This window comes from Charadrius vociferus, unplaced genomic scaffold, assembly GCF_000708025.1.
Source record: "Charadrius vociferus isolate BGI_N301 unplaced genomic scaffold, ASM70802v2 scaffold477, whole genome shotgun sequence".
NCBI lineage: Eukaryota > Metazoa > Chordata > Aves > Charadriiformes > Charadriidae > Charadrius > Charadrius vociferus.
In genome coordinates this window covers 4537131-4598650 of record NW_009649449.1, presented here as the reverse complement: position 1 = coordinate 4598650, position 61520 = coordinate 4537131, and the positions used below count along the sequence as shown (strand labels likewise).

The window sequence follows — 61520 nt, the reverse complement described above, 5'->3', positions numbered from 1 at the left end:
TAGAGCCAATTTGCAATCTTTCACTACATAAAGCTGATAAAGGTACAATCAAGAATGTGTCTATGGAGGCCCTAAGGAGGTGTCTATAAATGAAGATACGTTTTACAGCTGAATTTCCCTTGCTGCTGCATCACTCGTTCTGTATGGAAGTCTCACAGCTAAGTCCATCCATGCTGCTTTCCGAGAAAACACAGGAGGGATTTTCTTATGCTGTCAATAAGAAAAAGAAAGAGAAGAAAAAAACCCCAAAACCTAATTTTTGTACAACTTTAACTGCACTGGTGTATTAGGAACTCACTGGTGCCAGAGATTAGTGAAACCTTTAAAATGGAAAAGGCACTTTATTTCTGTCCTTTTTGTTTGCAGTCGTGGGACAGGGTCAGGAGTAAACTCCCTTACAGGTGGCTTATTTATCATGAAAGATTTCTCTGCCACTTGAGAGAATAGGGGTGGCTGGATTGATTTCAAGACTGAAACTCAATACCGGTGTTGGAAGTAAAATAGAATAATTTCTTTTTGTTTTAATCTTTAATCGTGTGCTTTTGTTCAACTGAGTAAACATTTGGACTCTAGCACCTGGGTGTCTTTCCATATTCTCTAATCTTCAAAGGTTTCCTGAGTGTGATTACTTTTATTACTGATTAGCCCAGAATCACAATTGTTTTTTTAATATGTATTTTGCGACAAGGGGATAAGTATGTACTTTGCTGGGGTGGGGAAGGAATTGGTTAATTCACCTGCCTGGTGTCTCAAAGGATTTTGCAGTAGCACTTCCTTTTGCCTGCAAGGTCATTCCAGTTTGTGTGTGAAAAGAAGATCTCAGTAAAAGCAAAAAAGCTTGCAGACAGAATTAGTGCCAAAAACCCCAGTGATGGCCTTACTTTGCCATGGCTTCTAACTGCGCTCTAGGGGAGGGTGTTCTTGCTGTTACCTCCATTTCACAAGTAAGGAGACTGAAGCAAAGAAGAGTTTAATGGTTTACGCTCTGCCCTCAGTCTGAGCACTCCCCACGCAAAAGTATTACTGCCACATTGTTTTAGAGTGTTTGGAGATTACAGGCATTATAGAACTGTGTCATCATTATCCTGGAGTCTGGTGTGAAAAGCTAAAAATAATTCCGCATAAGCTGAATAGGAAAGGGTGGAGGAAGGAGAGCTCCTTGATGTACTGATTTTTTTTCATGAAAAACAAAGCAATAAAATTCTTCCATTATTTATAGTCTAAGGGGTCCCATGCTAAGAAATTTGTAAACAACTGGGAGAGCCACATGGGAATAGGAATCTGAAAGATTTATTAAACCGCAAAAGGTCAGAGGAAGGGAGTTTGCTTGCCGCTAGTGCAGCTTCAACCCCTCGGTTTCCTATGTCAAAGGTTAAATGCATGACTGCTTGCTCCTTGCCCAGATCCTCAGAGCTGCACTTTCTGTTGGCTGTTGACATGCCATAGGATATCCAGAGCTGACTCCTACAGAAAGGGTCTCAAAAGCTACGTGGTCTGTGTCAGAGTTAGGCTGTCAGCCCAAGGTAGAAGTTGCCATTCCACACACCTTCATAGTATATGGACCCCACATAGGGTCTGCAGGTAAAGAAGGAAGGACTTGCTCCAAACTGTTCTGAAAACATCCAGCCCTCTTCCAAAGCTCAATGCTTCTGAGTCCATCTTCTGATATTTACTGCTACACTAACCCCTGGCCATAATTCCATGTCTGTTAAACTCCTCACTCACTCTTTTTCTAAGGGATTGAACCTTGGTCAGTTGCAACATAAGATTGGTCACTAGGGACTGGAACCAAAAGTGCAACAGAAATACGTGTATTTTTGGTCCTTTATCACACAGTGAGGTAGCTAGATGGTAGAAAGGGACACAGAGACCTAATCCAGGGAGCAGTCCAATCACCAGTCACTTACGGCCTGCCAAGCCCTTTCCAGATGGCACCAGAACTATTTCAGTCTGGAAGCCATAATCAAATCTTTAGTGACAAGTCTGAAGATGGACTACAGTTCATCTGTGAATGGACTGCATAGCCTGCTCTTGGCTTTCCAGAGTCACCTGCAATGAGGCTGATAGCAAAAAAAGCGCTTCTCAAAAGCAGAGAGCAGCTGAACTCAGTTGTGCATTATCCTTCTGGCTTTCTACGCACTTCCTAGATCTTCTTTCCATAAGTCTTCTTTTCATATTTGTTCAGAAGATGATGTGCAAGTAAGCTGCTAATTAATCTGTGTTATACACCAAAAATGGATCCCAGCTCAGTTCTTTCAAGTCAGGCAGAGCCAAAAGAGAATCCAGCTGCCTAATGCCCATGAAGTAGAATTCTTCATAAACTGTTAGGAATGGCTAAATGATTTCATGCCACTGGTCTCAGTTGAGGTGCTCAGACTTGACCTGCAATATTGATCCCTTTCATCCGGAACCTGTTTTCCTTAGTTCTGTTAAACAGCAATCAATTCTAACCTAAGTCAACCAAAATAAAAAAAAAAAAAACAAACAAGGCACGCAAGGAGACTGGAAGACCTGAGCCGGCTGTCCAGTGTGGCTGTGGAGACAGTGGCAGGGCTAACTGAATTTTGGGGAACCACAAGCATCCAAAGGCAATGTGTGATATCCCATGGAATGAGCCTGATGAAAACATTTATCCTGTGCTTGAAGGCTCAGCTTGTTTGGCTCAGCCTTCTGTAAGACCTAAGCAGCTGCTGGCAGCCTTGTTTATAACTTAAATATTCACTCTGCTGCAGCATGTTAAAAGCTTTGTTTATTACCAGTAAAGGGAAATAATGAGAAATCCATTTGAGGCAAATAATTCTAATGGAGTTTTCTTTATTGACCTTTATGAACCTAAAAATTATGTGGCTCTTTCTGCTTTCTCTATTTTCTTGTTGTTTTTCCCTTCAGAGAAGGGCAGATAGTTCACTTGCACTTGAGATTAATGACTAGCAAAGCCATCAGTTGGCCATTTTTTCCTGTAGCTTGGGTAAGCTTCAGTAGAGCCCTTCATTATTGTCACATGGAAAAATTTGTGGGGCAGTACATAGGGCTGACTATAGATTGACCAGGAGATGCAATTTCCATATAGTCACCTGTTAGAGAAGACCATGGCAGAAATTTGGTTTCATGAAGGGAACACTGTCTACTTCTAGAGTTTGATCCATTCAGTTTTCAGTTCACGTATCATTCCCGAGGCATGGAAACGATTTCAGAATAAACGGTCCAAGAAAATTTTAGCAAAACATGCAGAAACAAAGAAGAGTGGTTCAGAAACTCTTGAGATAACAGCAAGTGCCCATTGATCCAAGATTTTTATATCTGCATGCCAAAAATATGCCAATTAACGTGTTTTCCAACTAGATGCAATTTTAACATTTGAAAAAGCATCGAAAATTTCTTAGTGTCTGTGTCCACCGGTGGCCAGTCCAGACTAGATATTTTACTCTTTTTTTCACTTCTGATAACTAATATTAAGTAATTTTCTGTCCACAGGTAGCAGCTCAAGAAGGAAATGTGCTGATTAAAGAATATCGCTATGAGAAGGCTCTTGGTTATTACACCCTAGCTGTCTTGACAAGCAAAGATAATCCACGGTATCTCAGACAGAGGGCTGCTTGCCTCACACACCTGAAAAAATACGACAAAGCTTTAAAAGATATGGAGAAAGTGATCCAGAAGCACGGCCATAACAGCCTTAAAACACGCGTGGAGGACCACTGCTCAAAAGGACATCTACTGTTGTCAATGGCTGAGGAAGAAGCAGCAGTCAAGCAGTATATTGAGGCACTCCAGTTAGATGAATCTATGGCGCTGTGCAGCATCATGAATGGCCCTGGCAGTGACATTTTAATCAAAACATTTCATAAGATTGCACAATATAATTTTGAAATACAACATTATGAAGAGGCCTGGAAAATCACAGACTACGGTCTTAAAATTGATAAAAATACTGAACTTAAAAAGCTGAAAACAAGACTTAAGCGAGAGGCATCAAGCTGTAGCATACATTAATTTATCTGTTTGGGGATTTTCCAGTGTCTGATTGCTTTCTAATTTGTTTATGAGGCTGGAAGACTAAGGGAAAGATGAGAAGCTCATGATAAATATGCAATGGACATGGCACCAAACATGGTACAGCAAGATTAGGAGTGGAAAATTTCAGGTAGTGAAACGAAACTGACCGAGACAGCTACGGCAAAAAGGCAAATTGCACTATTCAGTATTCTTTGAAATTATTGTGGATGTACATAAACTCCTCCTTGTGAAGGAAGCGTTTGTCCGGTTAAGCTGAACTAATTCTAACACATCGGTTCCAATCATAATGAAGGAAAACATTCAAATAGCTTGCAGTTTATGCATAATAATCACGTATTGCCTTGCTATTTATTCAATTAGCTTTAACACATACTGTTCAATTCAGTAGCCTTATTTTTATGGGCCAGTCGAAAAGATCAGTCAAAAGTAATATTTGTAACGTGCTTAATATTTGTGAAGGACCATATGTGTTACACCGCTCAGTGACCCACTCCGGAATGGAAGGAACTGCCCTTGTCAGTGTCTAGTGGATTTGCAACAATCGGCACCAATATGGGGGAGCAGGAGCAGTACAAATGCCAAGTAAACTGTTTTTCTGTCCCAGGGAACATAGATAATATGAAGGATGAGACTCAACAGAGATGAAACGTCCAACCTAGTGACTAATACCCTGATATCTGGGACACACAGGCAGATGTACTCCAGACTTCACCTTGGACTTCCAGCTCCCAGTCTCTCAGTTTGTCAGTGCAGATAATGGAGATAATCTGTCAGTAGGGGCGTCTACAAAAGCCTGCTAAATATCTTCTTTCGCACTCCTGGCTGTTTGCACCAAAGACAGCTCTGGAGCATGAGCTAATCAAGAAGTGATCTATGTCCAATTAGGAGGTCAGGGTTGGAGGCAACACCCCAGGTGGTGATGTGATTGCTTTGCAGGGATTCTTCGTCATCCGTGCTGGACAGCATGGGAATCAACATCTCACACGCTCCGAAGGGTTTTGCCTGCTGTCACCACCTGTAAGGACAGCTAGACTTACGGGGCAGCACAGAGAAGTGCCAACAGACCCAATTTCTGCATGGTTTGGCATTTCATCTGTGCAGTGGGAGTCTATAGCTTAATTTGGAGGCAGTGTGCCTGTGCTGTGCAAAAGCAAACAATGAGGTGAGGCCAAAAACGACAGACTTGTATATTTGTTTTGACTGCTCCAAATGAATTTGTCCCAATGTTTTTAGAGTGTGATAATACAACCATGGAGAAAAATAGAAACTACTATTGAAAACAAAGATTAAAGCAATACTGAGAACTGCTCTCCTGCTTTGATTAGGATGAAAGGGAAATGGAACATTTTCTTTTTTTGCTACATTGTTTTCTGAGAGGAAACATTCCAGAGAGAAACTTCATTCAGCAGCCATGCAATCAACCCAATAGGCAGTGATACCATCAGTACCCTTGCATCTTTTTTTCTTCTCCGCATGCTCCTTTCTTTCTTCCCTAAGAGCACAGGTAAGAGTGGGCTTCTTTCCTTTCAAATTCAAGAAAAGTTACTCCGATTTTAATCCTAGTTACACTGATGAGTACTTTTTGCTCCTAATTGGCATCCAGATGCTACAGAATAGTTTCTTTCCAAGCATGAAATTATATCCTTAAACAACTTTTGGCTACATTTGCGAGCTGAAAGAAATAACTTTGCTGATTTTTCTTCAAAGAGTAATCAACAGATAGGAATTTCTCTGTGCCTCATGCTGAAATTTTTGAGGAGCAGTTGTTTAGGGATTTTTTTTTTCCCCTTGATTTTTGTTTGGGGTTTTTTTGATTCACTGGGATAATAAATCTCTTTATAGCTTCACATTTCTATTCTGTTAGCATTGCCTCTTTTAGTTGCAGGTTTGGTTCAGTGTCAGTCAGACGATAGTTTCTCTCTGTAGCAGCTGTATCCTTCTGTGGTTTTTAGCATAGAGTAGTTTTGGTTGGAAGGGACCTGCAACGATCATCTAGTCCAACTGCCTCACCACTTCAGGGCTGACCAGCAGTTAAAGCACGTTAGTAAGGGCATTGTCCAATTGCCTCTTAAACTCTGACAGGCTTGGGGCATCGACCACCTCTGGGAAGCCTCGTCCAGTGTTTGACCACCCTCTCAGTAAAAAAACTTTCCTGATATGTAGTCTGAGATGTCTGTGTCTGTACAACGTATTCACATTGTACAGACAATTGAGACAACGCATAGTCTCCTTTGCCACAATTAATACTGCTGAAGATGTTATTTAAGCATGGAAATCTAGACACACACAAAGAACAGACACACAGATGCTCAGCTGCACTCAAGTGAAATAACTTCATTACAGAAGACCATGAATCTGGTTCTCCTCCCACTTATCCATGCTGACAGATAAGAGTAATATCAGTACAAAAACTGTATGAAAAAGGAATCGGGGTTTAAATCAAAAAGAGAAGAACACAGTCCACACAGCCTACTGAATTAGTAGCCTCTCTGCTGAGAGCAGCAGTACCAACTTTCTGAGTTTTACTATGTAACTTCTAGTGCACTGAGATTTTCTTAGAGCCTGTAGTCTTTCTGTTATGTGAAACCAACATACTCAGCTTTTCTCAGACCACCTGGTAGTCATGGAAAGCACTGGGAAGACAATCTAGTTGTCCTGTCTCCCAGGCAAGTATTCCATCCGTTGGCCTGGGCTGCCTCTTAGGAAGTTGGGGGGGATTTGGCATGTTTTCTCTTGGTAAGTAGTATATTCGTCCTTCATTGCTGCTCTGAATAGAATACATTTATTGCCCCTAAAGACGTTTTTCTTTAAAAGTAGGGACAACATGCATCACTGCAAGATTGCTCTAGGGTTATGCTGAGGAAAAATTTGGGTTTAGGTGCCTATAGCTGCTGTTTCTTTAAGCACCAGGAAGGCACATAACTTCTTATCTATTCCTCATGGTCTACATTAATGGCTGCTTCTCTCAGCAGATCCTAACTGTTCTCATCAGCATTTTTATTTGTTTCTTTTATCTGCTCTGTCCTCTATGCCCACTAAACTACTGTGATCAAAGTCTTTATCTTTGCCTGTGCCTAAGCTTCTGATTTGTTCTTTATTTCTCCCTTACGTGCTTGCTTTTCCAAATAATTTCTTGGAATATCAAATAGGTCTTTCTGATTAGTCACAGTGAGAGGGGTTTGATTAGCAGCATCGCTGCATTATGCATGCCTAGCCCAATTTCACACTCGCCACAACCCATTCTGACACTCATTTTCTGGAGTCCTGGGGAGCAGACAGGATTAAATGTGACCCATCTATTTCAGCTGCTGCCCAGCCCGTGCACCTAATGGCCAAAAGCACCCCCGTGCTTGCACATTCACATACCTCCACCGCTCTTTTACGCTGTGCTTTGCCAGAAGATGGTATCTTTCAAAAAACAACATGCTGCAGTTTGCAGGGAAGGAGTCCTTTCTGAGTACCTGGCGTTTTTAACAGAGAGTCTCCATCACTGGCTTTCGTTATAACTCAGGCTAATTGTGATCTTTCATTCAGTGCTAGTGAGGCCATGAGGACCATTTAAGATGCCTTAATAGGATCACTTCACTTGAGTCTGGCTCTAGCCAGACTGCTGCTATGTTAAACAAGCTATCACAGCAATCAGCAGAGAGGGCATTGTTCTCGCTAGGGAGCTAGCTTTGGCTGCTTTCCTCTCAGCCCAGTCTCCCCCGCCAGCAACAGTTATGCACCAGAAATCTATCAGTATTTATCAACAAACATCTCCCTCCCCTCCGGGCTGATAAATCTCATTTTTATCTGTTGTCATACCCATGTCAGGATCTGGGACCACTCAGCTGAATTACCTACTTCATTATATACATGCCATTTTCTAACAGGATATTGTTTCCACTTCTTCCGGACTGAAGAATCTGGATAGAAAAACTGCAGTGGTCATTTCTGTATGTCTCTTTAATGTTAAGCTGCAGTTCATCGAGATTGTGGAGCTCTTTCCAAGTGCTTTGAGATGCATCCCTCATTCTGTGCATGCAGCTGATGGCTGAAGTTATTTAGAAAAGGAACTGTATTGTAACACATGGTCCTTGAAAGTCTCTTGTGCAGTGCGCTTTAGGACATATAGCATGATGTTGTAAATGTTAGGTAACTGTGAAGAATTCAAGTCTATTTATATGAATCAACGCTAATGTAATCAAGAAGAGAATATGGTCGGATAACCTATCTAAATAGTGGAACTGGATACCCGTTTGTTTGTAAACCAGCCTGAAGCTACATTCATCTCAAGGAAAGCTTACATATCTGTAGTTTGTGCATTTAACTCTGAGCTATATACAGACACTACTGAATATTTCTTTGCTCCCTATGAACTTTGTTCCTTTAAAGTATTCTGCAACCTTAGGAGTGCACCAGTCAGGCTGTAATAATTGCAGACAGACTACCTCGTTGCACATTGTCACCAGGTAATGAATAATGAAAGAAAACTTTGAAGTCATGATTGAGAATGTTTCTACACAAACGATTGCCTGCCAGTCTTGGCTCTATGAAGTATTCAAAGTTCCTTACAAGAATATAAAAGGAAAATCAGATCACAAATACAGTTACACAGGTAAAGTTTCCCGACCTTATGCTCTGCAGTCCAGCAGGCAAAGAACAGCTTAGAAATGATGGCAGATTATTTGGAACTAAACATTCAACTGGAAGCTTTTCCTCAGAGTTCAGACAGAGCTAAACTTGGAACTTTTGTGATCTCAAAGGTTTTATTTCCTTTAAGATCATATCACTCCCATTTATTTTTCCTATTTCAGTTAGTTATGTGCTCCCAGGCACTAAGAGAATCTAAACACATCAGCCAACTTCAGCAACTGATCAAATGCATTTTCAAAGCTGACATATTTCCTGGGAAGTCATCTTCCTTTCAGTCTAATTCATTGTGCTTCCCAGATTTAGATCATGGTGGAAATTTGGCTCTGGCTTACAGCCATGCAAACCCAGTAACTTTGATGAGTTTCTGTGTGCATAAGTGAGGACATTCCACTTGACTTGCAGAGGCAGATGTTTCACCTTAATGACAGCTAATCTAAAAACCATTTATTTTACTATCATTTCCCTGCGGAAGATTAACTGTGTTATCATTGTACTGCTTCTGCATCAAGCAATTTCCAATTTGCCAGGGCTCTGAGGAGTCGCTGTCACCATTAATTTAATGTGTTACATGAAATTATCACTGGCATTATAGTCTGCCTTTGGAGTCTTGGCTATTTCAATCAAATTTCAGCTAAACTGGTCTATGTTGGAATCTGTTGGTTCAGTCAGCCATTATTCAATGACACCTTAAGGAAAGTGACTCATTCCTTAGAAGGCACAGCAGTCCAAAGCTGTGGGATTCGGGAGGCACTTTCTCCTCCTGCTCCTGCTGTGGGTCCCAGGAACGACTTTTTCAGTCATTTGTTCTGTAGGGTGTCAAAAAATACTGCAGACCTGCACCTGGCTGACAGATGTGTACAACTCTGACACCCCCAAGCACAGGACTAGTGGTTTATTTGGTCACAAAAGTGATGGTAGAAGACAAATACAGGATGATGTTGCTGTTTGTCCCATTCAGCAGTTGAGAATGTACGAGGACAGGTAGGGAACAAATTGCCATCCCAAATGGAAACGTTAGAGAAGATGAGCCAGCCCCAAAGACATGTCAGCAGAAAGTGGAAGACAATCATGATCATAGTGATGTTGTTTTCAGTTTCTCACCAATGGACTGGCAATAGGTGTGCAAGTGAAAAAACATAGCCTCTATTCTGGTCAGCTGCCATCGCCCAGTCTTGCCTCCCCTTTTGTCACAGCCCAGTGCCACTGGCCCTCTGGGTTCCACACCTCGATACAGGTGTATAACCTACATATCTAAGACCTGTGCAACTACTTAAATTAATTTCATTTCCAAAGTTTATTTTGGGCATATGATGCATGGCCAAAACCTACTTGAGACCTTGACAAGTCTACTCTGTGTTCCCGAGAACCACCGAGTACTGTTTCTGCATGCACTGCGTGACTGAGTTTCACCTGGCAGATCAGCTGTGGCTTTAGGTGTCTTACCATCTAACCCGATCATTGTTGTACTTGTATGTTCCCTACATGATTCCAAAAAGCCAAGAGTTATGGAGAATAAACTAGCATAAGGATTTCCCCGCAGACTGTAAAGGAAATTAGGAACAGTATCTGATAATAAGTTTGCATGTCTCATTCCTGAACTGCGTCACAGTAAATGAGAAAATTTAGCTGTAAAGCCAGAGGGGGAATGTAGGAGGGAGCAGGAAACACAGGAGGATGTTAATGATTCCATTCCATTCCTGGTTTGTATTTTGTTATGCCCCTCAATTGTACTTTCATCTCCAGGTCGGTGCTGCCTATGCCTGATGCAACCCAGCAAATATGTTTCAGGGGTGTCACACAGAATGACGTGTAGGGATCTGAAATCACAAGGGAGCCACAGTTTTAGATCCAGATCAGTAGTGGATGAAATGAAAAACTGACAGCGATTAGTATTTTCCCACTTAAAATGACCGTCTCATGAAGCATCTTGATTGCTTAGAAACCTCAGATGTCATATTATAAGACGTTCAAACATTGGTAATGTACTCAATATGTTCTTTAAAAGTCACATGAAAATCATACAATATTAGGAACACCTCCGAGTGCTGGTAACAGTGCAGGGTTTGTTCTTTTAGTATAGAGCTTTAACAATAGAAACATTTATACCTTGCTGTTCTCTTTTTTTGCCACCTTGCCAACAGTAATTTTGTAATGCTGTTTCTTTTCTCCTCATGCATCATTTGTCCATTCTTGGGTGATAAAATCTACTTACTGGAGAAAACAGATAATTAGCCATCTACATAAATTGCCCTGTGACTACATCATTAATGTGTTTGGATGTTTTAATTGATTGCATTCTCAACTGTTTTGGATGGCTTAAATGCCAGCTAATGCAATCCAATTAAGCCTCCTAATAAACCTGACTGATGAACTGCAATATAATCACACATCAAGTAGAGATGTAGAGGGAAATGCCACAGAACTGACAGTTTAGAATAGAGTGTGTCATTTTGAAAGACCCAAATCACTTCTCAACAGGGAAACTTCTAATTGACTATAACTGGTGGTGACTATGGTATCCAAGACCTGATTGAACACACCTTTTCAGCACACACTTAAGCCAGTTCCTATCCACAAAACATTTTTCATAGAATCATAAAACAGCCCAGGTTGGAAGGGACCTCAAAAGATATCTGAGCCAACCTCTCATGGGAAAGGAGCCTAGATGACATTATCTAGCACCCTGTCCAGTCGCATCTTGAAAACCTCCAGTGATGGGGACTCTACCATGCCCCTGAGGAGGCTGTTCCAGTGATTGATTGTTCTCATTGAAAAAAAAAAAAAAAAGATATATATTTCTGTCTTGTATCAAGATGAAAGCTTTCCCAGTGCAACTTGCACCCGCTTCCCATTGTTTTCTCCATGTGGCTCCTTGTGAAGAGAGAGCCTCTGTCTTCTTCGTAGCCACCCTTTAAGTACTGGAATACTGTGATGAGGTGTCCCCTGAGCTTTCCCTTCTACAGGGAGAAAAGACTTGACTCCTCCAGTCTTTCCTCAGGGCAGGTTCTCCAGCCCTTCGGTCATTGTGGCCCTCCTCTGGACCTGCCCCAGTCTGTCTGCCTAAGTCTGGTACTGACTGAGGTTCCTCCAAAGAGGAACTCCATTCTGTACCATTTGCTAAAATTTATTGCCATTTCTGAAATTGTTTATTTCCTAAACTTTTCAAACTCATAGGAACATCAATTTATTCAACTGATAGCTATCTAAAAAGTTTATTCAACAAATAGATGAAACGATAAGAGTCCTAGAGATAAGATTAGTTTATATTCCACATTTATTTTAAGCCAAGCTAAACTAAGTAGTAATTTTACCAGAAAACTGCCTTTTAATAGTCTGTGATCAGTCACCTGAGTACCAACTGTAGAGTTAAGTTTTCTCAAGTTGATTTTATTGCTATTTTTTTATTATATTATACACAAAGAGCAATACAATATGACCTTACTAATGAAGGCTCTAATTCTGCAAACACTGGACCACTCGTATTTCCAAAGACTCTCATACTATAGGCATTGCAATAGGGGCCAAAAATGTAAAAAGAATGCAGAAGAGAAATGAACAGACAAGGTGGGAGAGAAGAAATTAACAGTAAATAGTATGGATGCTTTCTAAAAATCATCTTAGCATTTTTTAAATTCCGATGCTTGTCAGGGTCTCTTAGTTCTGAGTACAAAGTGCTTTGAAGATGACTTCTTTTTTGCATTTTACGTTACTGTAAAAGAGCTACAGATTCTCATCAAACCCTTTCCCCAGTCAGCGGTGCTGGTAAAGGTCACCTCTCTCTTCGGTGTCTGGTACCCGCCTGTTTGTCTGTACAACTGTCTCTGGCACAAGTAAAGGCAGAGCCTCAGCCCCCAGTGGGGACAAGCAAGCATCTGGGCATCCCACAGCATGCAGCCTGCTGGTACAGGTGCCGTGTTTGCTTTGTTGACAATGGCAAGGGTTAAGAAACAATAACAATATTTAGATACCTTCCTATAGGCATGATGCTGCCTAAGTTTTAGCCCCGGAGTCTTTGCTGTATGTTGGAATCCACATGCCTCCTAGGCACACGCTGTACTGCCTGCGGAGCTGGCTGCTTCCGAGGGCGAGCTATGTGCCAGCCAAGGAGTACCTAATGGGAAATTCTAACCACAGGGGCGCATCTGGAATCCAAACCCAAATCCAAATCTAGCGGGCAGTCAGGTACCTCTCTGCATGTTCCAGAGCCGGGGTCCATGTCTGGTGTGAGGCACCTCCAGCGGTTACTATGTGAAAGAACTGACCAGCGCTCTCTACCTTCTTTTATCCTGCAGCTCCTGACACTGCCACAACCACTTTCCACACAACCACCAATTGTTCATTCAGGATGCAAGCTTGGTGCATCTTCAGGCTGAACGGAGCAGACCTCCCAGCTTCCGCAACAGTGTCCTAATCGTCAGTGGGCATGCGAGAAAGAGGTAAGGCATGGGTGAAAAGGGGACGTGTGCTAGAAGTTAAATGCATTTATGAGCATTTTGATAATTTGGGACTTCACACCATGGACGGTCTTGCCAAAGCCAAGTGTAACAATTTATTGAAGAGGATTTTATGGTTTGGTCTTCTGCATTCAATTAAATGACACATACATGGTGTTTAAATGCATATGACTATGGTTATATATTTTAAATTTTTCAACTGGTCTGAATATCTTTCCTTGGAAAAATGGAACTATCTTCTGTCATTTGTGGGATATAAACAGTACGTTTAATGGCTATTACAGTTGAAATTTGTGTATGCTCCGTAGCCAAAAAGAATGTCAAGTAAAATATATTAAACTCATTTTGTTTGTAATCCATCTTCCCATACAGCAAAATACTGCAAAAATATACCTTTTAAGTCATGCGCATATAATTTCAAAACATGTTATTAAAAATGTAATTGCAGTATTCATCACTGTACTGAAATTAAGTGTATGGAAAATGAGACACTGCCTTGCAGAAGTCGTCTTCCTGCTATAGAAACTTGAATAATCTCTCGGGAAAGATGTAAAGCATGTCATGTAAAATGAGAACTTTCCTAAGAATGAATTATTGTAATAGGAGAGACTTTTCTAAATGCTAATAGGCTAGGAAATCATCTTGTCCACTTAAGGACAGCATTGCTTGTGCCTACTGCAGAATCTAATTTCCAGTCTCGGTATAAAATCAACCAATTTCATATATGGTGGAAAGGGTTAATTCTCCCTGATAAGTCTCTGAGCAGAGCATTTAATTCATTGGGCATTCTAAGCCACCTGTGTGTGACAGTGAATGTACAAGGGGAAGAGAGGGGGAGATGTAGGCACAGTACTTTGCAAGACCATTATTGGGGAGAGCCTGTGAAAGAGATCAGTGCTTATAATAAGAATATGCATTTGTTTCTGCCTGCCAGAAAATGTAAATGTTCCAATTACATCCCAGAAAGGACACAGGCCACCTGACCTCTACAGCTGAAAAACATTCTCCCCAAGACAGAGGTAAGACAACTTCACATTTTTACCTGCTTCTCTGCGCAGAGTGCATGCATGTAGAAATTCATTGCAGAAATCATTGCATACCTATTATACCTAATACCACTAGTGTGATAGTTGATATTTTTTTCTTCTGATGTTGTTCAAAAGATCATTATCTCTATAGAGGGGGTGAGTGAAGAGTTTTGAAAGATCATCTAAACTTCAAGGTTTTCCCAATTCTAATCTGTTTCAGATGTGTGTCTACTAGGAGTTATTTACACTACACACATCTGGTAGCCAACTAGGTATAAGATAACTGAGTACTGTTTGAGGTTTTTTTATGCTAGTTGACAGATGACAGGATTACACTGGCTTTCAAAGACAAACCCGTTATTTTTGAGCTCAATGAGTTACCTTCTGTAGTCTGCATCCCTGCTACAATAAATCAAAGGGCAGCATCCAGCCATTGTCCTAGAGTCATTCATTGTGCTGAGTTACTGGGGGCTAGGCTGTTCGGTTGGTTGTTTTTTTTAATGTCACCCTGTAGCTTCAGATAGTTTTCTGTATTTAAGGTAAAAGTGTATACCAGATGCATTTCTATCACAGTTTCTTAAATACTCCTTTCACTCTTCAGAAAGCAACTGCTTAGACTGAGGTTAATGAAGACATTTACTAACATTCAACAGGACTGGAATAGTGCATACTCCTTTGGTTACTAAACAAAACTACTGATGTTGATAGTAGAATTGTTCGGTTTGGACATGAGCTTTCCTATTTAGATTAATTCATATACACAGAAGATATATATCTTTGTATCTGTGTAACCTGAACATTGAAACCCAGGTCACAACAGATCTGTTGTGTCTGTCTTGATCTGTTCTATGATATTTGTAGACTTACAGTTCTTTATTGTACTAAAGACAAAAGAGATAAGCAACAAAAAGTATTTAAGCAGTCTCTTTGAAGAGTTCCGAAGCTACTCTCCATACCCCTGCCTCTCACACACACACTCAGGGGGTGGTAATTTGTAATCTGTACTAAAGAAGAAATGTGAAATATTTCACATGCAAGTGATTTCAGGTCTGGTATTGCACTTCTACTGGGCTATGGGGATAGATATGGTTGCTGGATCACACATGGTAAATACAACTGACCAAAAGGAAAAAAAAAAAGAAGATTTCACATGTTTAAAAAAAAAAATCCACCCTTAACTGGCCCATCTGTTCTGAGTGTGAAATACTTATTATCCATCAGTAACAGAATCCAAAGCAATAGAATCAAAGCAAGGTAGCATAAGCATGTGCTTTCTGAGCATGGGCTCAGAAAGAAACCAGAAAGGAAAAAAGCAGACATGTAGGACAAAAAAAAAAAAAGGTATGAAATTCATTGGTGAACTACTTGTCTTTGTTTTCTCACCTATGGATGACTTTTCAAGATAAGCTGCTTTTGCTGTTTGTGTCAGAGACAAGGAAAATATCTTTCCGCAGAGCAATTCTTGTTGAATTACTATTGGAAGAAAATTGTCCATCCGACACACATTAGAGAATTTTTGCTTGCTAGGTTTTACAGTGGTGTTCTTCTTGCACGCGTGAACCAGAGAAACCGCTATCTAGATACATGTTTGTATATGTGCATACATTATAGAATTGGGAAATGAAACAGAATTTTCCAGCTAATCAGTTCTCATTTCTAAAACCAGAGTCAAAACGTATGATCAGCAAGTACTAAAGCAATGCCCTTTCTGCAAGATTTGTGCTGAATTTTCAGAGACATTATTGCATGATGAAGTGCAGGGTCCTTTCCAGTCCTTGGAAGCTGCACCGGCATTATTCTGGTTTCACAATAGTGCTGCTGTGTCAAAATAGAGATAGCTCTTCACACTTTTATGTTCCAGCGATACCCAGAACAGAAGGTTTGGCCATTCCAGGGGAATAAATTTATAGAAAAGTTCCACGTCATAAGCACAACACACTCCAGTAGGCGTTGCGCTGAATTCTTGTGGAATGTCACATCGCAGGTAGCTGCCAAGGCCAGCCCATTAGAGCCCTTCAAAAGCCTCCAAGCTAATGACCTCATACAGAAGTGATGTCGTGACAGGAGTTGCATACCCACATCACTCTAAAGACTTTGGATGACTGCCTAAAAATCAAGATTTGTATGTGACTTTTTGCTTGGGCAAAGTATTCAGGGCAAAGTACAAAACCCAGGCATCCAGAGGTATGTGATTTTTCTCTCACGTCTTATGGAGACCTTGTTTCCATGGTAACAATACTTAAAACACAATACTAAATATGATGTCAGCACCACGTCCTGTTTGGTTTGGATTGCTTTAGGACACTGAGTTGTTTATATGTTTGATGTACCTGCAGGAGAACCCCAGAGCACTGGCTGGGAAATAACTACCCTATTGTTCATGTGGTCCCCGATTTTCTTGGGACGTACAGAGAGCAGCAACCATTAGGATATCGATTCAGGTGACCCAGAACATTCAATTACATGAATACTAACCACAACAAATTGTCTTAGTGCAACTTGAATAAGTTATTGGGAGAAGGTCATAGTCAGCACAGAGGAAAGACTGTGCAAAACCTCAGGGTGGCTGGAAACTAAATTAGGTAATATATTCTTATATAATCCTGAATTAGGTGATATATTCTCATATAATCTAAATCCAGAGTTTTTGAGGTACACATCACTGATGGTAAAGCAAACATATGCAAAGGAAAAAAACCCATGCAAAACCCTTCACAATTTTTAACTTTAGATTTAGTTCCTTCTAAATGAAGAGTTGAAGGTCAATTTGATGCTGTAGGCAATGAAGACATAGGAACCAAACTTCTGAGAAAGGCAGTAGTGTTCTTGAGTACTATCTTCTCCTGGTGCAGTGTCCCAGGTATAGCCATGGTTATTCCAGATTCTCCAAGGCAAATGTGAAAACAAAAATGTCCACAGCCCTGAATCAAGCACAGTGTCCCAGACAAGTGAGGCACCACCTAGACTATTTGCTGTTCAGGGCTGGAGCTCTCTGACCATAAATTCCTCCCAGACTTGAGAAATTTTCCCAAGAAGAAAAGCATTGCATAAAACCTCCAGACCAGCTCTCTCTCTATATACTGGCACCACAATAGTTCTGTGCAGTTTGGGGTGCCTCACGCCTGAGGAAGGACCTCTTCAGTAGAGTCATACGTGGGGTCTTAAAGTTCACACTAAAAACATCCTAAGAGGAGGCAGTCATCCAAATTGGCTACTCGAGCCCCACCCATCCAGGCTCCAAGTGTAAAAATCTAGGATTTGAGGCTCTTTTAAAACTGCAACCCTGCCATCGCATTGAATACTTCAGTCAATTGTGAGATTTAGGAAAGAAATAGCAAAAGAAACCCACTTCCACTTGCATCAGTAGATCTCCTTTGCCATAAAGGCTACAGGGTGATATGTAGATTGTGTCAGAAACCAAAACAGGTCTTTCCCCTTAGAAGCAATAAACAGAACAGGGACCTCACTGCACCAGTGGAGAACTGTCAAAATGACAGATTACTCTATTTCAGTGACCATACAAAGTTGCTCAAGACAATTAAAATTAATGATTCTGTAAATATGTCCTTTACAGTTGCTGGTGCTTCTCCTCATACAGAAGAGAAGCACTTCTGGGGGTTTGTGGGTCTTGGTTGGCTTTGTTTGGTTGTTTGGGTTTTTTTTAAACTTCCTTACAGCATAGCAACTTAAATACTTGTTACCAGATTTCCCATCAAGAAGAGAAACCATCTAATAAAAACAAGATACATTATTCTTAAATCATACTGTCTAGTATTGCTATCTCTGTGTCTATCACTGTGTATTTTATAGGTCATGTCACAGACCAGAAATGTATCACATCACAAGATCCTTTCACACTCCTAAAAGTCCTTTAAAGTCTTCCCACCTGCAGCATGTCTATACTAAGCCATAATTCTGCTCTCACATAGATAAATACAGCTCCCTTGGCTGCCTTTAGTATTAGCTCTGCTTGTCCCTCCTTAGGGGGGGAATTTGCCAATAGATGCATCAAGTAGAAGAAAATAAATATTTTCCCAGTGTATTTTATCAGCAAAAGGGCTCAGTGGTTTGTTTCACCAATACCTTAAGAACAACAACCAATTTCAGCTTCTTTAGGTCCAGCACATGGGATTTTATTATCTGCGTTCTGAATATTCTGTATCATTTAATTGTTGGAAAGACACACCGATGGGTTATTCATTACTTGCAACAATTGCTCCTAAGCCTGTGGGCTGTTCTGATTGCATTCAGAGCCCATATTTGCTCTGCCTCGCTGTCAGGTACATCCTATTGGCTTCCAATTGACTTCGTTATACTTGCCTGGAAAAGACAATGTGTATACCCCTAAGACACTTAAATTATATGCTGTGTTTGCCAATCGGTCCAAATTTGAATCACAAGAAGATAAAAAACCACAACTTTTCCTAATAGAATATGGTATTAATAGTCAGGTGCTCCCTTTACCTCTCTGCAACAACTGCAGAGTTCTGGATGACTGTTTTGGGCTGTGCACTACTCTTGCTCACCCAAATGCTCACTTGGTGTAGAAAAACAGGCAAAGAAGTAATTTGAAATAGGACCAGAAGGAACACAATAAACTTACAAATGGATTTTCTCCCTTTTCTGGCATTCTTTAACCCAAAACACACTCAGCACCACCTAAACCATGTGTCACTGATACCTGCCTGAGAACTGACAATGGAAGTATTTTCATTACAAATACTAAGCGGTTTATGTCAGAGCTAAACTGCAAGAGTAAAAGAAATACAAAATATTTGTTGCTATTGACTTGCCAGTTTAATGTTCAGATTGGCCTAACATAACCTTTAAAAATGTAAGCCAATGCCATTGCTGCATCCAGAGTTCCTTGTAGTTCCTACTGGAAGCAGTACACCTTTTCCTCAGCTCTGCAAGGAAGGGAAGCCATTAAAGGTACAGGAAGAGATTCTTGATATAGTTCCCACTTCCTCCCAAAATTGAAAAAAAGGGGAAAAAGTATTTTCTTTATGATTAGGTTAATGCTTTTTGAGGGAATCTATGAATTTTCTGGGGACATAAGAGACACCTGCATCCTTGGTGCTCATGCATGAGCTCAATTAAGTCACGTTGCGCCGTGTTCAAATCATTTATTACAGCTGTTACTTAGGTCTTTGTAGTCGTCTATCTGTTGATTACCTGGGGAGCGAGGGTGCCCTCAGAGCAGCAGGCAGAGTCACTCATACCACTCCTGGCCTCGGAGACCACGTTAGTCACACTGCTACAACAGGCACGCATAGAAAGCGGGAGGAATAAAGTCCTTAGATTCTTGGCATCTTGATTCTCCCCCTGTGAAATGGGCAAAATAATGCCCTTCAGTATCTTACAGCCATGTTGCAAGAATAGCTACCTTAAATCCTGTGAAGCTCTTGTCTGCTGCAGTATTGTGGACCTTAACCAGGTAGACCTTCCTCAGGGCCAGTGACACTGTATGGTAACAATAAAACTCAGCGATAGGGAAGATTCGCATACATAGAAAACCAATCTTTTGTTAGCTGTACAGCTTCCTGCAAACAGAAATGCGAGATCACGTAACTCCTCATTAAATCTATCGCTTTGTCCTTATGAGCAACCTTCCCTTCTGTAGCTAGTTTTCACATATGGACACCCAGGATCTGCAAGTGCATCCATTTCTTTCAGATCTTTGTCTTCTTCTATTCCCCTTCAGATGGTGGGATGAGAATAGCTGCCTTCACACTTGACAGAAGCCTAAGATAACATGACTCTGAAAAAAGAGGCAAATTCTCATAGGGCTTTTGAGGCAGAATACTGGCTAGAAGAGGAGGCTTAGAGTCCTGGCAGAAGAAACTGGCATTCATTGTTTCCTACCCCATTCACGGAAACAGGTCTGCCTTCACATTCTTGGAACATTCTGCATGTACGTTCCCAGTAAACACGACTGCCAGAAAGAAATCCCTGCGCTGCCCTCAGCACTTCCTCCTGAACACACGCAAAACTTGCAGTGCTGGTGAAGCACTCGGGTCGAGAGAGGTACCAATCTTCAAATTTATATAGTGTGAACTTTGGCAGGGAGTTACACTAGCTCAATAAACCAGCCTGCAGAGGAGGGGGGGGAAATAAAACCAACCACCAGTGTGCTTCTCCCTCATTCTAAAGTCAGTTCTGAAAAAGAAGAATAAAATAAAAACATTTTAAAAAAAGGGGGGTGGGGGAAAATCACATGCCTATCCTGCTGTCTTTCTCAATTGCTACCAGATAGATTTCCCAGCAGTAGCGTAGAACTCTGTGCGTAGCCTGCAACAACCTATAAATCAGTGTGTTTTCAAACAAGAAGCTGTTCCATATATTGCACCCAAAAGCTGCCAGCACTCTCAGAGCCAGAGCGTTTCATTGCACCTCACCGACTTCACGCTCCTTCTGCCAGCACAGCAGCCAAATAACCTGGTGGCAGATTTCAGGAAAGCTAGTGGAAACTTCGGAGAAGCTGCAGCGGAGCGGAGCTTGTGCGGCTTTGCAGGCTGCGAGTGCCCAGCCCGGTCTGCTGCTGTGCTGCAACCCCTCCTCCTGCTCTCGGGAGCATTCGCCTGGAGCTGGGAACCGCACACGGCTCAGCTCCGAAGTTTGAGCATGGCTCGGAGAAGACTGAGAAGCCGGAGGTCACAAACTCCTGCAGAGCTGGGAGCTGACACGTGTTCTAGGAGCCTTCTACTTTCCAAACCCTTCATCTCTGCTGAGGAGGGAGCAGGCGCAGCTCAAAGGCACTCACACCTGGAAGGATCTCTTTTTGGATTCTACTGCTGTTAACAGAGCTCTGCAGACCTACTCACATCCACAGAGGAAAATTCTTCGAAACGGCAAGGCACTTTTGAAGCGGGGAGTGGAAGGAGGCAGTTTTTCCCCTCCTTCCCTGTTTGGGAGAAAGGAGTTGCCCAACCTGGTCATGAGACTTTTCCATACTTCCCAAAGCAGGCTCCTGAAGTTACGGCACGGCACTGCCGGCAGCTTAGGGTAGTGTGGTCCAGAACAGCCCCCCGCAGCACACCCCGAGTGCGGACAATCTGGTGGGCGCAGGAGATGGAGAATGAGGTTGGGAAATCTGTGGACAATCAGATGGACAAATACATGTAATAATTTGGAAGTTTTCTTTATCTGTCTTTGCTTTTATTCTCCTTCCTTTTTCTCCCTGATTTGTCATGCATTTATCCCTATATTGATGTAGCTGTGCTGTTAATTCTTTCTTACCCTCCCCTCCTCAATTTAGAGTTACAATAATGGGGAAATCAGAAAGTCAAATGGATATTGTGGAAAAATCAACAAAATCTGGGAAGAAATCCTGGAGCTTTGTGGCAATCGGTCTGGCTGTCTTGCTGCTCCTCATGACTTGTGCAGTGGTCGCCCTGGTGATCCTGTATGCCAGCAGCAGAGGTAAGGAACCTGTGAATAATTCCTCTCTTCCCCCTGCAAACAACATACAAGTCTTTTTGCAGAGCTAAATGAAAACAAAAATCCAGGGAAATGGTGAGGTCACCTCTGTGAGGGACTTGGCTATCTCTGCCTTGTTCCAAGCTCATGCACAGAGAGGATTATGTTGGATTTTATTTAATTTTTAAATTCTGTAATGTAAGAGTCTATGATTTTAATTAATTCTATGCATTTTAATGACTTCAGCATTGTTTTGAAAAATGTAAAAAAAATGTTGGACTATTTTGGAGGGGAAGGTGTGTGCCTGGCATTTCCTTGTTTTATAGAAGCCTGAGTGAAAATTCCTTCTTGCCAGGAGTTATAAAGCAACAGCTGCTTAACAGGTCTAAAGGGGAGATTGCTTATTACAATGTGAGAGCTTTTTTTTAAAAAAAAAAAAAGCAAAACAAAAACAAACCACCAGTGTGCTGCTGAGGAAAGGGAGACTTTTTTTTGTTTTAATATTAGATTTCTAGGCGAGATTTGGTTCAGTGACTTTCATGGAAATGTCATGTCAGGAACCTGGCAACGAGGCATATCACTTTGAGGTGCTTTGCCTAAACGTTAACTGCAGAGCCTGCTTACTCTCAAAACAAAGTTTGTCCGCTAGCACACCAAATGCAAAGTCCTATTTAAAAATCCCGTGAAGCAATCAACATGATTGGTGGCAGCACCTGCCTCACGTTTGTCATTTCCATGAATGCCCCTCGGATTGAGAGCTTTGTTAAAACACTAGGGAATATACCTAACAAGTATGAATAGCAGAACTGAAGGCATTGTTTTCCCCTTGCGTTGTCTCTGCATCCCCTGCCTGCAGTGAACTGCTTTCTTCAGCACTTGCAAGTACAACACTGCACAATTCTGAGTAAAAATTCATGAGAAAAGCCTCTTTATTGTTTACTCCTTTCACTACCAGCAACTGAAAGTTACCAGCTTTTGTTCCAGTGTGATGAAATCTCTGAGTATTCGGTATTCATAATACTCATCAGCAAGTGGCTTATATTTATTCTATTAGCTCTGGAGACAGGAGGAAAACATTTCCCCAGAGCTCGGTCCTAAAGTAGGAGTTTCTGTATCAAAATATTGAGCTATGCAGAATTTTGTTGCTTGCATGCATACAGGATTTGAGAAGTCAGCTCTACATCTCGCTTCTTGGGTTTGGGCACATCAGAATTCAGGTATTAATAATGTTTGCCCAAATGTTGGTGTCTCATCCAAATCCATGGGAAGAGTGCATGTAAAAAAAGTGCTATTACTTTTTTTTTTTTTTTTTGGATGAAAGGCTTATCTGTGAGAAAGCGGTTCCAAAATCTAAATATTTTGCAGGCTCATATCAGCACTTAAACTTTCACTGGAGATATTTCCTGGATTCAGACATTCCTGAGCAAAATGTGAGTGCAGAGCGATTGCAGAGCTGAGAAACTGCTGGTCCCTACAGCGCAGCTCCTCCTGACTGCTTGCTCTTGCCCCAAGGGGTGTTTTCAGCACTGACCTGGAGTCAGCTTCTCCCTCCCGCAGTTTACGTTTAAGCATACCCAGTAGAACTACCGCAGCGGGAGACACCAGGGTGCAGCCATACCCTAGAGCAGCCACAGCCTTCAGGGGATTCACAGGGAGGAACTGATCAGCAGAAGCTTTAGTCTACCCCATCTTTTAGATGAGTGCCTATATGCACTATTTGGGTCTAACACAGAGAAAACAAGAGCTCTTCAGTGCAACCAGGCAGTGTTCTCGCAGAACAGGAACATTTCTTAGCTTGAAAATTTTGTCCAAATACTCCACTTGGTTCTGTTTTGATGTTACGTGTAGGCCTATCCCCAGGCTGAAGTCTCTCTTAGACTTTCCAAGTAGAAAGCATGTATTTCTCAAAGCTGTGTACCATAAATATAAATCCTACACAGCACCAGGAAAAAAATGTAGCTGAGCAGCAGTCTCGTGATCAAACCAGGAATGTTATCCTTGGGACCCTTAATTTCACTCAGGTCTTCATTTTGAAATGTGTATGGGATGCTGGATTGTTTACAAAGAGCAGATTGCGATTCACCGCTTCATCTTTGTGCATCCTTTATGAGAATGACACTACCCAGACAGGCTTCTGAAAAATAATTCTGGTTAGCTAATGGAAAATTAAAAGGATAACCTGTCCTGCCTTATGTTCTCTCTTTCTTTATATATGAAGGTATATATAGGCTTTGTGGTTCAGGGAGTGTATTTTTGTTGTGCTTGTATCTAGCTTGCAGAAGAGCATTGCGGTGCATGAAACAGGCTTCTGGTTATAGCAATAATACGTGTAATATGTGTTAATATTGGCTGGTTTTTATCTATATTGCCAGACAACAAAAACACTGAAGCTCTCAACAATGCAGTTATATAGTTCTAGAAGCAGTCTGGTGATTTTTGACATCCAAAGAAGTTTTCATACCCATAAAACCTTGTCTAAGCAACCTAAAGGAAAACATAGTAAGAATAGCAGAGTAGTATTTGGGTGATCACAGAAAGGGAGGCAGACAGAACTGAAATCATTTGGTTTTGAATCTGAATACACCATGCTCTCAATCTTTCCTTCACACCCACACATACATCTTTGCAGCCTTTTCACAGCTCTCTCTCTCAGCCATGTTCTACAAATATTTACTAAACTCCAAATCTCATCACTTGTTGGAAAGGTTACAGTTTGAAGAACATTTCAACACTTATTGTAGCTGACACATCAAGTCACAGTCAGTGACTTCTCCAGACAACTCAGAGTTACAAACAACTTGCATTCTCACCTAACTGCTGGTCCTGACTACTCAAAAGTCATGTTGTTAGTTTAATTGCTATTTTATTTACTTTCTGGCTTCCAAGTTTGTAGGGTTTCTCACAAGAAAGATTTGCAGATACATTTGGGTGTGTGTGTCTGCATCCCCACAGGTAGTCTCTGCTCACATCTATTACACAGCGTTACAAAGCTAGAGGGCAGGCTGACGCACCTGCGCTCTGTCCTGCTCGGCAGGCTACAAACACAGAAACACAGAGAGATACACCACTTGGACCAAGAAGCACCTTGTTCTGGGAGTGGATTTCAAAGAGCGATGTTATGCTCCTGCGTTTCCTGTGCTGTGAACACAATTAACGTGCACTTGAATAGTAGATTCACAAGAACGTGCCGAGTAGCGGCAGTGTCTAAACTGGTCCCTGGCACGCTGAGAAAAGGTTGTGGCTGAGGTCTGGCTTGTCTTCTAGACCGATGCCTACTCATTCTTTGACTTTGTGAATGTTCATTAGTGAGGCATCTATTCAAAGGAGATGGAGAGTTTAAATAAGTGGCGGTAACACAAGAGTCACGATGACATGACATTTGGGTGGCAAAGCTCTTCTCAATTCTACTCAGATGGAGCTACACGAATGTAAAGCATGAATGCGGAGTGACAGCCGTGCAGGGCTGCAGAAGTAGGCAAATACTCAGTTTACTGATTCTCACATCAAATTCTGTCTCGGCCATGCTTATAGGTAAACTATAGGTAAGAAATAAGAAAGGTGGAATAAAACCCAAACACTTGTGTTATGGAGTCAATTTGAAGACACTGACATCTGGTAGAGACAGCCCTCTCAGAGGAGGAAAAGCTAAATTTGGCAATTACATTACTTGTTGCAAACAATTCCCTGTTATAATAGCAACAAAGGCAGTCTGCAGTGCTGACAGCGCTTCTGCAGACGAGATCCGTGTGAGAAATAGATAAGGTGCTGAAAGGTAAAGCTCACACTTGGCTGCCTGATGACAACTGTGGATCTAATTGTTTCCATGTGTGCCATCCCCGGCCATCTGTGGTCCTCAAAACGCACAGTGGGAAAACACTAAACACAAACTGTGTGCTTCAGAGACTGTACAGAATGATTTGCTTCGCTTTTGTTGCCTAAAAAGGAATTTCAATAAGGCTGTGAAAAGCAGCTTGTCATTTAAAAAAAAAATTGCTATTCAAAAGATGACCTGCTGAAGAGGACTACCATGCTGTACAGCTCGCAGAAGTTATTCTTATATCCTGCTCCTGGCCAGGAAATGCAGTACTGGTCAGTGGCTCCTTGTAAAGTCAAATTAAGACAATAGAATTCTCTACAGTGAATCCAGTGGGGTCTGAAGCATGTCCCAGCTCTGCCATTTTTCAGGTGAGCCGTTGACCTCTGAAGTGGTATCTTGATTACTTATTTTCCCTCATTTTCTTCCATTGCAGTAGTCCCACAGCTAAGGTCACTTTATTTAGCTCCGTTAAAGCTTACCTTCTCTTACCAATTCTCTAATGGTGCTCTATCACACTGAAAGTGAGAAAAGCCTTTAGTCTGCAGAGGGTTCATTGTTCTTTTCTACTTACAAGACTGTCAACAGAGCAAGAGTATGACTTTCTTAATGAAGTAAATGCAGGGGTAATACTGCAGAGGTCGTGAATTGAGAGCCATGAAGGAACTTAGTACTGCACAAAGTAGTTCCAGTGAGGAGATCTTTCTGGCCCGTTTCTGCTCTTTTGACATCCCTCTTCGATAGTTTTAAAAGGTATACCCCAGGAAGGTTATCTCAGAAGAAGGAGGTGGGAAAGGAGAGTGATTGATTTTATAAGAGGAAAAAACCCCAACATTGTAAGAAGGTAGATTCTAGATGAACTTGGCTGTGGGAGAAGACAAGTGGGAGTTAAGGGTTGATAGGAGAAGAGACAAGTATTGATTCCCCACAAACCTTTCCACTGATGCGTTTACTTTCCCACTTACGATTTTATATTCAGAAATTTCCCATCACATCTATCTAAATCCTGCTAGCCATTTGGTTTGTTTCAACTTTTAGGCTTTGTAGAATATTAACCTGAGTTGTGCCTCCCACATCTGTACTCGCAGCAGTCTTTGTCCATGGATGTCAAAGCACAGGTCTCTGTCATAGCTCAGCCTGTCAGCAATATTTAACCAAGAGGAAAAAAGAAATACAGAGACAAATACTGAAAACTTGGGCGGCCGTCTTTAGCAAAGTAGTTTGAGAACATGAAGTGCATAGAGTTGTCTAGCTGAGACTTTAAAAGGTGCATTTTACATTTGTTTCTAGTTATTTGAAGTTCCAGAGGTGCAGTAGTCAGAGCCTCAGTCGAGTGAGCAAAGATCCAACAAATATATTGTGAAGTAAAACAGGGCAGTGTTGGTCATATCTCATACGGAGTCAGGTTGGCTTGGTTCTTTGTCAGGAATGGTACTGAGGCATAAAAGAGATAATTGATAGAAAAACAAAGGAGCCACTTTTCGAAGTAAACTGAGAGCCCCTCACCAGCCATTTCTAATTATCTGGTTTTGCGGCAGAGTTTCAGAGCCCTGAGTGTGCAACCGAAGTTTCAAAACAGATTTGGCTTCTCTGCTTATACAGCTCAATTACATTTTCACAATCACAAGGGCTTTTTGAATGTGTGGAGTTAGAATCTTGTTGAAAGCAGTTGGGTTCCGGAAACTGAAGTTAGACATTGTCATGTTATATTACAGAGAGAAGCGTTGATTTAAAAACAAAAACAAAAAAAAAAAAAAAAAAAGAAAAAAAAAAAGGCGGGGGGGGGGCGCTTCATTTGAGTCATGCCTGGTCCCTGAGAAACAGTGGGAAAAACAGCATATTTATAGTACAGTTATCTCTTTCTCACCTTGCCCATTGCTATTTCTCCTTTATGGAAAATTTCCGTGCCTTTGAACTCTTTTCCCCAAAGGATTTTTTTTTTTCCTTGGAAATAGCCTGGGCTTTTAGGATTTTTTTTTAAGTTTTGGTTTGGGTTGGGGGTTTTTTTGGTGGTTTTTTTTTTTTTTTTTAATTATTAGAGTTTAGGAAACCCCCAAAATTGGGCTTAGCTACGTGGAAAAAAAGCAAAACCTCTCAATGTGAAGCTTCCCATTGTTACATGTATTTTGCTCATCCCATGTTCAGATTGCTAGACGCTAAACTATAATAAGGCGTGCAGTTATTCTAATGCAGATCTACTCCCACACAGCACGACAGCACTCGGCTGAACCCTGAATGTTACGTTCCCAATCACAGTGGGGGCTTTTTATGTTGCTTCCACTGATGAACTTCAAAGCCTTCTTTTCTTCCCTACTGTTTTATTTCTATCTGAATTACTGTAATCTTGTTTGCTCTCATGTAAAACACTTGTTTTCAGTGGAAGGAATTTTTTTAGTAACTCTTTTCTGCAATCATCTTGGTGCAAGGATCAAAAAAAAGTTTAAAAACATGACTAATCCTATGGGAAAGCAAGGGCATCAAGTTTTTGTTTTCTAGGGTGGAACCAAGTAGTTGCCCATTTAACGTAAGTAGACACTAAGCTAGTCCAGTTTCACTAACAGGAAATTAAACCAGCAAAAATAGTTTTCCTGTACCCAGGGTCAAGGCCCCTCATGGGGCTGGGTCCTTGGATATCCCCCATTCCAGTTCTGTAGTGAACAGCACACAAGAGAGTGACATGGCCAGCATCACAAACGCATTCACGTTAGTACTCAGCGTAAAAAAAATTAGGTGTTCCTGTACAAAGGCCCTCAAACTCCCAGCAGAGTTCCACCAAGCAATGCGAGCTAGGGACTGTTCCCAGTTCAGCTTCTGCTCACCACCAATGCATTAGAAGGCATAGGCTTTTTGTGGTTCTTCTTCACTGGAAGAATTTCACAAACCAAGACTAAGTGGTCAAAAAAAAGAAAATTAATAGCCAAGAGTAACACTCCCCAGCTTCTGCTGGAACGGGCGTACGGACCCATTTCCCCCTGTAGAGGCACACATCATATGCTACTGTTTTAGAAATCACAGCAAAATGCTTCTGCTAAGGTTTCATTGCCTGTGCTCCCTCTCAAATTCCTTGTCGCATCACTCATCACTCCTTCTCTGTGGGCTGAAAGCAGCAAGTGACGAAGGTCCCCAGCGTTCCTAAGTTTGGCTGCTTTCAGACTACTGAGGAAAGTGACCACCAGGACTGAGCCAAGGTCTTAATGGAACTAAATTCATATTTTACTAGAGGTGTGCTCATGTCACTGCTGATACGAGTACACCCATTAGCTCTTAGCACAGTTGGTGCTGTACTTACTCAGATCTGTTACTTGGAGTACTGAGACGCATTGAGTTGACTGATAATGACTTCAGTGGACTTTTCCAGGCTCATCTCAAAGGCAGAACACAGATTGAGCATAGGTCCAATCTCCTTCCTTATACGCTATTTCAGCAGCCCTAAACATTACGGATTAGGTAGTGACCTCTCTGCTGAACAGCAAGGAGTAACCTTAGAGGGCGTATCTGAAATTTTGACTTAACACAGCTCTGTTACCCGCCCTCCCCCAACCACACACACACTTACAGAAGGAAAAGTCATTTCTCTTCCTAAATTTGATCTTTGCGACTCAAAACAGTGTGAAAGCAGTAATCCAGCTATGGGCTTTTTGCCCCCCTTTAAACCTTTCAGTGACAGTGACTTTGAAGATCATGGAAGAGCTCAGATGCTCAAAGCATCTCAGTAGATTGTCTAGAAAGGGATCTCATACTTTCAGTATGTGTCAGAAAGACTGTGGAGGCAGTTAGGGGGTTAAAAAAAAAAAAGGAGGTCTTATTCTCTTTCCAGAAAAGTTAAAACTCACTGTCAAGACCCTTCCAATAAATTTTCCTCATAAATCTGCAGATAAGAGATTTCTTCACAGTTGTCATTTGATATCTTTTACTGGCACTACTATTCACTCACTTGCTCCAAAACTAAACAGAGCTGTCACTGTGGCTGGGCTGCTGGCAAGTGATATTGGTAACAATTTCTTTCGAAAACAACTAATTCTATCTGCTTTCCTATTCCTCTCCCTGCAGGCACTCACTACGGCACCAATTCAGGCAACATATGTACCACACCTGGATGTGTTACAGCAGGTAACGATTGTCACTATGAATGATTATTGCAAAGGTGATGTTTTACATGTTGTTAGTTCTACAAAGTTTAGGCTTTAAGACTGAAAAAGTTGGAAAGGAATGAAGTTTCCCCTTGGGCTAGATACACATTGCTGTTACTGTCAAAGGCAACAAGTACAGCTCTCCTCGAATACAGTTCCATGTGTAAACACTGAGCAAAACACACCCCTATTCTTACTTCTCCATTGTATACTTTCTTTGTCACCAGGAGTATCATTCATAAGGAATTAGTGCTGGAAAATTGCCAGTGTGGTCAACAGTTCTCTGGCTCTGGCCTGAGCCACGGGGACGTGGATTGACCAACGCAGTCTACATCTATAAGTATAACAAGAATCCCCTTAGACCCAATTCTCTCTCAAACAGAATGCATTCTACGCATGGGGCTATTCACCTTATTTTTAGCATCTTCTTGTACACCTCCATTGTGTGCAATCGAGAGAGGTAAGACCCCAGCACAGGCATTACCAGTCACCCTCTGGAACCACTGAGTCTCCAGCCTAAACTGGAGCGCCAGGCAGCGTGGTCCTGCCTGCAGGGCACTGTGCTGTGGGAGAATTATTCTGCTGTTCGGAGGCTTCCGCTGGAAAGCGATACAATTGCAACGCAAGTCTCTGGCGTCGGATGCTTCCTTGCATTTTTAAGCATAAAAATAGGATCCTTTGAGTCATAATACATGCGAATGCGCGTTATCCAGTATAAGCAGTATAAGCAAGGTGCCTTCTTGCCAAGCAGCTTCTCGACAGTCTTGGGTAGTCTCAGAGATTACGGGGCAGTGTGTGGAATTCAACTCTCCAATTTTGATACCTAGCTGCTAGAATAATTCAGAATATGGACCCAGCAGCTGACCCTTGCAAGGATTTCTACCAGTATGCCTGTGGGGGCTGGCTGAACCGGCATGTTATCCCAGAAACTAGCTCCAGATACAGCATTTTTGACATCCTGAGAGACGAGCTGGAGATCATTCTAAAAGGTAAGAATGCAGCTATTCTATCCTTGGTTATGCACTTGTGTTTAGTTTCAGATGTTATTTACTGCACAGAGAAATAAACTTCCAGAGAGTGTTGATTGTGATTTTTTTCTCTAGTCCTTTAATCTCTACATCTCTTACTACATCCATTTTGTGGGAACATCCTGTTCCCACTAAAAATGAGCCATAGGTGATTTGGTACTAACTTCAAAAGGAGCAGGACAAGCTGTATGTATGTCTTTCCTCCTGGCGCTTTTGCCATTAATAGCTCCTTTAAAGAGCACTCTAGTTTCACAGTAATTGAAGCCTACAGTAACAAGTATTTATCATAGCCCTGAATTCTCAGTGATTTCTATGAAAAGATCAAAGCTCTCCAGGGCAAAAAATCTCACTGCCATGGTTTATTCCCCAGGTGTGCTGGAGACTTCAGATCAAGGGGACAGAGAAGCATTTCGGAAAGCTAAAATACTTTACAAGTCATGTATGAATGAGAGTGAGTCTCTTCTTGTTGCATTGATTCTCTTGTTCAATACCAAATGTACAAAAGTACCAATGTACTTTTTAGCAAAAGTCCAAGGAATATCTATCTAATCTGCATGGCCTTGCCTGGAAAGCTAATCTTCAGCTGGGGGAAGGTGCCTCGGTACATCATTAAGGCTTAAGATGCACATTCTGGGGTGCAGAAGGGATGGGTGTTGGTTACCTACTTCTGGTATCAATGCAAAGCTTTCCTTTCTGAATGCAAAAATGTGTCCCATTTCATCCTTTCCAAACCCATTCAGTCGAAATCAGTACTGGAGTAAATGGAAGTATTTTCGTTACTTTTCTGAAAACTAATGTAGGAGACAAGTGATTTCTTGGTATCTCTTATTTTCTGCTATGACAAATTCCGTTTCAGATTTAAACTTGGGTCCATTATCTGTGTTTCTTCATTTGTTTTGTATGAAAACAATATAGCATTTGTTTTTTCCTCTCTCAGGTCTTATAGAGCAACGAGATTCATTGCCTCTGCTAGAGGCCTTAACGATGGTTGGAGATTGGCCAGTGGCTTCTGCAGACTGGAATGAGACCAAAGGTAATGCTGTGCCTGAAAGATTTCAGTAGTGTCAAGTCAGAATTATTTACTGCACTAAGGGGATGACTGTCATTGTATTAGATCCTCTGGTTTAGCTATTTCATCATAAACAAAAGGCAGACATCATACATATTGAACATGCAGTGATCTGTATTAAGCAAGATAGTATCAATTATAAGATCTCATTCACAAACAGTGTACTTTTTAAGATAGTTAGGAAACCTAAAGGACCAACATGAATAATAAAACCAAAGCAATACAACCAATATAGCTGTGTTCTAATGCTTGCATATTCATTAGGGTTTGGAGCATAACTGCCTAGCCAGGCAAGGTCGTGGTGAGTTATACTATGTATAGGCAATTGCATGTCTATGTGTATAAATCATTTACTGATTACTGTCTGTCACTGAGACAGGTAAGGACACTAAGAACAGTCAGGCCATTTCTGGCCAATATAGGAATTTCCTGTGCAAATATTGTCATATCATGTCCAGTCTGGTTCTAAACAATTTCAGCAATAAGCTTACAAACTATACCACTTAATCAGTCCTGATACATACTGATAAATGTGCGTTTTCCCTTTTATCTCACAGAGCCACATTGGAGCATGGAAGAAAAACTCTCCATAATGAACTCCAGATTTAACAAACGTGTCCTCATTGACATGTTTGTGTGGAATGATGACCGAGATTCCAGCAGACACATCATTTATGTAAGAAAAAGATTGCAGGGAATTATTTATTTGCCACAATCATAACGGATAGTTATTTACACTGCGTACATGTTAGCCTTCTGTAAGTCAGTGGGTTTGCACAGTACAGGCAAAACGTGTGCAACAGTTCCATACCCCACGTGGCAGAACTGTCTCAAAGTCATATTGGGAGCATAATTTGTTTCAGTTAAAGAAACAAAAAATCAATGGATCTTTGCCACTTTACAGCATGTCAGGTTTGTAAATTCTTGTGACTTGCAAAACAGTGGTGAGGTTTAATATATAGGAGACCGTGTTTTTAAAACACGTAAATAATATTTCAGAGTTAGTTCACGTATGCTTATGCATGAAGTCAAGCAACTGATTTTTTAAGTTGCTTAAGTTTATTCTTAAATCTCAATGGTTACTGAAAGATTTTGCTTAATAACGCACACTGAGTATCCATCCTGTCCTTATCTGGAAATCCAGAGACAAAAGTTCTGCCTTCCATCTCACCCCAGTTCCTAGAAAGCTCAAGTTCTTTGATCTTTTGCTAAGAGTGCACTTTTGGTATTTTGGTAAGAGTGCACTATTGCCATTCCAACACGGAAAGGAAGGCACATGCAGCATTTTGTGTTGCCTGTCAAGGATATCTTTGGACAACATCAGGTCCTGTTCATCACTAACTAAAGAAATGTGTGTTATTTCCTTCAGATTGACCAGCCAAGTTTAGGAATGCCATCCAGGGATTACTACTTTAATGGGGGCAACTATCAAAGAGTAGGTATTCCTTGTAATTTATTTACTATGTGGTACTAAAATGACTTTATTATTTATCCCAGTGTCTTGGAAAACTCAGATATATGAATCTTCATCTTATGTAACAAACAGAATTAGACTGTGACATTCATTGCTACATCTTTTCATAATTATGCCAGAATACAAAAGGACTGAACAACTGTATAAATATCAAACTTCCCCAGAATTGGCCAATTCATAAAGATGAGAAGGTTGTGGGAAAATAAAATTACATGTTCTATAGCTTAAAACAGCATCTAATTTTGAAGAATAACCTGCACTGAAAATATTAATTTATCTTGGATTTGCTTCTGTCTTCTTCTAAAGGCACTGGTTGTGGCTACTATGTTACAAGATACTGGAAAGATTAATTATAGATATGGGAGAAGAATTGTCATACTGGATCATATTTGAACATACAATACCCCAAAATGCTTTGTTGAACACCAAAATATTCAGAATTTTTCATGTGTTCATTCAGGGGAAAAAAGTTAAAAAATAAAAGTGTTTTACACAGAGCAGCAAAAGCTGTATTAATGGAACAGATACTCAGCTAGTAAGAATCTGCTCCCACTTACTCCCCCTTTTCCCCAGAGTTACAGGAAAATTGTGAGAGATTATTTTCTATCCGCTTTTCTTTGCCAATGCTCAGAGCAAAAATGTGGAGGTTTCTGTACATACATAGAAAGGCATTGCGAACATAGCCAGATAATTTTCCAAGATGAAAATACTGCTTCACTACATTTTACTTTCCTCAATTATGTCATACTAACAAGGAGGACTTGCAGCCTAACATCAAACTAATTTTCCTAACACGAATGGAAGGGAATACAGAGAGAAAACAATCAACATTTTAGCCTCTTTTGTCTACTGGTTGTAAAGGCAGATGAAAACATCAGTGAGACCAGTTTTCTTTTTACTTTGTTGTGTTCAACTATATTCTCACACATAATATAATCCTGTGAAGTTTTTATGTGATGGTTTCCGCACCTTCTGGACACCTTAACAGGAACTGGAAGTTTATAGATCTCTCTCATGATACAAAGCAATCTCCACACAGCTGTGTCGGGAGCTGCAGATAGCTGCTGGAACTAGGATTCCATTCTGCCAAGTTTTGCATATATAGTGGTGGTTACAGTAGAAAAGAGGGGTATTTATGATTGTTGCATGAAAGGCAGACTTCGATTGACTTGTAGGAGGTAGAAAATCAGGTACAGTACATAGACGATCCTAAATTAGCAAAAGAAAACCAGTACTGCTTAATACAGTTTTAATTTGAAGCTATAAAGAAGAAGCGCTAAGGCTGTGTTTTTAATCTTAATGAATAAGGAGGAGACACAACCCCTTTTTATTTGCTATTTAACAGCTCACTTCCCACAGACAATGAACCAAACTCTGATGACCCAAACTCCCCCTGTGCTTAGTCCAGCATCTTTTGGCAAAACTCCTACTGAGGCCTGTGGGAGTCTGGCCTGATTAAGGCCTCAGCATTCAGCCTAAAAACACAAATCATCATCATGTAAGTGCCCAGACTCAATTTCACAACAGTCACTGTATTTATCTGGTTTCCAAGGTCTAGGGAGGAACAAAAGTATGCAAGAAGAATAGATAGTATTAAGCTTTCCTGTATCAGAGATCAGTACTCCCTCAGCAGCCAAGTATCTTTCCAAGGTCCATTCTGAGGCATAAATCACAGCCATACCCTCCTATTAGAAATAAAGCAAAGGTATCACCGGGAAACATCTGAGACAGAGCTTTTCTTTCAGACAGCAAGAGCAGAGAGTTTAGAAGTTTTATGGTATTACTTTCAGAGAACTTAAATCTTCCATGTTTGTCCTGGTATTTTAGCTAGTAGGGATCACTATTCCCATAGCGTAACTCAAAGCACAGAGCTTTCTCTTTGCTCAAGCAGTAATTCTAACCCAGAACACCAGAGAGTTGGATTGCACAGGGAAGCAGAAAGTGTTGCTTTGACTTGGTATTTTAAGAGTGGCAACTGCAGTGTAAGGTACTCCAGGATGAACTGAGGCCCTAGGAATTGCAGTACTATCTATTAGAGTAGAAAAAGAAAACAAACAAACAAAAAAACTAGAAAAATGGAGTGGGGAGGGTTGCATTGGAGACAAGGGCAGAGGCTGTGCCCCCCGGGCCAAACTTTTTCACGGCACACTTTAAAGCTAAAACAACAAAAAGAGTGGTTTGCCAAATGAGAAGTGATAGACAGCAAACCTTTTCTTCACAGTGCTACACACATGTTCTGTTTCTTGCACGCAGGTGAGAGAAGCTTACCTGCAGTTCATGATCACCATTGCCAAAATGATCCGGGAAGACAAGAATATGTCTAAAGATGATGCCTTTGTCCAAGAAGAAATGGCAAAGGTTATGGAGCTCGAAACAGAGATTGCAAATGTGAGTACAGAAATCAAGAACTGCTCAGGACGTTGGGGGTGGACAAGGGGAGAGCTCTTTTGTGCAGCAGTTTTCAACATGGCAGAAGACTCATGGCCGGGGGAAGATGACTTGTTATACCAGAAATCAGAGCCAGAAATCTGTGTGTATAATTATGCCTACTATACACACTGCTACTGCGTCTACACTAGTCCTAGCCATATTTATTTTTGGAAGTCTCCTAAAGCAGGATAATCTATCTTCTGCTAAATGTACGCTATGGTAACACCAGGGCTAGCTTCTCTGCATCCTTAGAGATTTTTAGGGTGCTGTAGACTTCTAAGAGCTCAGTCTTCCGTTGTAAAGAGGATAGAGGGAACAGCTTGGCTCAACATATTACTGAAACATTATTGAAGGGGGGAAGGCAAGTTCCTGTACTGACATTTAAAAGGCAGCAGTGGACACCATGAAATGAGCTTTTTCAAAATTAACTGTTTTATTTGCATATTATTTGAGCGTGTATACGTGCACATCCATGCTTGCAATTTCAGCCATTGACACTTGAGTCAGTTGATTCTAGTAATAACCTTGTGAATGTCTTCAGGCAACTACCCCAGCGGAAGAAAGGCATGATGTAACCTTGCTGTACAACAAGATGACCTTAAAAGAGCTACAGGAAAAGTCTGCATTGAATGTAAGTGTTTAATGAGTAGTCCAGTACTTTCAGCCTCCTTTTATTACCATGCCAATTGGAAATGGCTCTGTGAATTTATCAGTGATGCAACAAAGAAGTATAAAATGATTCCCATTCTTAATCTTGTCTTCAGAGGCTCTTAAAAAGCATTTTTCTACTGAACACCACTACAACTACATTCAACCCCATAGACTGTAGGAAGTCCTGACAGTTACTAAGGCACTTAAACACATGGCATTGGTATGTCTTTCTGTCTGCCTAGGAATTTAACTGGACCTTCTTCATCCAAGGTGTCATGTCTTCAGTAAGTGTTCAGGTTGACCCGGAAGAAGAAGTTGTTGTGTATGGCATGCCCTATCTGCAGGAGCTGAAAGCAATTATCTCAAAGTACTCAGCAAGGTAAAGAAACTGGAGAATATCCAAGACACAATTCACGGAAGTATTGTGGAAATGTAACTTATTGGGCCTGCTTGGTAGTTCTGCTGGAGCTTCTCCGAGAAAAGTGACGCTGCTTCACTGTAAAATATGGGTAATGTCTTCTAAGGTCCCAAAGTACTGTGGTATTAGGTGTCTCACCTGCTCACATGCTTAGAAAAGGTTAAATGAGAAGAAAAAAATATGTCACAGGCTTAGCTCTTGTTACACTCTAGAAGGGGAAAGAAAAAAAAAAGTTAATGCCTGAACAGACATGGTAGTATAGTCCTCAGTCCGGATGCCTGTACAGTTAGCCAGCCTGTTCAGTAAGAATAGTCACCTGTAGATGCTGTGAAACTGATGACTGGCAGCAATCATTTGCTTTCTGTTCTCCATTCAAAATTAAGATCCCCCTCTGACTGCCTGCACAAGTGTTGCTTTTTACTGGGGATTAAACTCAGCTTTGCTTTCCCATGCAGCACCATCCAGAACTACCTCATTTGGCGATTGGTAATTGATCGAGTCAGCAGCTTGAGCCGGCGTTTCAAGGATGCTCGGGCCAGCTACAGAAAGGTATTTCCTCTCGTCCTAAAGAGACCTTAGAGCATAGTACTGGAAAAGAGTCCTGCACCCGCCAGATCAAGTCCTTCTCAGTACAATGACAGTACTATGTCCTGTTATCCCCAAACAAACCTGAGAACAGCAGTCACAACAATGGAAACCTTTGTCTTAGGTTAACCTCCCCTTTAGGCAATGATTTAGAAAAGAGATGCGTAGGCAGAATTAATCCTGTGGTGTTGTGTTTCAGGCACTTTATGGGACAACGCTGGAAGAAGCCCGCTGGAGGGAGTGCGTGAGTTACGTCAACAATAACATGGAGAATGCAGTGGGAGCAATGTATGTCAGGGAGACATTTGCTGGTGAGAGCAAGAGGATGGTATGTAGTTTACCCTTCATACTATTGTACATCCACAATGTCTACAGTGCCCATTCCCCTCCATCTGATCTCCCAACCTGTTTTGTCTGTTAAAGATATCAGTCAGCCAAGAGTCAGAAGGCATAAGAACTTATTCACGATGCTCTTTTAAATGCCAAATACCATGGTTTAGAGCGTAGAATCTGGGGACATCATCTTTCAGTAGGAAGCTTTTCACCGTTCCTTAGCTGTGCCTGGGAAAAATAGCATGTAAATGATTAGTTTCTTCCTGCCTCTCTTTTAGGTCCGAGATTTAATAGATAAGATTCGTGAAGTGTTCATCGAGACTTTAGATGAGTTACAGTGGATGGATGAGGCGTCTAAAGAGAAAGCTCGTGAGAAGGTCAGAGATAACAAGGAATTTCAGTATTCCACCCTGAATATGAGATCTTTGGAATTCTGTAGCATCACTATTCCCAGTTCCTCTACAAATGAGAGGAAAAAAAGATTTGACGTTCACTACCCTGTTATCCTACATTGTCCTTTTCTTTTTCATCTTGTTAGCTCACATACATTTTTTCCTTTAATGAGTCTTGTGAACCATGTAGTAAATGAGATAAGATGGCACTGAATGCATTGACTAGAATGATAACTGAGTACAACACAAACCCCAAAGAAAACTTTTCAGATTTTTTCATTGACCATCAGTACTGTTCCAATAGCAAGGAAGAGGGGGAAAAAAAAGGGGGGGGGGCACCAAATAAGGGTTAAACCCAATCCCTGTCGGATGGTGCTGTGAAGTCTGCGAGTCTACCATAGTGACTGCACATCAGGAGAGAGGAAGACTGTATGTTCCATAAAAAAAGAGTTTCACTAGATCTTTAAATATTTGCATCCAGTTTCTCACAAACAGGGGGACAATAGCAATAATTTGAATTATTATATGTACTGAAACTTAAAAACACCCCACAATTAAGAGGAACCATTAAACTCTTCTTCTAGGCAATGGCAATTAAAGAACAAATTGGCTATCCGGATTATATTTTGGAAGATCAGAATGAAAAACTAGATCAGGAATATGCCAATGTAAGTATGTAGTGCATAGCACAATATAAAAGCCTACAGTTATTTTCTCGCCACTTGGAATACTTATACCTGTGAAACAGTCATTTCCAAGTGACTCAACAGCATACAAAGTTGATTGTGTTGAACATTTTAATAAATAAATGCATGCAGAGAGCTACTATTAAGTGATACCTTGCAATCAAAACTTTTTTTTGAAGGTACATTCAGTGGTATAAGGAATTCCTCTTTCTACACAGCTTAGTAATATACTTGAACGTCTGTTTCTTTAGTTGAACTTCAGTGAAAGCAATTACTTTGAAAACATTTTGGAAAACCTGAGAGCTGGAGCCCAAAAGAGCTTGAAAAAACTTCGAGAGAGAGTTGACCAAGATATGTAAGTTTCCAGACTGCATGCTACAGACCCAATCTAAATTCTGAAATAATGGTTATCATGTTTAAGTCTCATGCTGTGGATAGCTGAGAATGCGCACATTGGAGATCTTATATTTCCTGGAATTAAACAAGTAGTTCATTGCCTCTTGTGGTAGGAATTCATCCAGTTCTATTGGAATCTGTCTAATGCTTCATCAAGCTGCTTCGTATTCAGATACTACATTGAAGCTACTTGCCACAAAAGCAGTGACAGGTCTTTCTGACAACTGAGCAAGGAGGAGATGAGAGAAACAATATCAGGGAACTTCTGAAAATTTATATTCGGGGGGGGGGGGAAGCTTAAAATAATCTGGCCAGAATTCTGTTGGAAACATGCCCAGTCTTGGGGAAGTAGAGCCCCAGATCTAATTTATGTCCATTTCCAGCCAATTACTTCACACTGCATGTAGTAAAGTACAAGTGTACTTTTCAGGAGCTTCCTGTCATAGGCGCAGGTTTCCCCATCCCTTCTTTGACTCCATGAGTGCATCCTGAGCGAGGTCCAGGTCTTAGCGCGTATTGCCACAGCTGTTACCTCACAGTTCTCTACTCTTAAGCAAATCCTCAGCTAGTGTTAGTCTTAAAACAAAATAATAATAATTAAAAAAAAATAAAATCAAAGCAGCATGTTCATAAATTGTTACTAACAGCTCCAAGGCACGCAACTGGCATCACTACTCAGTAAGAAGCAACTCTACACAGCATCAGCAGGATGACCCCTCCAGTCCTTCAGTGCAGTTGAGTTCCTGCCAAGTCCATGACACAGATACATCCCAGAAGCCCTGGCTTGCATGTTCTGCAACAAACGCCTTGGAATACGACCTGATTCCCAGAGCTATGAGCTAGCCAACCTGAACTTTTAATAGTCCGGTTAGGTGTGTTGGAGGTGTCCGGCTCAGGAAGCCATCTGGCAAAGCTGCTGCTGAATACATTAGTGACAGATACTCTGCCTTCCACGACAGCGTAAGGAAGCTAACGCCAACTTGATGTGTTGCTAACTAGTAGGCTTCCAGCCCCTGTGATGCCAGAAGAGGATGCCTTGACACAAGGGAAAGTAGATTCCAGTAAGAATTTCAAACACCTATTCACAAAATGTGAAATAAAAGAGTTACTAATAAGCAAGCAAACCAAAACTCTCCAAAGGGAAGCATTAGTCAAGTTGATTGTTGCAAAGCCTATTCATTTTTTCCATCCCTCTTCCCGTGAGGGGGTTTTAACTCAAAATGCGAGCACACACCACAGACACTTAGAAGCCGCCACTGAATTACTGATGAATAATTCACCAAGGGAGTTTTCTGATCGGTCAGCTAAATAACAGAGCGTTTTTTTCTGCTTCCTCATTTCTTGAGGAATCAATCGTGGTGCTCTTCATAGCAAGAGTTCTTGCACAGCATTGGTTTTCTAAATCTACAACCTGTGTTATACATCACTGCTGCCTTTTACAGTCTGTCTACAGAGATGGTGGTCCTTTAGCCAAAATTCCCAATACCTCTGCTCATTCTAGGTGTGGTTTAAAGCACATTTATGGGAACCACTTCATGGATTAAGCCTTCTTTGCGTGGTAGTTTGATGATAGCTGGAATAACAATAATTAGCACTTTTTCCATGTAATGAACTACATCTGTCTAGTGATATCTATCCAGCAATGGCACCCTTCTTCCCTACCTCAGTCCCTTCCTTATATGCAGCTTGCATTTTTTTAAAAGAGAATAATTCAATAAAAAGAATGTCTAAAAAAACAATAAGTCATGACTAACTTTGTGTGCACCGTTTATTTTTAGATGGATAATTGGAGCTGCAGTGGTCAATGCATTCTATTCCCCCAATCGGAACCAGATAGGTAGGTTTACAACAATTTTAAACAGCTGCATGGAACTAATTAATCATTTTTTTTGCACCATCAGGGTGCAAGCCTGCGTATTGCCACAGCTGTTACCTCACAGTTCTCTACTCTTAAGCAAATCCTCAGCTAGTGTTAGTCTTAAAACAAAATAATAATAATTAAAAAAAAATAAAATCAAAGCAGCATGTTCATAAATTGTTACTAACAGCTCCAAGGCGCACAACTGGCATCACTACTCAGTAAGAAGCAACTCTACACAGCATCAGCAGGATGACCCCTCCAGTCCTTCAGTGCAGTTGAGTTCCTGCCAAGTCCATGACACAGATACATCCCAGAAGCCCTGGCTTGCATGTTCTGCAACAAACGCCTTGGAATACGACCTGATTCCCAGAGCTATGAGCTAGCCAACCTGAACTTTTAATAGTCCGGTTAGGTGTGTTGGAGGTGTCCGGCTCAGGAAGCCATCTGGCAAAGCTGCTGCTGAATACATTAGTGACAGATACTCTGCCTTCCACGACAGCGTAAGGAAGCTAACGCCAACTTGATGTGTTGCTAACTAGTAGGCTTCCAGCCCCTGTGATGCCAGAAGAGAATGCCTTCAAGGGAAAGTAGATTCCAGTAAGAATTTCAAACACCTATTCACAAAATGTGAAATAAAAGAGTTACTAATAAGCAAGCAAACCAAAACTCTCCAAAGGGAAGCATTAGTCAAGTTGATTGTTGCAAAGCCTATTCATTTTTTCCATCCCTCTTCCCGTGAGGGGGTTTTAACTCAAAATGCGAGCACACACCACAGACACTTAGAAGCCGCCACTGAATTACTGATGAATAATTCACCAAGGGAGTTTTCTGATCGGTCAGCTAAATAACAGAGCGTTTTTTTCTGCTTCCTCATTTCTTGAGGAATCAATCGTGGTGCTCTTCATAGCAAGAGTTCTTGCACAGCATTGGTTTTCTAAATCTACAACCTGTGTTATACATCACTGCTGCCTTTTACAGTCTGTCTACAGAGATGGTGGTCCTTTAGCCAAAATTCCCAATACCTCTGCTCATTCTAGGTGTGGTTTAAAGCACATTTATGGGAACCACTTCATGGATTAAGCCTTCTTTGCGTGGTAGTTTGATGATAGCTGGAATAACAATAATTAGCACTTTTTCCATGTAATGAACTACATCTGTCTAGTGATATCTATCCAGCAATGGCACCCTTCTTCCCTACCTCAGTCCCTTCCTTATATGCAGCTTGCATTTTTTTAAAAGAGAATAATTCAATAAAAAGAATGTCTAAAAAAACAATAAGTCATGACTAACTTTGTGTGCACCGTTTATTTTTAGATGGATAATTGGAGCTGCAGTGGTCAATGCATTCTATTCCCCCAATCGGAACCAGATAGGTAGGTTTACAACAATTTTAAACAGCTGCATGGAACTAATTAATCATTTTTTTTGCACCATCAGGGTGCAAGCCTGCTATCCAGAGGCAAACCTGATGGAAATGCTGAGCAAGGTAGATGGGCTGTTCTTTTCAAGCAGTCGCTTTGTTGATGGTTATTCAACTTCCCCGCCTGTGGCGGGCACGGCTTATATACTGTAGTTGGAAGAGCCTTATGTTTGAAAGCCCGAGACAGTAACTGCTGCTACACAAGTGCCAGCTTCGGAGAGCAGAGAATGCTCAGTGTGTTCTGGGCTGTTTGTACTCGTGTTTCCACATTCCTGATAAACACACGAGCAGCTCTGCAGTTTGCTGCCTGTACAGATGGTATTGAAATTGCATCGATAAGGGGGATACCAGACCAAAGAAACCTGCCGCTTCTTACGGAGTGTCAGATCCGTGAGTTTTTGCAGAGTTGCTGGGCTGACCTTTCTTGTTCTTGGCAGAGAAGATGATCTTCAGGCTTAAGACCTAGTGACCCTGTCTGGCTCCCCACTCTCCCAGAGCTCTGAGCTGGTGCAGGTGGGCAGAAGTTCAGGTTAAGCCCTCAGATACTGCAGAGCCTTTGCTGAATTTTGAGCACCCCAAACAGAAGAGGAACCAAATCATTTCTACTAAATAGTGCTTATTAAAATTCCCAGCCTGCCAAGAAGATCAACTATCCAAGAACTGCCAAATACCATAAGAAGAAAAAAACATGCCTTTTTTTAGACCAGACAGCAGCTGTACGCTGCCCACAGGGCAAAGGCCAGAAACAGCAAACAAGCCAACCAACCCTTGCAAGAGAAAATTTAGACAATTTTTAAGTGCAAAAACACCCAAAGCGCTCATAATTTAGCCCTCTAGCCTCATCAGAAAGAGCTGCATTCCATTTGCATCGCTGTCACTTACCTCCACATTGTAGGTACAGTAAAAGTTGTGCCAAATCCTCCAGCTGGAGCAGAGGACTCCTTCAGCTTCCTCCTGCACAGCAGCTCCCAGCTCAGGCTGCCTCTTTATCCCCAGTGTTTTGTGCTGATCGTGATCAGCTGTGAGCCACCTTTCCAGCCAGGAACTCAGGTCTCGCAGAAGACTGCTTCCTCTACAACTTTGCCTTCATAAGTAACATGGAAGTTAACTGGTTTAAACAACTTGAAGATGAATAATGCGAGCCATAAACCCAGGCACAGCTACCCACAGCAGCGCGGCTGTCAGTTAAATCCCGTTTCTTCTCGTCTCTAGTTTGAGGAAAGTAATTTTCCACAGTACTTTGTGTTTCCTCCTTCTGTCTTACTGCGGTCTGTCTTACGTATTTCTCCCAAAAATTGTATGGATAAAACCTAAATAGTCAAAAAGGTTTTTGTCTCTAAATGAAATATGTGCTATACAATTTCAATATCTCACTTAGAAAGTATCTCACTAGAATGAATTGCGTGCAGTCTTAATTCCTCTAGAAGCATATACGCTTTTCATCTTGTGTACGTGGGATGAAGACTAAACCCCATGGATTCCACATAGCGCTGTTCCAGTAAAGTGAAGAGGGACAGACCTCCTACTGCCTGTCCCCCGCCCGGACGGGCATCCCAGTGTACTTGGTGGTCTGTAGGAATTACTACTGTGCGAGTGTTACACACCAGCATTGTTGGTAATCGGCATACGATTGCTAACTTTTAACAAAAATAAAGCAATAAAACATCCATTAATTCCCCTATAAAATGGCCCTAAAACACAAGCTGTACCTAACTCCAAAAGACAGCTACTAAACATTTTGTTCTTGACTTACTGCAGCGCACGTTACAGACCAAATTAGGCTGAAGTTGAAATGTAAATGATGCTTAGTTCTCAAACGAGGAGATACTGTAGTTGCAGATGTGCTAAATTAAACCTTTATTAACTTGTCATTTTCCATTTATCAAGACAGAAACAATTTCACACGAGGAGGCATGATGTTGTTTCTAATCATTCTATATTTTGTGTTCCTGCCTGAGCCTTAAACGAAGCAAACAATCTGTCTGCAAAGTATGCAAAACCAACGCCACCTTACAGCATCTCCTTCTCTCTTCCCCTCTTTGCAGTTTTTCCTGCTGGGATCCTACAGCCCCCCTTCTTCAGCAAACACCAGCCACAAGCCCTGAACTTTGGAGGGATCGGGATGGTTATTGGGCATGAAATTACTCATGGGTTTGATGACAACGGTGAGAAGATAACAGAGAAAATATTACTCTTTCAGTTGCATTCATTGCACTGTAAGAAATCAAAGTTGCACACCGCTGTGACTGAAGTATCTGTGCACACTCGATCCCGTACCCGCTCCGTCCCTCTCTGGGAGCGCACTATTAACGGTCTGTTGAACGCTTTGCAGTGAATGTTTCATGAACTAAGCAGGCCACACAAGAAGTAAGCAGGTGTTAAAAATAAATTGTCAGTTCTCAGGAAAAGTTGTTACTTTTACAGCATCACCAGATGAGAAATACAATGCAAGCAGATATCCTGGCTCCTAAAGTAAAATTAAATCTGTGAACTACATTCTTGGGATAGAGGAGCTGTCAGCAGTGTCTTGAAATCGCTGGCGACTTTTTTTTTAACCATGAAAGTTGGAAATAAATTGACTTTATTATCTTTCTAGAATGCTACGTAAAATAGTTTTGGACAAAAACTCACTTCTGATACCATAAGCCATAATTTCTTATACGTGGGTTTTCTTCAGTGTGGTTTTTTATGTTAATAAGCTTGTGCAGTTTACACGTAGGCACACTATATAACCTCAGCAATCTGGATCTACAGCGAATAAAAGGTGTGCTCTAGAGAGCTGAGAACACAGAACTGCAATTGAACTGCAATTCCAGCTTTCTCCTGCTGTGGCAAAGTAATTAATTCTCTGTGAACCTCAGTTCTGTCACGTGGACACACAGAATGAGCCCCTTAAACACCTCAAAAGAGGTGGCAAGTTTTGTTACACCACATCTGCATAATCCAGTTTGAAATAAAACGAGGCCTTAGTGCTGTAACTGGCGTCGGGGCTGCTGCCCGAACAGGAGTCCCGGGGTAATAGAGACCAGAGATGAAAGGACCGCAATTGTCCATTCTCTTGTGCCAAAGCACAATCTCCTGTGCCAAAACCATTTCTGAGAAATCTCTGTAGCACAGACCATCTAAATCAAAGGAGGAAAGAGAGGAGGAAGTGCAGTGCTGATGTTAAAATGAAGCGGGTGGTGCATGGGAAGAAGAGTTGCTCGAACGTACTCACACTCAAAGCTTTCCTTTTTTTTTTTTGCATTTTCACACAGGTAGGAATTTTGATAAAGATGGAAATATGTTTGACTGGTGGAGCAATTTCTCAGCCATGCATTTCAAGGAGCAGTCTCGTTGCATGGTTTATCAGTACGGGAACTACACGTGGGAGCTCGCTGGAGGGCAAAATGTAAGTTAAAAACAACCATTTCCACAGCGCTGGTTTTTAATACAGAAAAATAACAAATGTAAATGGAGAATCTCTACAGACAATAAGCATAAAACCCCACATACTGCAGGCTAATTCTTCTGGAAGTAAGATACAAGGGACGTTTCTTGTCAATTGGGGCCACTAGTGTAGCCTAGAAAACCAGCAATACCTGTGAGCAGTTGGGTTAATGGTGAACTGGGCTCGTGTGTGCCGGACCCTGAGATGTTTTTTGCAGGGGGGGTGAACTCTGGTGTTTGCTACTGTCCTCTGCCAGTCCTGCTAGCGTGTGTTCTGCCCAGCAGCCTGTGTTCTGTTCATGTTATATTCGTATCTATTCTCTCTATTCTAATCTACAGCTTTTACCCTATTAATTTTTCTTTTCCTTCTCTCCTTTCTTTGCCCCAGCACGGAGGCACTGCTTCCGTCTGTTCCAGACATGACTGTCTGTCTGCGGTGTATGACTGTGCTGCAGCTTGTGGCTCTCAGGGTTGCTAATGTCACTGCCTATAGAGTAAGCGAAGGATTATTCTTTTACAGGTCAGTGGAATAAGCACATTAGGAGAAAACATTGCAGATAACGGAGGAGTCCGACAGGCTTATAAGGTAACTTTCAAATATATTGTGAGTTAACTTTACCCCTGGGATTCCGCAATGGCGTTACCTCTTTTGTCATAACAAATTTGACAACTAACACATTATTACCATATTCAAAAACTTAAAGCCTTGATCACATATCTAGAAGCTTATGCCCCCGTCGATCCAATGACAGTGTAGGACTGTTGGCATTCTTGCACCCGGGAGAAGACCCCCTAATTCTCCCAGCTGTACCGGGTGCACTACAGCGCTTGATGCTGCGTACCTCTGTTTCAGGTAAACAAGAGCAACGCTCGTGAAAAGGCACGGTATTAGCTAGGTAAAAAGGTAAAACACTCTCCATTTTATAAAGCCCTTAATTCTGAAAATGGCAGCTACGACTTCAAACCCTTTCTCACATGGCAACAGAGCACTAATTTCTTGGCAACACGGTTTGGGGAGATTACGGAGCAGAGCAACTGTGTTTTCCAAGTTTATTTCTCTCACGCTTTTCATTTTTCATCTCAAAGTGACACGTCAGGTAGGACACGAACAGAATAGATGGAAATACCATCTCTTTCCCAAGAGGGGTACAGATCATATCTGCTAAAATACCTGTCTCTAAAAGCCTCGCTCCTTTTGGGGCTTTCTTTCTGTTTTATAAGCTTTAGGAAAATAACTCAAAGTAGTCCCTCTACCTCGCTGCTGTTTGTTTTCCATGCAGCTAGAAAGTGGAATAAACACGCGAGGATTGATAATCTCAGCACTGCCTGCCTTGTTCCAAGGGAAAAGGCTGCTTCAACCGCTCGGTTATTTTCAAAACAAGGAATGCGAGTGGTGTTTCAGAGCACCACCTCCATGCTGTGGTTGAAAACCTCTGTTGCTCAGGGTGGTTTTATCTGTTACAAACACTATTGCGTGTCACCTTATTTCTCACACTCTACCAGGGGAAGTTGGCTTCCAGACTCAGGGGAGGGCAGGATCTTTAATCCTCCAGATTTACAAACCATCGTTATGAACAGGAACACAGTAGTTATCGGCACAATGGCTCTTTCCATGTGGAGCTCAGGTGTGAGCATGGAATATTCTTTTCTAGAAATAATCCAAACAGTTGTCACAGTAAAACTTTCTATCTCTGGTGTTTTGAATACGGCAACGGTTAAGGGTGTTTATAGAAGAACATCCTGAATTCTCAGAAATCTAAACTGACGATTCTGACTCTGAGGGATACCATTAAAATTAATTACTGTGTTAAAGTGAACGTGTATTTGGTTCTAAAAGCTATTGCAAATGTGGAAGTGTAGTGTGGTATGACATAAACTGCCCGCACACAGACTCCACTCCTCTTCTGTGGTGCTGAATGTATTTTTACCCTCAGCTCTGCCTTCTGTGCTTTGTGTGCTTTGGGACGATCTCGGCAGCCGAGAGGAGACGGTAACGGAGCGGTTGAAATTAACCAGCGTGAGGACACATTAACTTGTCTCCATTATGTCAATATACCTAAAAAAAGAAAATTGGCCAATTAATGTGTAACAATAACAGGTAATGGATTTAACATTGAGCAAGGTTATTATCTGCTATTTTATGAGCAGTTACCTGAAGAGAGAAAAATCATCAGCATAGAACAGTGGAGAAGCCTTAACACTTTATTTCCAGATACAAATTCCTATAGAAAACGTCAGTGAAAGCTGATGATTTTATTTCAGAGTTTAGTATTTTTCGTGTTTTATAACAGTTTTCAGTTCAGAGATTACTGTACTTAAGAAGCTGAATGCAAAGTAACTTTTTGTTTCATTTTTTTACTAGAAAGGTCAACAGAGTACTTCCAATGACAGCTTTTTCATAAAATTAGCTGTACTGTTTGTATTAAAAATATAAAAACTAAAAAAAAATACAGAAAGGAGGACATGTTGGGTTCATACACATTGTGACTAAAATCTCTCACCCCAAATTAACACTGGAAATGCCCATCATGCCTGCAAACACCGCCCTGCTGCTTTCTCTGAATCGAATCTGGGATCGTTTCTAGGCCTACTTAAAATGGCTGGAACGGGAAGGGAAGGAGCCCAAGTTGCCTGGACTGAACCTGTCCCACAAACAGCTCTTCTTCCTCAACTTTGCTCAGGTAAGAACACTGGGCTGCAGCCGCCATGCGCTGCGTGAGAGTACGCATCGGGTTATCCTGAAGGTTAGAGAGGAAATGGGTCCCCAGCTCCAGCTGACAGTGATGGACCACTGACTGCACTCATTGAAAGGTCCTCAAGACAGATGTGAAAAAGATGGTTTAGTGATGAGCGGAAAGAGTTTTCAGTAAGTTTTCTGAGGGCGCTACTGAAAGCTGCTGGAGTGAGGATAGAGAGAAACCGCGCACCTACCAACAAAAAGCTGTGTAAGAGAGCAACTTACAGGGACAACAACCTCCTCGAGCTTGCCGTTTCATGTAAACACTGGTTCCACTAGCATTTATAAGAAAACTCCTTTAGCTTTTGATAGAAACAGGGTTTCATCCATTTATTAACATGTGCTGGAGAAAACTGAATGCCTGAGAAATACCACGCCAGCAGCCCTGAAATAGGAATGCCTATTCAGATCACAGATGTTGCAACAGATTCCTCTTATTTTCCTCTATCCCACTTTATTACAGTGTGGAAATAGTAAGTTTGCCGAGTTGTATTTCGCCCTTCAGCCTGGCTCAGGAACTCCCATGTGTTCGCACTCTTAGAGTGACAAATACTTAGTGGTAGGTCAAATATTTGACAGCAGGCCAACACACTTAGTGCTGTGCCTCAGGCTCTTGGACTTCAGCTCATCTGTTTGAGGAAACACGTGGGTGAGATCAAGAGCTCATGTATCTATCCCAAAGCATCAAATCTTCGTCCAAGAACTTGATAAAACAAACCTAATTAGCAAATAATTGCATCTATTCTGCCTCCTCTATAAAACATACTCCAACTACATTGTAACAAATTGGGATGGCTCTTAGGAAAAACTTTGAAAGACACCAAGAAGATCCCTAAACTGAATTCCCTTTAATACTGACCCACTAATGATTAATCCTCCTTGTCTAGGTCTGGTGTGGCTCCTACAGACCCGAATATGCTAGCCAGTCAATAAAGACAGATGTTCACAGCCCTCTGAAATACAGGTGGGTTTTACCAACTGATGTCCTAATTAGTAACTTGCTTTGTTCAACCGATTGCACCCACACAGCGCAGGAGGAGAGGGGCTCATTGCTGCAGCTATATTCTAACAGACACGATAACTGTAGACTAACTTTCAGAAGTTCCCCCATAGCTTGTAGGACACCTCTGAAGAGTGTGTTCCTTTACTCCAGCTGGTAGACGTGCCAGTCTACAGAGAATGGACCAGAACCCACTTACTGTGTGCTCTGTTCTACGATTTCATTTCTCATATGAGCTATATTGTTCTTACCTAAAGTATCCCATATTCTGAGACTGAGTTATGAGACTCGAAATCACTTTATGGACATGGCTTTCTGTTTTCCAGAGCAACAATCTTCATGCACTGTATCCATGTAAATATGTTCCTTCTCTTTGTTTAGGGTGATGGGATCTTTGCAGAACTTTGAAGCGTTCTCAGAGGTGTTCCACTGTAAAAAAGGCACAGCCATGCACCCTGCAGAGAAATGCAGAGTGTGGTAACCAAAAAGAACACTGGTGAGAATGACATGTGCTCTGGTGACACAACAAACGTTTCTTGCCAGTGATGTGCCTGATGTTCTCCCGCTCAGTCACAGCCAAGGCTAATGGTGCAGCTGCTGCCGTGAGAATCAAGGAGGCTTCAGTGCTGCAGCCCGCACAGTTCCCCCGGGAAGGACACGAGGGTCTCGGTGGCCGATGGGCTGTGCTGAAAGCCACAGTACGCTCCAGAACAGCAACGACTGTTTCAAATGACATCCTGACTGTTATTAAGATACTGCATCAGGGTTACAAAGACTAATTCTTAAACAAAACCAACAAACACCTATATATCTATTTTTCACAAAGGGACAATAATTTTAACGTCTTACAACTACGCCTTCTGAGACTCAGCAAACCTGTTTGAGATGTTTCATGAACTGTTTGCCAGTGTTCTGGTTCAGTTTCTGGTGCATTCTTCCCAAATCCGGGCCAGAGCTAGTTCAAACTCTCGCGCTGTCTGCATACCTTGATTCCCGCTTTGTTGTACGAGGTTGCTGTTTGTCTTGCGATGTGACCGAGTGAGCTGTATGTTCAGATGCCCGTCGGCTGCTAACAACGCAAAGCTGCACTCTCCTCCTGCACTTGAGTTCCTCTGCTCCAAAGAACAACTGTAACGTGACCTTCAAGTGAGGTATTACTACATAGAACGACGACATTTTTAAGACTACAAATTCTGTTATGGTTAAAATGACAGGGTCCCTCCCTTCACAGATGTATTTAAAATGATCGATGCTTATTCTTGTAGAAAGTGTATGAAATACTTTTTGCCAAATAGCAAACGTGTATCCATGGAAACAATTAAGCTGTTTTTAATCCTGTGCCTTTTCATTTTGCCATAGGCTATTTTTCAGTATTTACACTTGAAAATGTAATACGTATTAATTTTTAATAAAAAAATTAAAAAAATCACAGTAGCCAAATCAGCAAGCATTTTACTATAGAGAGTTTTGGGTGGCTTTCCTCAATAAGTGTTCTAATATAATGATAATATTTTAAACTGCCAACACTTAATAGTGAATTTTAAATACTCTTCCACCAAATGCTTTTCTTTCTAGCACAGAAATCACTGGAGAGCAAGACAGTAACTCCTAATCCTCAGCTTACAAACTGCCAAACCCCACTCTTCATTTGCTTCACAGATTTTGTTAGTGCACCACTAGCAAAAGGTTGGATTATCTAAACAACAGGGAAAGAAATGAAAATCACATAACAGAAGCAGCTTTGCTAAAGAGATGACCCAACGAATTATTCTGGCCATCTGCAGTAAGAGCTGGCTAAATCACTGACTGAAACCTGACTGATTTTTGCATGAATTTCACCTGCGAAAGTGAAATCAGTCTACAGATAAATTGCCACTTTTATTGTAGCTGAGAATATATAGTTCAATTACATTTTATTTCTATCTTAAAAGTAATCTTGGAAGATAACTTTCTCGGAGAAGCAATGCTACCTCAGGGATTAACCACTTTTCTACGCCCTTCAAAGTCTGAAAGTTAAGTTCAGAAGGGAGAAGAAGTAGTCACATGGTGTAGCTGCAAGTTTGTTTATTTAATCTCTCTTCAAAAGACCGAGAACAGACTGCGCAGCACCCACCAGCAGAGTTGCCTACTGCAAACAACTACTACACAAAGCACAGAATTTGGCTTTCCACGCAGTTAATAGTAATAGAAAAACCACTTCACATCTAATTCTTTTCTCTGCTGCACCTCCGATGACTGTAGATACAGACCTCATCAAGGGAATGCACCCTGAATCCCATCTGGGTTTGCTGTTTGTTTCAGCTGTGGCTCTCACCTGATGATAACTGCACTTGATCGCATTAATTCTAACAAAGATCCTGATTCAAGGATTCAAGGCAGATTAAGTGGGAGGAAAGGATGTTTTGTCAATGGGAATTGTTGGATTCCCATATTTAAATGCCTGAAAACATTAGGGTTGACCCACACTAAAAGACAGCAACAAAATAAAAGGTGAATAGGAGAGTGCACTAATGAGCTCTGAGAGCCCTTAAAAAAAAAAAAAAAAAAAAAAAAAGAGTTACAATATAAGAGAGTGCACTGTTCTGAGAAGAAGTTGCTATCCTGGGACTGCCCAGGGAAGTCCTGCTTTGCTGTGAACGTATAGTTCCTTTTGCCACCTTCTGCTCAGAGATTCATCCTCACAGTTCGGTCTAGATTAGTCTGACAATCGCAGATTTCGTAACAAGTTCAGGTAGTTTGCCTGCCATCGTGAAAATGTTTTTATTCCAGGGTTATTAAGAAGCGAGTGATGTTTTAAGTATAACATTGTTCAATAGTTTAACTTGTCTATTAAGTTGCCAGTACCTCGGATGGACTACAATTGGAATTCTTCTTTAGGGGCAGAAAAATTGGGTAGGCTGCGTCTTTTAGCAGCAGAGTATTAGAAAAAAGAAGCGAATTTGAGGAGTAACTTTTTAATGTAAAATCCAGGACACAATATATGAAGGGGGGAAAAAAGTATTAAATAAACACAAACTATCGATTGCCAGTATGAGCAATATCACAAATTCAAGGATAGAGTCTGGCACAGTATCTTTTACATGTAACACCTATTCATATTTGCATTGGTCCAGCTATCATACAAGATTATTAATGCAAAAAGGCAAGTTTACCACAAATAGGGAGTAACAGAACAAAGACTGTCCTTGCAGCTTCATTTTTGCTTAGATACTTCATGCTCCTGGGTTTTGTTATCAGATGTAGACCTCTTCATTGCACTGTAAGAAATACAGAAGTAATTATGGTTGGGGAGCAGCATCTATAGCCCGGTACATTCCCAACATGCTGGAAAGGTCCCTTGCTCATGAGACAGGTCACAGAGTTATGCAGAAGAACAAAAGCATGAGATTCCACAAGAAGAGTCAACCAAAGTTCTGACCAGTAATACAGTGAGAATACAGTGGCCCTGAGAATCGCATTATTTGGTATTTTGCTCGAGTCTTAGAGCAGCTGCGAGGCAGCCACTGCCTACCGTGAGGGAACTCAGGAAAGTGACAACAGTATATCTATGCCAAGCAAGCGAAACAGCACACCAGCGTGCAGAGGTCAGGTGGAGGAGGTTCACATGGCTGACAATTTAATTACTCTGCAAAATCATTAAGCTCTGGAGATGTGCCATTAGAAGTTCTGGCACATGCAACTGCTAAAGGGATAATTAAAATGTGCCTGGGAGGTTTTATTCCAAGTTCTTAATACAGCACATGGAAGTTACTTTACTTTTTCATGTGAGTTTATTACGCCTCCCACCTGCAGAAGACTCTTTCCATCTGTCACTGTGTCTGCGCCAGCACAACCCAAGTGCATAAGCTACAGCCTCCCTTTACACATCCTTCTATTTCACCCCTACTGCATCCACACCTCCCCTCTCCCCTGACAGCCCCCCAGACCTCACCAGCTACTGACGACCTCGATGAAACAGGAACAGAGATAAGAGATGGGCTCAAAACAACTAGGAAATGGCACTGCACTCCCTATTGATCACTATGTTACTTTGCCATAATATACGCACAGCAGCCACAGAAGAGATGCGCTACCACAAGTGAGAAACAACTCAAATTGAGGACAGGGGCAGCAATGGAGTTTCACTGCCCTTAACCTATCAGTACGTGAACATCTACAAAGAGAGAAATGCAGAGGACTTTCAAATTAAGATCGTGGCTTGTTAAGGAGAGTCTGTTACTATGCACTGCATTCACCACACGGCATTAGGTTTCCATCTGACACCTCTGCCATCTCTAAGCTTCCCTTCCACCTAAGTTTAACGCAAGTGCTAATTCAAAGTTCAGAGCAGAGAGGGTAACACCCTTCCAGGAAGATCCAGGTCTTGACCAGACTGAGCTTCAAAACCTGCAGTCATCCAAGTACAATTTTCCAGCCCAACTTGTTAGTATCGCCCAGTACAACCAATCATCCCACGGTACAGCTGTTCTGCTGGATTGTCTGGCATTGACCGTTGTGTTGCATGTCGCTGGTGGCAGCAGCTACATACTCAGTTTGTGAACAGCAATGGTAGTGACAGAACACAGCTTTACAAGCATTCTGTCTTTGAGAGCCCATTTTGGTAGTAGAGGGACCATTTGCTGTGCTCCCAAGACACTGATTATCATTTATCCCATGGTCAGATGAAGTTTAAGCTACAACCAGTTTCCCCATTTCAAAACGGGACAGCAATTTCAGCTACAAGCAATATCTGCTCCTACCTGACGTCTCATACTTTCTTCAGCACTTGTAGAGTTGCGATGACTTTTCAGTTATTTTCAAAGCAACAGGGCCCTGTACGAGACCATCTTTTCCTCCACCTGCACAAGTAAATAATGTATTTAGTGCTAGGTAAGAATGAAACTGTCCCCAAAACAATGTCTGTAATATTTTTTAAAGGATTTCCCCATAATCCAGAGCGCTCACAACTGAAACGGGGCTTATGCACTCCAAGAAGTAGGAAGATGCACGTTCCTGAGCTGCGGAGCCGTCAACGCACAGCCTGCCCTACCCAGCCCAACGCAATCTGTCCAACGGCAAGGCTGACCCCCCCCACAGCACTGCTGCTCCGTTTCCAGGGGCTTCCGGGGCTCAGTTATGTATAATGTGGGTTCCCATGTCTCAGTCAGAGACTCTGGGGAACAGCCGCCACTTCAGCCCCCTCTAACACCCCTCACCCCCAACCACAACACAGCACCTTCATCAATAACGAAGGTACCGGACAAATAACGTGTAACTGGACAGAAATTAGAAGCTCCTGAAGAAAATACTTTAGCCCTGTGGAAAATACTGTACCCAGAGGTGTTCTCCTGCAGATCTGGTTCCATTTTAGACCCGCAGGCAATTAAGTATCAGAGAAGCTTTATTACATACTTAGGAAAACAAGGAAGAGTCAGATTTCATGTTTTCCAGGAGAGGAAATGAAGTCTTTCCTTCTCCCATGCTGCCACCTGGCGACAAATCAGGCTCCAACTTCTAAAACAGACCAAAAGACTCATCTAAAGTTTTTTCAGACTCCATCAAACGCACGCTTGCTGTAGACATTAAACACACTGCTGCTATGGCAGGCACCCAATTATTAATTTTTTTTTTCTCAGTGGGTAGATTGCTGCTGCTGCACCCTGTCTCTTTACCTGCCCGTGCAAAGCTCCCAGTGCATCTACAGCGTCTTCTTCCAACTACAACTGCAGTCCTAGAAACCAAGAGGTCCTACCCAGGGCCAACTGCCTGCCAGTTTCTTTTACAGGGTCTTTCCAATGGTTACCAGGACAAACTTGGTTTCTCGAGTCAACAGGAAATACCAGCTGAAATGTTCTTTGCGGAACTGGCCCCAGAATCCTAATCACAGGTTACCTCTTCCCACAACTCTTGCCTCTCCAGCCTCAGGAGTAATGGAACAGCAAAGCCTCTGTGCTGTTTCAGACATGCATTTCTAGCTTCTGATCATCTCATAGTTATGGGGCTGGAGGACATGTCTTTGCAAAAACATCTTTGAAGCAATTGCTGCCTAAACATGACAATAAACCCCTCCTCCAAATGACAACACTAAGCAACAGTAATATTTAACTCCTCTCCCTTCTTGAGATCTTCATTTGCTTGCACAGATGTTTAACTAAAATTTCATCTCAGTAAAAAAGTAATACTGAATAACTTAAGATCCAGAGTATGCCAATATAATAACTTAAAAATCCCACAGCCTGTAAGGCAACCAGACAGCCCACGGTGCAGCAGCAGCCTCTCGGCACACTTGCAGCACCTGTAAAAGGTTTACACACCTGGCCACTGAGCTCACAAGGTGTTCTACAAACTCTCATTAACCCAAGGTGAGAATTAACAGATCTGGATTACGCAGAGACGAACAGCAGTGAAATCTTCAAGACCCGAATACCCCCATACTGAGAACAAGCTCTGTGCCTGCCAAAAGCCTGTTCCCCATCAGAAATGTTACTGCCGGGTAATGAATTGCACAATTCACGTGTTTGGAAGAAAACAATGTACATATCAGCCAGCAAGGTACCGAGCAACACCTGCTACCTGTACGCTGAAAGAAGTAGCGAGAGTTGCAAAGTCTGAAGCCTGTTCAAAGCCAGACTCATGACCCGCGCAGGTGCGGGATGCCACCCATGCCACAGGAGGCCCTCAACAATAAGAGTAAGTCATTAGAAGATAAGAAAAAGCCAGAGCTTACCCCACGGCTGGCATGGAGCACAGAGAAGGCCGACGTTTCCTTGTCACTGTCCTCTGAACTCTCTCCGTTTGGGGGTTTGGTTTTATCTTGAAACTGCTCAGGAAAGCTTTGTACTAAACAACGGCAGTAACCCTTCGCACGCGAGTATTGCAGAGGAACAAGCAGTGGTTAACAATCAGCAAACTCTACAGTCAGCCACGTGTTGGAAAACATCCAACCCCATGAAACATTAACCAGGTCGCAGAGAACTAATCCAGAGGAAAAAGGTCAGGAAAAAAAAAAAAAAAACAGTGCTTGCCCAATGCATGCCTTTACTGTTCATGGTGACACATTCAGTGTCATACCAGATCGGCCACAAAACTGGCAAAAGCAAAAAATAGTAATGCTTTTGCTGGCTGCCTCTGATACTTTCAGAATGTTATAACTGCCTTACTGACTTGTCACATATTTGACCACTGAAAGTGAAACCAATTCTAAAAATGCAATAAAGTCAGGGCTGGTTAAATTATTTTTGTGTGACTCTCAGCAGACACACAAGAACCAACAAAGGCTGTTTCTCTTTTAGTTTCAGATACTTTCAGAACTTTACATTGGGATTGTAAATAATGTGGGCATCCTTTTTAATATAAAAACAACTAGGAGTAAAAGAAATTGTAGAGTTTGTCCTTCTGTGATTACTGCAATGTAAAGGTACATGACTTTGGGGGGGGGCTTTTAAAAAACCACTAAAAATCACATTTTTATTCTTAGAACCTTAACAGAAGGTATTTCTTCATGGACTGATCTGCACATACACAGCATAAACTTTAAAAGGAATTTCAAAGCGACCGCTGAAACTTCTGTGTTGCTTGCAGCTTGATTTTACAACAGAGCTATACTCTTATATAGCTACTTGTAGCCATTCTTATAAAACATACATGTTGAGCTTCTGAAATGTCACCTTATTTTTCAAAAAAATACAAAATTCTGCTGAGTAGACTTAGTTTAAAAAAAAAGGAAGTCGTCGTCTATCATATTTTCCCAAAGCAAAAAGACAATCCTTTCCCATTTTCTTCCATTCCTCGTAGTCCCATGGGGAAAAGGTGCGCGAGTTTGCTGGTCAAGGACCAGTGGTCTCTAGATCCATGGCCTGGGTGAACACGAATTCAGAGGGACTGGATGGTCTTCAAGGTCCCCTCCAACCTAAACCATTCTGTGATTCTATGGTTCTATGATTAGAGCATAAGTGACTAGCAAAAGCCCACAATTGTGTATAAGTCATTCACGGCATTACTAAAAGCCAATTACAAAGCTACGATGTTTCTTGCTGTACAAGATTCCTTTTCCCATCAATATTTTCTTTCCTTCTAAAAAGGGAAAATTTGTACAAAATGCATTTGGAAAATGTGTTATGTATTAGTTATGTGGAATCTTTAAAATGAAAAAAAAAAGCTATTTTATTCCAATTAACAAACATATTTTGGAATAGTTACATGCATACCAAGCGATCCAGGCATACCACATGAGCCACTGCAAACAGGAAAGAGCTCTACAACGTCTGACAATACCGACCAATGCCTTGATCACTCAGCTATTTCAAACCTTCGTGCTTCAGAAGATGTCACTTGGCTATTTCCTTCGCTCCTTTGCAGATCCTCCTTTGCATTTTCAAGCTGCCTTTTCCTCCAGGAATATTTGGAAAAAAGGCTGGACTTCTCTGGGGGCGTGGTTTGAGTTTTGGCAGTTTTTTGTGGTTGCTTTTTTGGCGTTTGAGAGGGTCTGGGGGGGGGTTTGGTTTGTTTGGTTGGTTTTTTTTACAATTTCCATTGTCCACAATAGTTCAAACAAAAACAGCTATTCAAACCAGGTTTCTTGTGGATCGGCACCAGTTTCCTGCACAGGAACAGTTGTTTGGTCCACATTGTTCACGGTTTGTATCAAAGCCTGACCCTGCTGTACACCCTTCAAAACATGTCAAAGGAAAACACAGAGTATGAAGAGACAGCTTTTATTAGCAAGCGCCTGCTGTTTTCACTACTAAGAGCTGGACATTTGCTTCTTCCTTAAGAGCAAGGAAGGTAGGTCCCCTCTCAAATCAGAAGTGTAAATTATACAGTCCATTCAATGTTCTTCCTATGAAACACATCACTGTCTGCACAGACGTATGATCTTGCAAATCACTAACAGGAACTTTTAGGGGATACATAATACCGTAGGGTGGAGAGAGAAATAAACACAGTTACATAAGACAGACTCATATTTTTTAGTAAGAGTCCATCTCCTAAATCCCCTTAAATATTCATTCTTAAACAGTGTCAGGAGATAACAATGGCCTTCAGACTAGATTCAATGCCTCCTAACAAGAATCACATAAAATGAGTTTATACTGCGTAGTCTTGGGGATTCTGAAACTCACAGACACTCCCAGTATCCACAAGCTGCTCCAGTATGCACTGAGCCCACCAAACACGCACAGCACATACAAACACTAAACAAAAACCTACTTCAGATTTCAACATATTGGGGGGGGAGGAAAAAAAAAAAAAGGAAAGGAGATAAAAGGAGATACTCACCCCTGATTCCTGCTCTGCTGCAAAGAAAAGGAGACAGTCCCATCAAATTGCAGTAAGGTGGAGTTTATACTACTGCATTTTTCTAATCACTTTATCTTGTCCTTACACGTATGTAGGAGAGGTTCGGCAGTGAGCCTGCACAGGCACACCCACCAAGGGAGGTTCATTACACCACGTTAACTGTGGCACACAGAAATGCAGACATTTCCTTGCACTTCACCTCTAATTGGCTGTTAAGGTCTCAGCTCAACATCAAGTGAAACGAAGACCACTCTTCAGAATACCATTACAAAACCACCCCTTTTACACATGCTATTCGTACTCACGTGGCACACAGTTTTTCCTTCTCCTCCTTTGCCAGATATATGCAAGGCCAGCTGCAACACCTAGCGCAGCTACAACAACACAAACAACGGCTATTGTAACGGAGGAAGTTGAGGAAGGATTCCTGCCCTCTCCTTCTACCAGGCCGTCCTCCTTACGCCTGATGTGAGAAAAGAAAGAACGGTGTTCTTAGAACCTGTCAGCAGACCTTGCACTGGAACTGCTGTACTGTTTTTAAGATCACACCTCTACATCCAGGGGCATTCACAAAGGTCTTTCTGATTTGGTGGGCAATCCAAGAAGCTCACTTTTACCTCTTTGTTTTAATGCTTGTAAATCCAAATTGATTCTCCTCAGAAGCAAACTCTCACCTGCTTTACTATAGCTCAGGGGTTTATTGGCTGAAACCCAGGTGCCCAGAGGAGTGCACTGCTCTTCATGGGTCCAGATCCAGCTCGGTTAGAGCTGTCTGAGAGTCCCCCATGCAGTCAGAAGTTACAATAAGAGGCTGAAGACTAAATCTGTCATGTTAATTAGTTTATAAAGAGAGAAGTTAAGCTGTTCCCAAGAACAGTGGGACATAGAAACAGGATTCCACACTCGGTGCCTTACTGGAAGCAGGAAACTGCCGTTTCGAAGACAGCAAAATGCAGACCCAACGGTTAAAGAGAAAAATCCCATGCCCATAAGGAGCAAGAGCTTCTTACGTGGACCGTGGTGTACAACTGTAAGGCGTGCTGGCTGTTGAGAAGGTTCCAGGAGGACAAGCTTCACACACATTGTCAGTGGTCTTTGTGCCTATAAGGGAGAAATCAACAGGATTTCTGTCTGCACCTGTGGCTCAGGAGAGCTTCAGTTCAGCACAGTCTTTGTAAATGACCAAGTGATCACTGCAGACACCCTCCACTACAGACAAAAGCTCACGCACTTCTGTCTTTGCAGACAGGGAAAAAAGCACTCTCGGCCACATCAGTTACCTCAGCACCTAGGACTTATATGGATCCCGCAAGCTTTCAGCTGTGCACTGCTGCTCTTACAAATAGCAGTACAGTGGAGCAGTACCCATCATACCTACCATGCGCTCGCCCTATCCATTCACACGGACCCTTCACTCATTTTTTTTCTGGATGACCTGACAGCCAGCCTCCTCAAAATCAAACTCCAAAGGCACTCCCCATAAGAAAGTTTTGCTTTTGGTGTTATTGATGCTATGTTGGCTTACCCCTTTCTTTTACCATACTGTCAGGAAAGCAGACAGTGTAGGGCTGACAAAGTTCACAGTCTTCAGTCCCAAAATAACTGCAGAAATGTCCAGGCAGACAGCCACACACAGTATTCTTCGTATAGTTACACGCTATTTCTGTCACTAGGTTGGCTCCTAAGAGAAATTTACACACACAGCCACAGTATTTACATGAGTACAATCAACAGATACAAAAGCAAAAGCGAACGTTTAGCCTTGCCTTGATGTACTGGTGAAGAGCACCAGAACTAACAGGATTAGTGAAGATGACTCTTTTTTGACCTATGAAGAGAGCCCAGTTCCTCATAGACACAGCGTCTTGGGTCACATTTAAGTCTCTCCTAAGTGACGTGCATGGCAAAAGCAGAACACTCCCGACTCAGATGTGTTTAAATGAGCTGTCCTGGTGGAGCTGTCCCGCTCTTTCAGCCGGACGTCTCTCAGGTGGGGCTCTTTCAGGCCTCCCTTACCCCAGGCAGCTCTTTAGACACCATATCTTTAAATGTTAGAAGAGAGGCTGCAGATCAAACTCCCAGTGGCGCCAGCTGAAGATCTATGCCAGTTTTTCCCTTCCATCACCCAGCAGACAGCATTCACAGTGACAGGAGCCTCTCTGTTGTTTACAGGCTAACCAATTCACCAAGCGAATGAGGCAAGAAAGAAGGGGAGAACATAGCCACAAAAGGCACAAAGAAAACCCCATTTAACTGATTAGCATCCTCCTTACCTTTATCACACAGTTTACAATCCCTGCAGTGTTCTAAGCCATTGGGATGATCTGTGTATGTACCCTCAACACACTGTACGCACGTCGTGCTGGAGCTGGCAGTGCAATGCTTGTAAACCCGAAGTCCTAAAAACCAGAAACAAGCCCCCTGAAGAAGTGGCTCCGCTAGCAAAGCTTACCTGGCCACTGGCATTAAACCACCTGCAACTACTATACACAAACCCCAAGGACCTCAGAAATACCCCAAGAGCAATGGCAGAGACGATCCTAAAACAGAAACCAGGGCCTAAAATGAAAACCCGTGGCAACCGCGCCATTCCCAATCGTCACAGCAGAGAGGCTCTGGCGGCCATTGCCCCCACTCCGGGGGCTCCAAGGGCAGGGACACGGCCTTGCGCTGCTGCGGGCGGCGGGTGAATTCTGGCTGGAGGAGGACATGGCCATGAGCTGCAAGACGCTAATGACAGAGTTATTAACCAGGGTGCAGCGGGGAAGGCGGCTCCATGGCCCACCGCAGCACCGAGGGAGGGCGGGAAGAAGGCGGGAAGGAGCCGTCCTC

At 41.9% G+C, this 61520-nt stretch overlaps 2 protein-coding genes across 3 annotated transcripts in view; both read left to right on the top strand.

Annotated features, from left to right (window-relative positions):
• TTC34 (tetratricopeptide repeat domain 34) overlaps positions 1–3993 on the top strand; it is a 17626-nt gene extending 13633 nt beyond the window's left edge. The window contains 1 exon segment of the mRNA XM_009889679.1: positions 3475–3993. Coding sequence (XP_009887981.1) covers positions 3475–3993 — 519 coding nt within the window.
• A 17215-nt stretch (positions 3994–21208) lies between these two features.
• On the top strand, positions 21209–49890 carry MMEL1 (membrane metallo-endopeptidase-like 1). Of its 2 annotated transcripts, XM_009889623.1 has the most exons (23): positions 21209–21258; positions 21396–21559; positions 29421–29480; positions 30328–30489; positions 30899–30979; positions 31466–31561; positions 32155–32273; positions 32967–33032; positions 35325–35459; positions 36043–36132; positions 36395–36531; positions 37026–37119; positions 37355–37483; positions 37767–37865; positions 38465–38548; positions 38818–38921; positions 40741–40799; positions 44289–44408; positions 45501–45634; positions 46193–46258; positions 48258–48353; positions 49297–49373; positions 49791–49890. In XM_009889623.1, exons 1-23 carry the CDS (start codon positions 21209–21211, stop codon positions 49888–49890), a joined length of 2322 nt encoding a protein of 773 aa, XP_009887925.1. The 2 variants fall into 2 exon arrangements, with proteins under 2 accessions (XP_009887925.1, XP_009887927.1); XM_009889625.1 differs by lacking the exon at positions 21209–21258 and having other exon boundaries at positions 21406–21559; positions 29445–29480.
• The last annotated feature ends 11630 nt before the right edge of the window (positions 49891–61520 follow it).

Bases quoted from the DNA above. Each gene is read 5' to 3' on its own strand.
- MMEL1 (XM_009889623.1), top strand. From the start codon at position 21,209: ATGGAGAATGAGGTTGGGAAATCTGTGGACAATCAGATGGACAAATAC. The intron at 30,980-31,465 runs GTGAGTCTCTTC...TTCCTCTCTCAG, and splicing joins CAAGTCATGTATGAATGAGA to GTCTTATAGAGCAACGAGAT. The intron at 40,800-44,288 runs GTAGGTTTACAA...CCCTCTTTGCAG, and splicing joins CCCCAATCGGAACCAGATAG to TTTTTCCTGCTGGGATCCTA.